This window comes from Grampus griseus (genome assembly GCF_964374135.1).
Source record: "Grampus griseus genome assembly, chromosome: 1".
Taxonomy (NCBI): Eukaryota; Metazoa; Chordata; class Mammalia; order Artiodactyla; family Delphinidae; genus Grampus; species Grampus griseus.
In genome coordinates, this window is record NC_139017.1 from 62873756 (window position 1) to 62945844 (window position 72089).

Here is a 72089-nt window from a genome sequence, read left to right on the forward strand (position 1 = left end):
CAAACTTTTTAATTTTTATAAAATCCCATTCATCTATTTTTCCTTTGGTTGGTTGTGCTTCGGGTATTACATCTAAGAAACTGTTGTCTAATGCAAGGACTACTCCTGTGTTTTCTTTTAAGAGTTTTATAGCCTTTGCTCTTACATTTGGATATTTGATCCATTTGGAGTTAATTTTCATATATGGTGTGAAGTGTAGGAGTGCAGCTTCATTATTTTGCGTGTGGATGTACAGTTGTCCCAGCATCATTTGAAAAGACTCTTCATACCACATTGAATTGTTTTGGCATGCTTGTTGAAAATCAATAAACCATAAATATGAGGGTTCATTTCTATACTGTCATTTCTGTTCCATTGATTTACATGTCCTGTCTTATGCCAGTACCACACTGTGATTGCAGTAGCTTTGAACTGAGTTTTGAAACCAGGATGTGTGAGTCCTCCCACTTTGTTCTTTACCAACATTGTTTTGGTTATTCTGTTTCCTTGAATTGCCATATGAATTTTAGAATTAGCTTGGCAATTTCTGGAAAGAGGTCAGCTGGGATTTTGATAGGATTTGCAATGGAACCATGGGTCGATTTGGGAAGTAGTGACATCTTAATATGACTATCTTCCAGTCCATGAATCCAGCATGTCTTTTTATTTATTTAGATCGTCTTCAATTTCTTTCAACAGTTTTTTACTTTTCAGTGTGAATCTTATACTTACTTGGTTAAATTTTTCCCTAAGTATTTTATTTGTTTTCATGCTGTTACACATGGAATTGTTTTCTTAATTTCACTTTTGGATTACTCATTGCTGGTGTGTAGAAATTTTTTTTTTTCTTTTTTTTTGTGGTATGCTGCCTCTCACTGTTGTGGCCTCACCCGTTGCGGAGCACAGGCTCCGGACGTTCAGGGTCAGCGGCCATAGCTCACAGGCCCAGCCGCCCCGCGGCATGTGGGATCCTCCCGTACCGGGGCACGAACCTGTGTCCGCTGCATCGGCAGGCAGACTCTCAACCACTGCGCCACCAGGGAAGCCCTAGAAATAATATTGATCTTATATCCTGAAGCCTCGCTGAATTCATTTATTAATGCTAACAGTTATTTTCCTAGATTCCCAGGAATATGTCTTGTGGTCTTCCAGTTTCCCAGGAATACATTGGAACATTTCAGTCTCTGTGGACATCTCATTCCTCAGCTTTTGTTTTTAAGCTTTTCGGTTGGGCTGTTTTTTGCCCCAAACTGTTATCCATTGTCTCATGCAAGTGCCATGTTAAAATATTTGCTTCAAAACGTTTTCCGAAATGCCACCTGAGGAGAGGCTTTTCTCACTAGACTGCTGATGGTCAGGTCAAAGACAAGCCTTTCACGTGAGGTCTTCCAGGGGACCACCAGACATGTAAAACAATGACAGTTCTTTGGGAATGAGTCTTTTTGAAGGACCTCCCAGACCATGCTGCTCCTTCTGATACCAGGGATGTGGGCTGTTTTTCAAGGCTACCACTGGCATGGAGAGCAAAGGTCAAGGACAAGTTCAAGCAACACAGATCTCATTGTTCTTACAGAAAGTAATTTGTTTTCCTTGAATAAATTGCTCCCCACTGTGTTGCGAGCCTGTTGGTTAAATTTCCAGAGTTCAGAAGAAGTTGATTCTGACCATTTTTGCCAGTTTTGTTGTTGTTGTTATTGTTATTGTTGCTTCTATGGAGGGATGAATTTTTAGATGTCCTTCCTCCATCATTTTATTACTGATTTTCCTGCAATGTTTTTTAAAATCTCTAAAGTCTAAATGACCATAGGCTAATTAAATATTTATTATGGGAGATGATTAAGGAAAAAATAAAAAGAAAAATAAATAAAAAGAGAAAATAGAATTCTCATAGAGGCTTTCCCAGATGGGTAGATGAAGGTTGAAAAGGTATTTCTATATTTAGCGCTCTCCAAATTAAGGTTAAAATGACAGGTATTTTTAAAAAAACCCTTTATTTTTTTCATTCATGTTAAACACAGGCTTTAGAGTCAGAACTGAGTTCAAATTCCAGCTCTGCTTCTTACTAGCTTGATGACTTAGGACAAGTTATGTAACTTCTCTGTGCCTCTGTTTCCTCATTTGTACAATGGGGTAATATATCTATCACATAAGGTTACTGTGAGGATTAAATGTTAAATGCTGATCACAGATCCCTGGCAACCCAAAAGATATTAGTTTTGATGATTATCTTTATAATATTCTGCAAAAGTACACTAATAATTCTTGAGTAGAGTTAACCTAAAGTCATATATTCTTTTCTTTCTTCCTGTTTCTTTTGGGTTTTTTACCCTTATTTGTTTTACAGAGCAAAGGAAGAAAAAAAAAAAGAAAGAACTAAGAAGAAAATCTATTCCAGCATTTTGTAATAAAATTTTGTTCCCCAAAATTAATTTGTTTATTTTATTGATATATAAACAAAATGTTATTTATTTATTCAGCAAAGATTTATTAAATACCTAGTAAATATATAGCCACTATGTCAGGCACAGTAATAATAATGACAATAAAGTGTGGTCCCTGCTCTGAAGTTGCTGACAATCTAGGACACTGACAAGTAAACCAGTGATTACATACACAGTAACAAAGGCTATGATACTAGAATACACATGGGACTATGTGATGGTAGTATGGCTTTCACCAGTTCCTCTTGGATTTATCTCTTCTTTGGCTCCAGAACCAAGGAATTAGACCTATTTTTGTCTTTAATTAGGTAGTTTAAATCATGAAATTTTCAAAAAATGTGTAGAGATGAAAGAAATCACCTTGAATTATGGAGGACACTAGGAATAGTACTGTTTTACAGAGCAAGGGCTTCCTGCCAGCATAGTCACTTCGAGGGTTTTGAACCTGAAAAGCTCTTTGGCATATTTTTTCTATGCTAGCCACTTTTTTTCTATTCTTTTGTTTGTTTCTCTTCTCCACTTTACCATCTAGAGACCTGCCTAGTTCCCAATGAAAGGGTGTTTTACAAATTCTAATGGTGATTTATAGGTAAAGTGAGAAAATGGGGTTTTTTTGACCTTCAAGTTCCATACCAAAAAAATTGAATATAAGCTTTCATGGAAGTAATTGAAAATGCAGATAATTTTCATTCCATTCCATTTTTCAGAATTCTCAATCGTAATCCTTTGACAGCAGTTGAAGATTCTTATGTTTTTACATTGCCAGCATTAAAATATTTGTAAGTATTGCAACAGTTTCACGGCTCATGAGATAATTTCTGCTCCTTCTTTCTTTCGTCAAAGATTGAGTACTTTGGCTAAAAAGTCATAATTTAGACTTTACCTGGGTTATTGAAAATAAGAATTATTGGCAAAGAAAAGGATTAAGAAAGAATATATACGGGTAAGACAGCCAGCAGAGAATGAGAACAGTGTTGAAGAACACATATAGTTATGGAAGATGTAGATGCATGTAGGAATATTATTTATCCCAGAAAGCAAAAAGCAATAAGGGGTACATTATTTTATTAAAAAGAGTGATCAAAGAGGTAGATGCAATTGAAAATGAGAAGCTAGGATAATAAAAAATGATTGTGCTGTTCAGCACCAAGGTCATTCATTTGATGATGCAAATTTAAATTTCTTCAATAAGAGCTCTTTGGAATTATCATCTATGGCAAGTAAGAAGCCAGAAGTGAAGTAATCACATGTTAAGTATCTTTTTAAGTGTAGAATTTTTGTCTTTGGGTTTTATATCATGCATGTTTGGGCTTCTCCTTCAGAGACATGGGAACAACACAAGTGTCACAGCAATTGAAAGCATCGTCATGATGACCCTTGAATTGGAAAAACTGTAAGTTGATTTTTCTTACATTTATTTTCACTCATTTGTTTTTTTTATGTTTGTTTTTTTATTTTCTTAAATCAGGTTTACTTATGTACATTTTCATTTCACAAAATTCACTGTTTTTAAATATACAGTGTGATGTGTTTTGACAAACGTATAGTTAGTTCTGTAGCCACCACCACATTTGAGGTAAAGAACATTTCTGCACTCCCAAAAGACCCCTCATGTCCCTTTGTAGTCAATCCATCCTCCTCCCACTACCAGCCCCTGGTAAAAACCAGTCTGACTTTTGTCCATGTAGTGTTGCCTTTTCCAGAAAGTCTTATAACAAATCATGTGGAATGTAGCCTTTTGTTTTTGGCTTCTTTCACTTAGCCAGTCTCTTTGGAGATTTATCTGTTTTGTTGCACCTGTCAGTATTTCATTCCTTTTTATTGCTGAGCAGTATTCTAGTTGGGTGGATACACAGTTTGTTTACGCATTCAGTGACTGATGAACATTTGAGTTTTTTCTAGTTTTTTGGCAGTTTTGAACAAAGCCTCTGAAAACACTCACATGTGTGTGTGAACATATGTTTTGTGCGAGCATATGTTTTCATTTCTTTGGGGTAAAATACTTAAGGGTGGGATTGCTTCATCATATGCTAAGCGCATATTTAACTTTTTAAGAAACTGCTAAACTGTTTTCTAAAGTGCCTGTGCCATTTTGCTTTCCCACTAGCAGTTTATGCGAGCCTCAGTTGCTCCACATCGTCACCTGATCCTTATATTTGTTTTTTAAAAAAATTTAGCTTTTCTCGTAGGTGTGTAGTTGCATCTCGTGGTTTTTGCCACATTTTGCATTTCTGTAATAGCTGATGATGTTGAGTGTCTATTGATGTGCAAATATCTTTTTAAAGAAGTGTCTGTTCAAATCCATTTTTAAATTGGATATTTATATTGAGTTTTAAGAGTGCTTTATATAAAAAGCAATGGAAAAAGTCCTTTCTTTCAGATATGTGTTTAGTAAATATCTTCTCCCAGATTGTGACTTATCTTCATTGTATTACAGTGTCTCTGAAGACTAGAAGTTTTAAATTTTTGATGATCTCTAATTTAGCAATTTTTCTTGTTTTTCATATTTGTTTATTTGGCTGTTCTGGGTCTTAGTTGCGGCAGATGGACTCCTTAGTTGCGGCATGCATGTGGGAACTAGTTCCCTGACCAGGGATCGAACCCGGGTCCCTGCATTGGGAACTCAGAGTCTTAACCACCAGGGAAATCCCTTAGCAATTTTTCTTAGATGGTTTGTGCTTTTCTGTGTCTTATCTAAGAAATCTTTGTCTGAGACCCCATTGTCTAACCCAAAATCACAAAGATTTTCTCCTATGTTTTCTTCCAGAAGTTGTATAGTTCCATTTAGGTCTATGATTCATTTTGAGTTAATTTTCATATATGTTGTGAGGGAAGGGTCAAGTTTCATTTCTTTGCAGTTTAAAAACTATTTCTGTAGGACCCTATTGTGATAGTTTATTACACAACTTACTGCACCTTAAACTGTACCATCCCCCCTCCAATATGGCAAGCGAATAGAAACTTTCTGTTATGCCAAGGCTAGGTGAGGGGATTGCATGAGATTAGTATGCAGAAAGGGCACTGTATTTAGCAGTCTGTTCCAACCGTCTTTGTCAGGTCAGCTGACAAATGAGTGTCTTCACCACGCCATCACACATTGTTCACTGCTCTAGCCTCATCTTCCTCAGCCTCCAACAGCATCTGCCACAATTGCGATCCCTCTCTTGTCAGCTAGATGCCTTCCTCTCTGGATATTAAAAATTATTTCCCTATGTAACTACAATACTGTTAACACACAGTATTGAAGAAATTAAATTCCTACACAATGATATTACCTTAGAAAAAGTTGCTATTCAAATTTCCCCAATTGTCTCTCTCATATAACATCATTTCTTTTAACAGCTTTTTGAGGTATAATTGACATACAGTAATCTGTGTTCACACACACGCATATGTAAACACCATGAAGACATCACCAAAATCAAAATGTCCATCTCCTCAGAAAGTTTCTTAACGTCTCTTTGTAATTCTTCCTTCCCATTGTTCCTGCCCTTCCCAATCACCATGCAACCATTGCTCTGCTTTCTGTTTGCATTTTCTAGAATTGTATGTAGATGGAATCATACAGTGTATACTTTCTTCTAACTGGTTTCTAACTCAGCATGATTATTTTAATTTTCATCCATATTGTTGTATATATCAGTAATTCATTTCTGTTTATTACCGAATAGTATTGCATTATATTGATGAACCACAATTTATCTGTTCACCATTGATGAACATTTGAGTTGTTTCAGACTTTGTCTATTACAGATAAAGTCGCTATGAATATTTGTGTACAAGTCTTTGTATGGATGTATACTTCCATTTCCCTTGGGCAAATACCTGCAAGAAGAATGGCTGGATCATTGGTGAGTGTATGTTTAAGTTTTTAAAAAATACCTATTTTCTATAGTGGTTTGATCATTTTACATCTCTACCAGCAGTGTATGAGAATTGCATTTTCTTCACGTTGCGGCCAGCACTTGCTATGCTCAGTATTTTTAATTTCAGATAGTTTAATAGGTGTGTAGTTATATATCACTGTAGCATTCCTAATTATTAATCATGTCAAACGTCTTTTCATATGCTTATTTTCCATCTGTATATCTTTTTATCTTTTATCTATATTTTTCTGGAGTTTTGAGAGTTCTTTGAGATATTCTGGAAATTACTCCTTTATCCAATATGTAAGTTGCTAAGTATTTTCTCCCATTCTGTGACTCATCTTTTTGTTCTCTCAGTAGTGTCTTTTGCAGGGCAGAAATTCTTAATTTAGATAGTGTCTAATTTATCTATTTTTTTCTTTCATGGATTATGCTTTTGGTGTTGTATCTAAGAAATCTTGCCTAACTCAAGGTCATAAAATTTTCACCTGTTTTGTTCTAGAAGTTTTATACTTTTATGTTTTACATTTAGATCTTTGAACCAATTTGAGTTCATTTCCGTATATGGTTTGGATGGAAGTTCTTTTTTTTGTTTGGTTTTTGCACCTGTATATTCAATTGTTCCAGCATCATTTGGTGAAAAGACTATCATCTCTCCACTTAAATGCCTTTGAACCTGAAAGTCAGTTGTTCACATCTCTCTACTTCTGAACATTCTATTCTCTTCCTTTGATCCTTTTGTCTATCTTTACACTACTATCACAATGTCTTGAAAGTGGTACTTCATAAGCCTTGAAATCAGTTACTGTTAGTTCTTCAACTTTGTTCTTTTTCAACGTTGTTTTAGTTATCGTAAATTTTATTTCCACATGAATTCTAGAATTAGGTTTTCAATTTCTATAGAAAAGCCTACTGGTATTTTGATCTATAAATCAGTTTGGGGAGAAATGATTTCTTAACAATATTGAATCTTCTGATCCATGAATACATTGTATCTCTTCATTTATTTAGGTCTTCCTTAATTTCCCCCAGCAATATTTTTCAATTTTCACTTTGCAAGTCTTTTACATGTTTTGTCAGATTTATTCTAAGTATTTTATATGTTTGATTCTATTATAAGTAGTATTTTAAAACTTTGATCTCTGATTGTTTGTTGAGATAAATTAATCTTTTTGTATGTTCATCTTGTACCCTGCAAACTTGAGAAACTCATTGATGAGTTCCAGTAGCAATTTTGTAGATTCTATCAGGTTTTCTCTATCATCATGTTATGTGGAAATAAACATAGGTTTAATTCTTCCTCTCCTTTCTGAATATCTCTTTTCTTTTTGTTGCCCTATTGCACTGGCTAGAACCTTCAGTGCAATGTAAAATAGAAATAATGAGAGCAGACATCCTTGCCTTTGTCCTGATACTGGCAAGCAAGTTCTTTGTCCTTCACCATTAAATATGATGGTAAGTTTTTTGTAGAAGTCATTTATCAAGTTGAGGGAGTGTCCTTCAATTCCTCATCTGCTGAGGGCTGTTTTTTTTCTTTAATCAGGAATGGATGTTAGATTTTTTCATTCTTTTCCTGCATCTATTGCAATGATTATGTGATTTTTCCCTTCTTTTGTTTTCTTAATTTGTTTATTTATTTTTGGGCTGTATTGGGCCTCCATTCCTGCACGCAGGCTTTCTCTAGTTGTGGCGAGCAGGGACTACTCTTCATTGCAGTATGTAGGCTTCTCATTGCGGTGGCTTCGCTTGTTGCAGAGAATGGGCTCTAGGTGCACGGGCTTCACTAGTTGTGGCACATGGGCTCAGTAGTTGTGACTCACGGGCTCTAGAGCTCAGGCTCAGTAGTTCTGGTGCACGGGCTTAGTTGCTCCGTGGCATGTGGGATCTTCATTGACCAGGGGTCAAACTCATGTCCCCTGCAGTGGCAGGTGGATTCTTAACCACTGCTCCACCAGAGATGTCCTGATTTTTCTTTTTTAGTGTAGTAGGTAAATTGATTTTCAAATATTAACCCAACCTTTCATTCTTGAGATAAACCCCACTTGATCATGATGTATCATCTTTTTATATATTATTGGATTTGATATGCTAAAATTTTGTTAAGATTTTTTGCCTCTGTGTTCATGAGAGATATTGGTCTATAGTTTTCTTGTAATGTCATTGTCTAATCTTGATACGGTGAAAGTTGGCCTTATAAATAAGTTGGGAAATATTCCCTTCTCTTCAACTTTCTGGTAGAGTTTGTGTAGACTTGGCATTATTTTATTCCTTAAATGTTCTGTAGAATTTATCAGCTAAGCCACCTGGACTTGAAGCTTTCTTTGTTGGAAGGTTTTAAACTGCACACCCAATTTCTTTAATATCTGTATTCTTGAATAAACTTTGGTAGTGCATGTGTTTCAAGGAATTTGTCCATTTCATCTTGAATTTATTGGTATAAAGTATTCTATATATTCTCTTATTATCCTTTTAATATCAATAGTATTTTTCTGTTTTCCATTTTATTTATTTCTACTTTGATCTTTATTGTGTTCTTTCTTCTCTTACTCTGTGATTAATTTGCTCTCGTTTTTCCAGTTTAAGGTGGAAGTTGAGGAAGCTGAGTACCGCATTAGCAATAACCCACATGTTGACATATTATGTTTTGAGTTTCAGTGAGTTCAAAATAGTTTCTGATTTCCCTTTTGATTTCTTCTTTGACCACAAAGTTACTCAGAAGAGTGTTGTTTAGTTTCCAAATATTTGGAAGTTTTTCGGATTTGTTAATTTCTAATAATTCCATTGTGGTCAGAGACATATATTGAATGACGAAAATCCTTTCAAAAATTTTTTAAAGTATTTTTTTTAATTAATTTTTTCTGCGTTGGGTCTTCATTGCTTCGCCTGGGCTTTCTCTAGTTGTGGCAAGCAGGGGCTGCTCTTCGTTGCAGTGCATTGGCTTCTCTTTGGATGACTTCTCTTGTTGCAGAGCACAGGCTCTAGGTGCGTGGCCTTCAGTAGTCGTGGCACACAGGCTCTAGAGTGCAGGCTCAGTAGTTGTGCCGTACGGGCTTAGTTGCTCGGCGACATGTGGGATCTTCTCGGACCAGGGATCGAACCCATATCCCCTGCATTGGCAGGCAGGTTGTTAACCACTGAACCACCAGGGAAGTCCCTATTCCAGTATCTTTAATCTTTGTGTAGATCCATATTCCAATCTGGTGTCATTTTCCTTTTGCTTAAAAATACTTCTTTTAACATTTCTTATAGTGAAATTCTACTTGTAAAGAATTCTTGCAGCTTTTGTATGTCTGAGACAGTCTTTATTTTGCTTTTTTTTGATACATCTGGGTATAGAATTCTAGCTTGATAGAATTCAATTCACTACTTTAAAGATGTTATTCCACTGAGTTCTCATTTACATTGTTTCCAACAAAAGTTCTGCTGTCATTGATATCTTTGTTCCTCTGTATGTAGTGTATAGGTTCTTCCTCTGGCTGCTTTTAAATTTTTCTCTTTATTCCTGGTTCTGGGCAATTTGATTATTTTTTGTGCATTGGTGTAGTTTTGTCCATGTTTCTTATGCTTAAAGTTCATTGATCTTCTTGACTTTGTGGCTTTATAGTGTTGACCAATTTGGAAAAATTTTGGCTATTATTTCTTCAAATGTTTGTATTCCTCTTCTCCTTCATGGACTCTAAGTTCACATGTATTAGGCCACTTGAAGTTGTTGCCCAGGTCACTGATGCTGTATTCTTTTTTGTTGTTGTTTTGTTTTGTTACTCTTTTTGTTTCATTTTGGAGAGTTTCTATTACTATACCTTAAAGTTCACTGACCCTTTCTTATGCAGTGTCTAATCTGCAATTAACCTCATTCAATGTCTTTTTCATTTAGCCATTGTTTTTAATTGCTAGAAGCTCAATTTGGGACTGCTTTACGTTTTCCGTGCCTGTACTTAACATTTTCAGTGTCTTGTCTGGGTTTTCGAACATATGAAATACAGTTGTAATAACTTCTTCATGTATAAAAACGTTTAAAATGTCCTTTTCTGCCAATTCTAACATCTGTATAGATTATGGGTTAGTTTTGATTGATTGCCTTTTCTCCTCACTATGGGGCATATTTTCCTACTTCTTTGCATGCTTGCCAATATTTCATATGATCCCCGATACTGTGCGTTTTTGTTTCTTGTGTACTATATATATTTAAATTCTTGTAAAATGCTTGGGCTTTGTTTTGGGTGGAATTAAGTTACTCAAAACAATTTTATTCTTTTAGGTCTAGCTTTTAAGATTCGTTGGGTAGGAGTCCAAGTAGCCTTTAGTCTGGAGCTCATTATTTGCAACTACTGAGACAAGTCCTTTCTGAGTATCATGAGGTTTTCCAGTTTGACTTGTAGGAATAGGTACTATTCCTACAACCCTGTGTGATATCCAGATATTCTTATTATTAATCCTTTCATGTGGTTCTTTTCCTGGCATCAAGTAATTCCTCACACAAATGTACTGACAAATACTTTGTTGAATTCTCAAGAGATCCCTCTGCATATCTCCAGAGTTCTTTGTCTGTGCACTTCTTTTCTCTCTGATAGTCTGCTTTGTGAACTCTAGTTACCTTGATTTTCCCAGACTCTCAGCTCCATTTCCTCAGTCAGGGAATCCACCAGTCTCTGCCTGCACTTCTTTTCCCTGTACCATGACCTGGAAACTCTCTCAGAGAAGTAAGTTAGGGCAATTATAGGGATCACTTCATTTATTTCCCATCTCCTGGAGATCACTGAACTTTATTGCCTGAGGTCCAGTTCTTGAAAACTGTTGTTTCATATGTTCTGTCTGATGATTTCATTGTTTCAGGTGGGAGGTTAAATTGGTCCTTGTTACTTCATCTTGGCCAGAAGCCAATAACATTCAAGTCTGTTTTATTTTGATACAGGGTCCAATTAAAGTTTGTTTGGAAGGGAAGAAAGTAGAGAAAGAAAAGGTGGTTATGTTCTGAAAAACGAAAACATTTTGAAAGTTTTTCCTGTACAAAATAATTATTTCAGTTCAATTTTAATCAGTCAAGGACACTTCAAACGTATCCATGTTTGGGCTTTAAGAAGACTAGCTTCCTGTGAAATGTGAGAGGAAAGGATTCCGTATTGATACTAAAGATTTTGGAAACCTGATTATAACAACAGATCCACTCCTAAAAGAGGCCAATCTTGGAATCAGTTCCATTTAGAAACCATCATGTGCTAGGCACTGGAAATAGGATGAAGCTCCTTCTCTCTTGGAGTTTAGGTGCTAAAGGTGTAGCAGACAATTAAAAAGGAATAAAATTAAATAGATTATGAAAAGGACTGTGAAGAAAGCAAACTTCGTGCTAGTTACAGTATTTCAAGAAATTTACTTAACATGCTGACTTTAACATTCTAAGTGTCTTCTCCATATGTGCACACAGGGTAGACCTCTGAAAAGTGACACTGTAGTTTTTTCTAGATTACTGGCTCTGTTGGGACAAGTTGGGATGGGGGAAGTCTTCCCATGCTAATGTAAAGGGCCATTCACTTGGTTTTAGACTCTTTCCCAGAATGAATTGCTCACCTGCCCCAAACCCCTCCTACAGAAGTTCTGGAGTCATCACTGATTCAGTGGTGACCCCTAATAACAGAGTGGTGTATGAATAATGAGACGTGAATATTGAGAGTTTGGAGGAAATGGCAACATTTTCGCATAATTGTAAGGTGTGTTCCCCTCCCGCCACCCTAACTGGTGCTCATTTTGCAGGTCAGCTACTTTTCATGTCAGCCGTGTGGCCAAAGGGAGGAAGCATGTCTCTCAGACTTCAGCTTTGTGGAGGAAGAGTTCAGATTGCCAGAACTGGACTAGCACTTTTGAATTTCCCAGAATGCCAGGTCCTTTGGTTTCCACGGGAAGCTCTGCATCCTTCCCAACCCCCCTCCACCCCTGGGCTGCTGGAGTTTGGGGCCACTCGGGTCTGCAGGGCAAATCCCGCCTCATTGTTTGGGGCCAGGGAGGGCAGGGCGGGGTTGGGAAGAGGGCCCGGCAGGAGGTAATTGTTGCCTTTGCAAGGGGAAGGATGGCTTGCGCCCTGGGGACTCTGGGAAAAAGGCCCACTCTGGTGGCGCGGATTGGATCTCCGCACGAGCCTAATAACTGTGGTGCAACTAAAGATGTCATAAATAACGGGTGGGATGTTAGACGGGGCCGGGGTCCGCGGTTGCTAACGTGAGCCCTCGCGTCCCGGTGCTGGCATAGCAGTTCGGTTTGGCTCTGAAGGAGGATGTGGCTCCGGCTCCTCACTGGCCTGGGTCCCTGCGCCTGGGAGCCGCCGCATGTTATGTCGCGGCTGCGCCTCTGTGTCATGGCTGCGCCCCATGGCTCTTCCTCACATGGCAAGGACTGTGGTTCTAGTCCAGGCAGTTCAGCCTCCGGGGTGGGCCATGGGCACCGTGCAGGTGACCCCCAACCCCGCAAGTCTGACCGAGGCTTTGTATTCACACGTCTCAGAACCCCTCCCAAATTGCCCCATGCCCTTACACCCCTGGCAGAAGCCGGGGGCTTTAATTACTTGATGTCCTTGTCTCCAGTCCAGATGTTGGCCCCACCTCATCAGGAGTTGACTGAGACGGGTTCCATACCCAGACACGGATTTGGTTGGAGAGCTGCCTACAGGGCCAGATCAGTTTGCTGTTCCACATCAGGATCTGAATAACAAGCAAACCCAATATCAAAAGTTTCCAGAGGCAGTTCCAGTGCAAAAGCTCCCAGAGGCAGTTCCAATTCTAGACTGGGATCAGAATTAGCCCTTGTTTCTGCCTTCTGGACACAAAAGTAAGACTAAAGACATAGGTCTAGATCAGGCTGAAGATCATCAATCGTTTGAAATACTTGTTCCACCTCTAGGTAGTAAGAGCTCAAAACCAATGAAGTTTATGGTTTCACCCCCAAACATGAAGAAAGATCTAGTTCAGCATCAATGGCTTGCCAAAGTTGTTGTTGGAACTACAGGCCAATTTCAAAAAACAACACTCAGGGTCTAGAACAACAGTTGCAGGGTGATTATTTAGATCCCATTATGGATGCCATTTAACCTGAGGAGAGCATACCTAGGGATTTTTTTGGGAGCCCAGATAAAACTATGGAATCCCCAGAGGAAGCTGAAACTTCTCCATCCCAGCAGGAGGCCCAACCTCTTCATCCAGAGCTTAATGAGGAGGCTAAAACTTTACCCCAGCAGGAGCCCCCTGCTCAGCATCCACAAAGCCCTGAGGAGGTTGAATCCTTTTCAATCTTTCAATCTTTTGAAGTTCTGCCGCTTTTCCTGTGCTTTAAGGGAGACTCCAATCTATCTCTTGAAACCTGTTTCCTGCAATTCTCCCTTGGTTTCAACTCCTCTTCTATGCCTTACCTCAATATAGTTTTCAACGATAGTTCTCCTTTATAACTCTGCAGGTTTCTGAACTGCAGTGCCCTGACTTCCATTTCTCAACTGGCATTTTTGTGAGCTGGCCACAAAACCGCAGGATTGCTTTAGGGCCTATTCTGGTTCCGGGGCGGCAGGCAGAGCCTTTGGTTAATTCTTCTCATGATCGGAAATTAGAGTGACATGCCCGTCCAAACACCTACAGCAATTCGCTCATTGGTTCCCACTCATCCGGTTTATCCTCCGCACTAATTGCAGACTGTGCAAAACAGGAGGTTAAAGGCGCTGACTCTCCAAATGAGGAAATTGTTTGTAAAGCGGCTGAAAAGGCGAACCCGAGCAGCAGGAGAGGGCAAATGAGGTGCGTTTTAGAAAGCTTTCCCGATCACACGGTGTACCATCCTCTGGGTTTCCCATGCATCTCTTAGCTGTAGGGAGATTCCCTTAAACCTGGAGAGCTGGGACCCATGGAATGCGGAGCACTTAGTATTGCTTTAAAGAGTATGCATTTGCTCACCCAACTTCACCAATCCTCTCAGCCCTAAGCCTCCAGCCTTATGTCTCATCCAGCTGTGGGTGTGGATATGGTCAATCCAGGGTGCATCACGGCCCCTGAATGAATTTTGTAAGAATTTCTCTCTTTCACTCTGTGTGTTTTTTTAAATTTATTTTTATAATGGACTTCAGCTGATTTTCACTGCAGTGTTTCTGCTGCTCTATACACACTTGATTCCCTTACGGAGACATATCAATACATAGGTTTTAAGATTCTTACTTGTCACATATATTCCTCTGCGGTGCATAGGGGGTGTTGAGTCCAGTTCATTGAGCAAAGAGTATGTCTTCTCTATAACATATTTGGTTTATGGAAGGGTACCTGTGCTAATTTCAAACTCTGATTTTATGCGTCACCCCACCTCACCTTTCCCCTTAAGCAGGCATAAGTGCGTTTTCTAAATGTGTGACTGTGTTCTGTTTTGTAATTCAGCTCATGTGTAGCCATGTTTACATTCCGTCTATGAGTGATATTTTACGATAAGTTTCTTTTTTACGTGTGAGTTCTTTCACTTAGAATCATAGTACGTAAATCTACTCTTATGCTGCTGCTGGCCTTCTGACATTGATTTCATGGCTGGGCGATATTCCATTGTACATAAGTATCACAACATCTTTACCCATTTTTCTCTTTCCTGCGATATGTAAGGTGTACCGAAGTCGAGGATTTTGTAAACAGAAGAGCCCTAAACTTTGGGGTGGCTGTGTCTTTTCGATCTTTAGTTTTCCCAAGATATATGCCCATGAGTGGAAGTGCCCTATTCTCTGTAGCTCTCTTTTTTACATGTTTCAGGAAGCACCGTACACTTCTCTAGAGTGGCTGTTGGCAATTTACATCCCGCCCATCAGGGTAAAAAGGCAACCTATTCTCCATGGCCTGTCCTGCCACTCGTTTTTACACTTTTTTCCGATGGCCCTTTGGACCGGAGGGAAGAGAGACTTCCTAGTTGTGGGGATTTGCATTGTCCGCTTGCTTGGTTGGCCAAAAACTGCGTATGCGTTGTTTGCTGAATATATTCAGGAAAGAACGCATACGCCCTTTATGGCGAACTGCATCAATGTGGAATTTCTGCCGCCTTTGATGTGCTTTAAAGGAGACTCCAATCTAATTGGTGAAACCTGTTTCCTGTAATTCTGCCCTGGTTTCAGCTCCTCTTCGTTGCCTTACCTGAATATATGTTTTAGCGAAAGTTGTCCTTTTTAACTCTGCACTTTTGTGAATTGCAGTGCCCCTGAGCTCCATGTTTCAACTCGCTTTTTTTGTGAACTGGCCGCAAAACCGCAGGATTGCTTCAGGCCCTATTCTGGTTCCGGGGCGGCAGGCTGAGCCTTTGGTTAATTCTTCCTCCTGATGGGAAATTAGAGGAACATGTGCCCATGTAAACACCTACAGCGATTCTCTCTTTGGTTCCCCCTCATCCCGTTCATCCTCCGCACTAATTGCTGACTGTGCGAAACAGGAGGTTTAAGGCGCTATCTCTCCAAATAGGGAGATTTTTATTTAAGCGGCTGGAATGGCGAACCCGAGCACCAGGAGAGGGAAAATGAGGTACGTTTTAAAAACCTTTCTCGATCACACGGTGTACCATCCGCTGGATTTCCCATGCATGTTTTTAGCTGTAGGAAGATTCCCTTAAACCTGGAGAGTTGGGACCCATGGGATGGGTAGCGCGCAGTACTGCTTTAAAGGGTCTGCGTTGGCTCACGCAACCTCACCAATCCTGTCAGCCCCAAGTGTCCCGCCTTATGTCTCATCCAGCTGTATGGGTAGATGAGGTCAGTCCTGGGTGCATCACAGCCCCTGGACGAATTTTGTAAGAATTTCTCTCTCTTTCACTCTCTTTGTGTTTTTTGAAATTTACTTTTATAATGGGCTTTAGCTGATTTTCACTGCAGTGTTTCTGCTGCTGTACAAACACTTGATTCCCTTACGGAGACATATCAATTCATAGGTTTTAAGATTCTTACTTGTCACATATATTCCTCTGCGGTGCATAGGGGGTGTTGAGTCCAGTTCATTGAGCAAAGAGTATGTCTTCTCTATAACATATTTTATTTATGGAATGGTATCTGTGCTAATTTCAAACTCTGGTTTTATGCGTCACCCCACCTCACCTTTCCCCTTAAGCAGGCATAAGTGCGTTTTCTAAATGTGTGACTGTGTTCTGTTTTGTAATTCAGCTCACGTGTAGCCATGTTTACATTCCATATATAAGGGATATCTTATGATAAGTTTCTTTTTCTGTGTGATTTCCTTCACTTTGAATAATCGTACCTAAATCCCCTCATTTTGCTGCTGCTGGCCTTATGACATTGATTTCATGGCTGGGCGATATTCCATCGTACATAAGTACCACAACTCCTTTACCCGTTTTTCTCTTTCCTGCGATATTTAAGGTGTACCGAAGTCAAGGATTTTGTAAACAGAAGAGCCCTAAACTTTGGGGTGGCTGTGTCTTGTCGATCTTTAGGTTTCCCAAGATATATGCCCATGAGTGGAAGCGCCCTATTCTATGTAGCTCTCTTTTTTACATGTTTCAGGAAACACCGTACACTTCTCTAGAGTGGCTGTTGGCAATTTACATCCCGCCCATCAGGGTAACAAGGCTACCTGTTCTCCATGGCCTGTCCTGCCTCCCTCGTTTTTACAATTTTTTCCGATGGCCCTTTGGACCGGAGGGAAGAGAGACTTCCTAGTTGTGGGGATTTGCATTGCCCGCTTGCTTGGTTGGCCAAAAAGGGCGTATGCGTTGTTTGCTGAATATATTCAGGAAAGAACGCATACGCCCTTTATGGCGAACTGCATCAATGTGGAATTTCTGCCGCCTTTGATGTGCTTTAAAGGAGACTCCAATCTAATTGGTGAAACCTGTTTCCTGTAATTCTGCCCTGGTTTCAGCTCCTCTTCGTTGCCGTACCTGAATATATGTTTTAGCGAAAGTTGTCCTTTTTAACTCTGCACTTTTGTGAATTGCAGTGCCCCTGAGCTCCATGTTTCAACTCGCTTTTTTTGTGAACTGGCCGCAAAACCGCAGGATTGCTTCAGGCCCTATTCTGGTTCCGGGGCGGCAGGCTGAGCCTTTGGTTAATTCTTCCTCCGATGGGAAATCAGCGTAACATATGCCCATCCAAACACCTACAGCTATTCTCTCACTGGTTCCCCCTCATCCCGTTCATCCTCCGCACTAATTGCAGACTGTGCGAAACAGGAGGTTTAAAGCACTGACTCTCCAAATGGGGAGATTGTTAGTAAAGCGGCCGGAATGGCGAACCCGAGCACCAGGAGAGGAAAAATGAGGTACGTTTTAGAAACCTTTCTCGATCACACGGTGTACCATCCTCTGGGTTTCCCATGCATGTTTTAGCTGTAGGAAGATTCCCTTAAACCTGGAGAGCTGGGACCCATGGGATGGGTAACGCGCAGTACTGCTTTAAAGGGTCTGCGTTGGCTCACCCAACCTCACCAATCCTGTCAGCCCCAAGTGTCCCGCCTTATGTCTCATCCAGCTGTATGGGTAGATGAGGCCAATCCTGGGTACATCACAGCCCCTGGCCGAATTTTGTAAGAATTTCTCTGTTTCACTCTCTTTGTGTTTTTTTTTTTTGAAAATTTTTTTATTATGGTGTTTAGCTGAATTTCACTGCAGTGTTTCTGCTGTGTTTGTGCTGCTCTGCACACACTTGATTCCCTTATGGAGATATATCAATACATAGGTTTTAATATTCTTACTAATCAGATATATTCCTCTGCGATGCATAGGGGTTGTTGAGTCCAGTTCATTGAGCAACGTGTAGTTCTTGTCGGTTACATAGTTGGTTTATGGAAGGGTATCTGTGGTAATTTCAAACTCTGGTTTTATGCATCACCCCACCTCACCTGTCCCCTTAAGCAGGCATAACTGCGATTTCTAAATGTGTGACTCCGTTCTGTTTTGTAATTCAGCTCATGTGTAGCCATGATTACATTCTCTCTATAAGTGATATCTTATGATTAGTTTCTTTTTCTGCGTGACTTTTTTCACTTAGAATCATCGTACCTAAATCCACTCGTTATGCTGCTGCTGCCCTTAATACATTCATTTCATGGTTGAGTGATATTCCATTGTACATAAGTACCACGACTTCTTTATCCATTGTTCTGTTTCCTTGGATATTTGAATTGAACCGAAATCTAGTTTCTTGAACACAGAGCAGCCCTATACTTTGTGGTGCCTGTGTGTTATTTTTAGTCTTGCCATGATATTCGCCGGTGACTGGAAGTGCCCTATGCTCTGTCTCTCTGTTTTTAAATGTTTTTGGAAACACCATCCACTTCTCCCGAGTGACTCTCGGCATTTTACACCGCGTACATCCCCGTAATTAGGCTCCCTGTTCTCCATGGCCTGTCCTGCGTTTCTGTTTTTTACACATTTTTCGGATGGCCTATTTGAGTGGTGGGAAGTGAGATTTCTTTGTTGTGCGTATTTGGTTTGCCCGCTTGCTTGGTTGGCCAAAAAGCGCGTATGCAGGAAAAAAACGCATACGCCCTTTTTGGCCAACTGCATCATTGTCGAAGTTCTGATGCTTTTCATGTGCCTTAAAGGCTAGACCAATGTACCTCTTGAAACCCGTTTCCTGCAATTCTGCCTTGCATTCAGAGCCTCTTCGTTGCCTTACCTCAATATATTTTTGGACGATAGCTGTCATTTATAACTCTTCAGCTTTGTGAATTGCACTGCCCCTGAGCTCCATTTTCCAACTCGCTTTTTTGTGAGCTGGCTGCAAAACCGCAGGATTGCTTCAGGCCCTATTCTGGTTCCGGGGCGGCAGGCTGAGCCTTTGGTTAATTCTTCACGATGGGAAATTAGACTGACATGTGCCTGTTGAAACACCCACAGCTAGTGTCTCATTGGTTCCCCTTATTTCTGTTTATCCTCTGTACAAATTGCAAACTGTGCGAAACAGGAGGTTAAAGGCTCTGATTCTCCAAGTGGGGAGATTTTTAGTAAAGTGGCTGGAATGGCGAACCCGAACACCAGGAGATGAATAATGAGGTGCATTTTAGACACATTTCCCGTTCACACGGTGTACAGTCCTCTGGATTTCCCTTGCATGTTGTACTTGTAGGCAGTTCCCTTGAACCTGCAAATTTGGGTCCCATGGAATGGGTACCAGGCAGTATTACTTTAAAGGGTCTGCATTTCCTCCCCCAACCTCACTAATTCTGTTAGCGTGAACAGTTTCCAGCCTTATGTCTCATCCTGTTGTGGGTCTATATGTTTTCAATCCATGTTGATTAACAGCCCCTGAGCAAAAGGTGTAAGAGTTTTCCTGTCTCACTGTCTTTTTTTTGAAAAATCTATTATTATGTTGGTTACAGCTGATTTTCAATGGTCTGTTTCTTGCTGCTGTACGTGCACTTGATTCACCTATAGACAGACAGCAATAAATTCTTCTTCAGATTCTTACCAGTCGTATATATTCTTTTCCGGTGACTTGAGTGTGCTGAGTGCAGTTCTTTGAGGTACCGTGTAGGCCTTTTCAATTATCAATTTGGTATTTGGAATGGTATATTTGCTAATTTCAACCTCCTGGATAATGCCTCACCCCTCCCTATCTTTCACCCTTTAGCAGCCTTATGTGTGTTTTCTACATATTTGACTATGTTTATCTTTTGTAATTTATTTCATGTGTAACCATTTTTGATTCCACCTTTAAGTGTCTTTTTCTTTTTGACTTATGTCACTTAGAATGATCATACGTAACTCTTTTGGAGTTGTTGCAACTGGCCTTATTTCATTGATTTCCGGGCTGAGTAATATTCCACTCTACATAAGTACCACATCTCTTTTATCCATTTTTTCCTTCCAGGGACATTTAGGTTATATCGAAGTCGAGGCTCTTTTAAACAGAGAGGCGGTAAACGTTGGGGTGCCTGTGTCCTGTCGATTTTTGTTTTTCCCAAGATATACGCCCATGAGTGCAAGTGCCCTATGCTCTGTAGCTCATTTTTTAGATGCTTTAGTAAACACAATACACTTCTCCAGAATGGCCGTTGGCAACTTACATTTCCACTATCAGCCTCACAGGGCTCCCTTTTCTCCTCGCCCTGTCCTGCATTTCTGGTGTTCACACTTTATGAGGATGGCTCTTCTGACTGATGTGAAGTGATACTTTTTGTAGTATTGATTTCCAGTGCCCTCCTGTGTGGTTGGTTAAAAAGGGTGTATGCCCTTTTCTTGAATATATTCAGAAAAAACGCATACGCCTTTTTTGGCCAACTGCATCGTTGGCGATGTTCAGCCCCTTTTCTTGTGCTTAATGGCGAGTCCTTTCTACCTCTTCAAATCCCTTTCCTGCCATTCTCCCTTGCTTACAAGTCCTTTTCGGTGACCTACCTCAAGACATTTTTCGACGATAGATATTTTCAGCTCTTCAGTTTCGTGAATTTTAGTGCCCCTGAGTTCCATTTTTCAACTTGTGTTTTTGGGAACTGGCCACAAAGCAGTGGGATTTCCTCAAGCCCTATACTGTTTCCATGGGCAACCCTAGCCTTTGGTCAATTCGTCTTCCTGATTGGAAATTAGAGTGACATGTGCCTGTCCGAACACCTAGGACTTGTCTCTCATTGTTTCTCATCCTTCTGCTTCATCCTCTGGACAAATTCCAAACTCTGTGCAACAGGATGTTGACGGTGCTGACACCCCCAAGTGGGGAGATTGTTAGGAAAGACGCTGGAGGGGTGAACCCGAGTACCAAGAGATGAGCAGATGAGATGCCTTTTCCAAACTCTTCCCGATCAGACGGTGTACCATCCTCTGGATGTGACAGGCATGTTTTAGCAGTAGCAAGGGTCCCGTGCATGTAAGGAGAACACCAGGGATTTTTTCAAATCAGTGTCTCCTCGAACCCCAAACTGGGGAATTTTTAAGCTACGGCTACACGTATGTTCATTAAGGGCCTTGGGAAGTAGGCAGAGTCCGAACTTTAGATGATTGATGTCTTCAGGGTCAGAAGAGCTCACCATCGGCTTCCCTTAGGTTACATTTTATCTGTCGTTGATAGATGATGTCGATAAAAATGTCTATTCTTTTTCAGATTATTTTCCCTTATAGGTTATTGCAAAATATTGAGTGTAGTTCCCTGTGCTATACAGTAGTTCCTTGTTGATGATCTATTTTATACATAGCAGTGTGTATGTGTTAATTCCAAACTGTTAATTTATCCCTCCTCCCACCTTTCCCCTTTGGTAATAATAAGTTATAAGATTTTATACTTCTCAGAAATGGGGGAGCTGAAAGAGAGGTAGCACTTTCAATGAAAAAGCATCCAAAACAATATTGAAGCTTCAGCCAAGATTATTAGATGCACATCCTTGGAAAGAAATCACTTCATTTCTCTAATGTTGACCTGACAAATAGGACAAACATCTTCACTGAACTTGCTTATAATAAAGTGATGGAAATATCCAATGGAAGTGTTAGAAACATCTTATTTTACCCGAGCCTTATGCACTGCTCTATGTTAATTACAGTTTGGCTCACACATCTGTTCACTGAAGTTACAATGTTCTCAATTTCGGTTACTGATCCTCCAGAGTGGGCCCCAACAAGGGTCACCCTGCCCAGTGTCATTGGAGCCAACAGATCGAGACTGAGTTTGGTTCAGAAGCAAAGGAAACTTTATATTTTGATCAGAGAATGGAGAGGTGAGAGTGAGCGCTCCCCCGCGGGCTGTGGGCCGGGCTGCTGTGTAGGGATCCCATCAGCGTCCGCGGGAGGGAGGGGGCGGAGCTCTCCAGGGCCGGGTTGGCTGCAGCTCAGGCTCTATGTTGCGGAGTCCGCATGGGGCCCCGTGAGCTGAGGTGTCGACCCAGCCATTCTGCACTAGGAAATCGGGTCTGAAGTGCCGGGTGTGGGACCTCTGCATGCGGGACCCTAGGAGCACGTGAAATTAGACAAAGCACAAAGGAAAAAAAGGTTAGACTTTATTTTATTGCCCAGATTCTATTTTTATCTCCCAGGGATTTTTAATGGGCTTTGCCGGTGACAAACCCCTCCTCTGCCTTTTGTCCCGTTCCTCATTCTTGGGGTGCTGCGGGTGCAGACCCCTCTTCTGTAACTGCTGAGTGCTGAGTTGGGAGTCCTCATACCCGGGGGGGAGGGGCAGAACTTCTCCCCAGCAGCCTCCAGGTGAGGTTGATTGTCCCCAGGCCTCCTGCCTCCCTGCTCGTCCGCCTGAGCACCAGCATTGGAAGTGTTATAGATTCTAATGACCTTTAAGGGTCCAGGAAAGAGATGAGCAGAGACGCTTGGGGGGCCGGTTTTACTCCGCCCAACATTTGTTCGGCCACTTTAGGCTGACGGTTTCTGCCAGCCTAGATGCTCTGTCCGGTAGTCTGCGCTTTCTTCAGTTAAGCCTCTGAATTAATGTACAAACAGCACCAGGTGTCAGAGCCCTGCCGGCTCAACTCCCAGAGAGTCCAGGGTCGGTGGTAATCCAGGACCATGACGGCCACTGAGTCAGCGGCCTTTTGAAGTAGCCAGGAGTCCAGCCGGTCTTATTGGCCGCCATCACCGCGGTGTCTGTAGGCTTTTCTATGGTGACAGCGTGATATACGGTTCCCCCGCCAAGCTTATTAGGTCCCCTCTGGGTGCAGTAAGTCCTGCAAGCAGTAGTCTGCTCTTTTGGGACACACTCTTGTTGTTTTCTGAGAGAAGCTCCAGGTCAAGTGATGGTCACACGATTCATCATGGGGGCCCGTTGCCCCCAGTTGTCTCTCTGAAGGTTGGAGTTGGAGGGCCTCCTCACTCGAGGTCGGTGTGCCCGTGGAGCGACACCTGCAACTTCAGGGCATTGTAGGTGGTTAGGATCACCACGTGGGGTCCTTTTCCCTTAGGAGGCAGCTGGCCTTGCGGGCTGCTGATTTCCAGGTTTTTAGATACCCCCAGTATCCTGGCCGGATGGGGCGGCTGGCCAAGCCCTTGGTGACCGTAGTTTATCCTACCAGGAGGGCATTCTTGCGTTGTTCCATTTCAAGTGGTCCCAGTTTTTGCACTAATACTCCAAGGGCGATTCACCTTTGACCGGGAATGTAAAGGTCAAAGGGTTTAGCTAAATTAGGGAGGTCCAGGGCAAGGGTCTGCATTGACTGCTCTTTCCATTCTTGAAAGGCCACTTCTGGATTCTATATAAAAGGATCATCATCTTTTCCTTTCAGTGTTTCATATAGAGGCCCAGCTATTAGACTGTAGTTAGGTATCCAGAAGCAGCAAACCCTGGCCTCCCCAGGAACCCCTAAGCTGTCTTCTAGTTTTAGAAGGGGTAAGGCTGCAAATGGCTTCTTCCCTTTCCTGGGATGGGCTTCTCCGACCTTCTGTGAGAATGAAGCCCAGGCAGGTCACCTTAGTCTGTGATATTTGAGCCTTTTTCTTGGACACCTTCTATCCTTTATTGGCTAGGTAGTTCAGAGGCCTCCTTAGTAGGGCTGGCGATCAGAATGTCGTCTGCATATGGAAGGAGGGTTCCCTTTTCCAGAGGTAGAACTTTTAGGTCTTTAGCTAACATTTCCCCAAAGATGGTGTGGGAATTTTTGAACCCTTGGGGCAGGACGGCCCAACAGTATTGTTTTAGTTGTATGTTGAGTCCTGCCACTCACAAGCCAAAACTTCTTGTGACTCTGGGACTAATGGAATACAGAAGAAGGCATCATTGAAGTCTAATACAGAATACCATGTCCTGCTGGATGGTAGCAGACCAGCAGGGAGTAGGAATTAGGAACTACTGAATGTATATCCTCGTTAGCTTCACTGACTGTCCTGACATCCATTACGGGGTCCCCAGCAGCCCACGGGGCTCTCGTGGTCAGTCCCCTCCCAGGATATGGAACTCACCTGGGCAGGTACCCAGCAGCCACCGGGGCTCTCCAGGTCACGCCCCTCCCAGGATATGGAGCTCACCTGGGCAGGTCCCCGGCAGCCCATGGGGCTCTCGTGGTCAGGCCCCTCCCAGGTTATGGAGCTCACCTGTGCAGCTACCCAGCAGCCCACGGGGCTCTCGTGGTCAGGCCTCTCCCAGGATACGGAGCTCCCCTGGGCAGGTACCCCGGCAGGGCTGGGCACACAGGAACCGTGTACATAGCCCTCATTGACGAGCACCCGCAGCTCACCTGTCGCTCAGAGCTGACACAGAGCACCTCAGAGCAGGACTTGAGCTAACAAACAGCAGCTGCGACAGGTCTGTGACCCTGGGCATCACTCTGTGTGGCCTCCCTCCACCTGGTCTTCCAGAGACTTCCACTGCACCCGGCGCACCAGGCCTCTGTCTCCACCCACCACCCACCCCTCCTCTCCCTGACTCCTGGGTTCCTCTCATTAGGAGAGGGTTTTCTTGAAGTTGTCTCCCACTCATGGGCCAGATAAAATGATTAGAAAACAAGCCAGAGCTGCAGCCCCTTGTCTATCCTGACTCTCAGGAGCCCACACCTGTTCCTTGGACCTGGCCGGTTCAGCAAGTTCCATTTTCTGCAACTGTGAGCCCCTGAGGGGTGATGATTGGCTGACCTGGGCAGCCTTACCGTGCAGGCCAGCCCTCCCCAGGTGTGCCTGGGTTGAGATCAATATAAACACCGCTCCAGGCAGCAAGAGCCCCTGCAGCTGTGCCTGACGCCATTTTCTCTGCCCTGTCAGCAGTGTCGGGGCTGGGCTGGTGGGAGGGAGTGAGAGGCCACGGCTTTGTGGGTGGCCCAGTGTGAGTGGGGCTCTGCTGGACTTTCTGCAGCAGTTGCCAGGCTGCCACCTGCTAAAGAAGAGGATGTGTCACCCATACCTGCTGCTGGAATTTCTCCCTGGGCAGAGGTGAGGAAGGAAAAAAGCAGTGGGGGCCGGGACAGGACGGGTATCTCAGGCAGGGAAATGGAAATCTTCCAGAAGAGCATCCAGGGCCAGGACCATCCTGGCTGGCCTGCAGGCACCAAGTCGGCCGGCATGCTGTCGCTCGTGTGGCTCCGTGGCCCTTCCTCTAGGCTTTCAAGTCCTTGTATATATTCAGGTGTTTTACCTGGAAAGGGTGGGAACAGTTCAGCAGCAGCTGGCTTGGGGCTCAGCTCACGTTTACTCACAGATGCCTCGGCACGGTGCCCCAGCTTTGCAATGAGGATGCTCCTTGCGTGGGGGGGAGGGGACTGCTGGCTGCATGGGAGACGATTCCCCACCTCTGACCAACTTCAGAATTGTTTACCACTGGAGCAAGTGCCCTGATAGGGTTTTCCTCTGTATAACTGGTGGGTTCTGGCTTTGTTTTTTTTCTTTTTTGGTTCAAGGTAGATATTATTCCTCTTTTTTGTATTTATAGATATAAGCATGGAAATAATTCATTCATATAAATACACCTATGGGAAAGGAAGAACTTTTCTTTCTGTTTTTTTATTTATTTTTTTAATTTTTGAATTTTATTTATTTTTTTATACAGCAGGTTCTTATTGGTTATCTATTTTATACATATAAATGTATACATGTCAATCCCAGTCTCCCAACTCATCCCACCACCACACCCGCAAGGGTTTCTCCCCTTGGTGTCCATATGTTTGTTCTCTACATCTGTGTCTCTGTTTCTGCCCTGCAAAACCGGGTCATCTGTACCATTTTGCTAGGTTCCACATATATGCATTAATATACAAGATTTGTTTTTCTCTTTCTGACTTACTTCACTCTGTATGACAGTCTCTAGATCCATCGACGTCTCTACAAATGACCCAGTTTCATTCCTTTATATGGCTGGGTAATATTCAATTTTATCTATGTACCACATCTTTATCCATTCGTCTGTCTGTGGGCATTTAGGTTGCTTCCATTACCTGGCTATTGTAAGTAGTGCTGCAATGAGCATTGTGGTAAATGTGTCTTTTTGATTTATGGTTTTCTCTGGGTATATGCCCAGTAATGGGATTGCTGGATCATATGATAATTCTATTTTTAGGTTTTTAAGGAACCTCCATACTGTTCTCCATAGTGACTGTATCAATTTACATTCCCACCAATAGTGGAAGAGGGTTCCTTTTCTCCATACTCTCTCCAGCATTTGTTGTTTGTAGATTTTCTCATGACGCCCATTCTAACAGGTGTGAGGTGATACCTCATTGTAGTTTTGATTTGCATTTCTCTAATAATTAGTCATGTTGAAAAGCTTTTCATGTGTGTCTTGGCCATCTCTATGTCTTCTTGGAAGAAATGTCTGTTTACATCTTCTGCCCATTTTTGTATTGTGCTGTTTGTTTTTTTAATATTGAGCTGCATGAGCTGTTTATATATATTGGAGATTAAACCTTTGTCCATTGATTCGTTTGCAAATATTTTCGCCTATTCTGAGGGTTGTCTTTTAGTCTTGTTTGTAGTTTCCTTTTCTTTGCAAAAGCTTTTACGTTTCATTAGGTCCCATTTGTTTAGTTTTCTTTTTTATTGCATTACTCTAGGAGGTGGATCAAAAAAGATCTTGCTGTGATTTATGTCAGTATTCTTCCTACGTTTTCCTCTAAGAGTTTTATACTGTCTGGTTTTACATTAAGGTCTGTAATCCATTTTGAATTTATTTTTGTGTCTGGTGTTAGGGAGTGTTCTAATTTCATTCTTCTACATGCAGCTGTCCATTTTCCCCAGCACCACTGATTGAAGAGACTGTCTTTTCTCCATTGTATAGTCTTGCCTTCTTTGTCATAGATTAGTTGACCATAGGTGTGTAGGTTTATCTCTGGGCTTTCTTTTTTTTCTTTCTTTTTCCTTTTACACCTTTATTGGAGTATAATTGCTTTAAAATGGAGTGTTAGTTTGTGCTGTATAACAAAGTGAATTAGCTATACATATACATATATCACCATATCCCCTCCCTCTTGCGTCTCCCTCTCACCCTCCTTTAGGTGGTCACAGAGCACCAAGCTGATCTCCCTGTGCTATGTGGCTGCTTTGCAGTAGCTATTGATGTTACATTTGGTAATGTATATATGTCCATGCCACTCTCTCACTTCGTCCCAGCTTACACTTCCCCATCCCCGTGTCCTCAATTCCTTTATCTACGTCTGTGTCCTTAATCCTGTCCTGCCCCTAGGTTCTTCATAAACTTTTTTTTCCCTTTAGATTCCATATATCTCTGTTAGCATACGGTATTTGTTTTTCTCTTTCTGACTTACTTCACTGTGTAGGACTGACTCTAAGTCCATCCACCTCACTACAAATAACTCAGTTTTGTTTCTTTTTATGGCTGAGTAATATTCCATTTTATATATGGACCAGATCTTCTTTATCCATTCATCTGTCGATGGACACTTAGGTTGCTTCCATATCCTGGCTATTGTAAATAGAGCTGCAATGAACATTGTTGTACATAACTCTCTTTGAATTATGGTTTTCTCAGGATAGATGCCCAGTAGTTGGATTGCTGGTCGTATGGTACTTCTATTTTTAGTTTTTTAAGGAACCTCCATCCTGTTCTCCCTAGTGAGAGAGAGGCTATATCAATTTACATTCCCACCAACAGTGCAAGAGCGTTCCCTTTTCTCCAATAAATTCCTCTCCAGCATTTATTGCTTGTAGATTTTTTGATGATTGCCATTCTTACTGCTGTGAGGTGATACCTCACCGTAGTTTTGATTTGCATTTCTCTGATGATTAGTGATATTCAGCATCCTTTCATGTGTTTGTTGGCAATCTGTATATCTTCTTTGGAGAAATGTCTATTTAGGTCTTCTGCCCATTTTTGGATTGGGTTGTTTGTTTTTGTGATATTGAGCTACATGAGCTGCTTGTAAATTTTGGAGATTAATCCTTTGTCATTTGCTTCATTTGAAAATATTTTCTCCCATTCTGAGGGTTGTCTTTTCCTCTTTATTATGTTTTCCTTTGCTATGCAAAAGCTTTTAAGTTTCATTAGGTCCCATTTGTTTATTTTTGTTTTTATTTCCATTTCTCTAGGAGGTGGGTCAAAAAGGATCTTGCTGTGATTTATGTCATAGAATGATCTGCCTATGTTTTCCTCTAAGAGTTTTATAGTGTCTGATCTTACATTTAGATCTCGAATCCATTTTGAGTTTATTTTTGTGTATGGTGTTGTGGGGTGTTCTAATTTCATTCTTTTACGTGTAGCTGTCCAGTTTTCCCAGCACCACTTACTGAAGAGACTGTCTGTTCTCCATTGTATATCCTTGCCTCCTTTGTCATAGATGAGTTAGCCATAGGTACGTAGGTATATCTCTGGGTTTTCTATCCTGTTCCATTGATCTATATTTCTGTTTTGTGCCAGTACCATATAGTCTTGATTGCTGTAGCTTTGTTGTATAGTCTGAAGTGAGGAAGTCTGATTCCTCCAGCTCTTTTAATTTCCCTCAAGACTGCTTTGGCTATTCGGGGTCTTCTCTGTCTCCATACAAATTTTAAGATTTTTTTGTTCTAATTCTGTAGAAAATGCCACTGGTAATTTGATAGGGATTGCATTGAATCTGTCGATTGCTTTGGCTAGTACAGTCATTTTCACAATATTGATTCTTCTAATCCAAGAACATGGTTTATACCTCCATCTGTTTATATCATCTTTGATTTCTTTCAGCAGTGTCTTATAGTTTTCTGAGTGCAGGTCTTTTACCTCCTTAGGTAGGTTCATTCCTACGTATTTCATTCTTTTTGTTGCAATGGTTAATGGGATTGTTTGCTTAATTTCTCTTTCTGATTTTTCATTGTTAGTGTAGGGGAATGCAAGAGATTTCTCTTCATTAATTTTGTATCCTGAAAGTTTACCAAATTCATTGATTAGCTCTAGTAGTTTTCTGGTGGCATCTTTAGGATTCACTATGTGTAGTATCGTGTCATTTGCAAACAGTGACAATTTTACTTCTTCTTTTCCAATTTGTATTCCTTTTATTTCTTTTTCTTCTCTGATTGATGTGTCTAGGACTTCCAAAACTATGTTGAATAATAGTGGTGAGAGTGGGCATCCTTGTCTTGTTCCTGATCTTAGAGGAAATGCTTTTAGTTTTTCACCATTGAGAATGATGGTGGCTGTGGGTTTGTCATATACGACCTTTATTATGTTGAGGTAGATTCCCGCTATGCCCACTTTTGGGGACTTTTTACCATAAATGGGTGTTGAATTTTGTGAAAAGCTTTTCCTGTATCTATTGGGATGATCATATTTTTATTCTACAATTTGTTAATATGTTGTATCACATTGATTGATTTGTGTACATTGAAGAATCCTTGCATTCCTGGGATAAACCCCACCTGATCATGGCGTATGATCCTTTTAATGTGTTGTTCAATTCTGTTTCCTGGTATTTTGTTGAGGATTATTACATCTATATTCATCAGTGATATTGGTATCTAATTTTCTTTTTCTGTAGTATCTTTGTCTGGTTTTGGTATCAGGGTGATGGTGGCCTCATAGAATGAGTTTGGGAGTGTTCCTTCCCCTGAAAATTTGTGAATAGTTTGAGAAGCTCTTGTCTAAATGTTTGATAGAATTCACCTCTGATGCCATCTGGTTCTGGACTTTTGTTTCTTGGAAGATTTTTTAATCACAGTTTCAATTTCATTACTTGTGATTGGTCTGTACATATTTTCTATTTCTTCCTGGTTCAGTCTTTGAAGGTTATACCTTTCTAAGAATTTGTCCATTTCTTCCACGTTGTCCATTTGATTGGCATAGAGTTGCTTGTAGAGGTCTCTTAGGATGCTTTGTATTTCTGTGGTGTCTGATACAACTTCTCCTTTTTCATTTCTAATTTTATTGATTTGACTCCTCTCCCTCTTTTTCTTGAGTCTGGCTAAAGGTTTATCATTTTTGTTTATCTTCTCAAAGAACCAGCTTTTAATTTTATTGATCTTTGCTACTGCTTTTCATTTATTTCTGCTCTGATCTTTATGACTTCTTTCCTTCTACTAACTTTGGGTTTTGTTCTTATTTCTCTAGTTCCTTTAGGTGTAAGTTTAGATTGTTTATTTGAGAGTATTCTTGTTTCTTGAGGTAGGCTTGTATTGCTATAAACTTCCCTCTTAGAACTGCTTTCGCTGCATCCCATAGGTTTTGGATCACCATGTTTTTGTTGTCGTTTGTCTCTAGGTAGTTTTTGATTTCCTCTTTTATTTCTTCAGTGATATCTTGGTTATTTAGTAACATAGTGTTTAGCCTCCATGTGTTTGAGTTTTTTACGTTTTTTTCCCTGTAATTGATTTCTAATCTCATAGCATTGTGGTCGGAAAAGCTGCTTGGTATGATGTCAGTTTTCTTAAATTTACTGAGGCTTTATTTGTGACCCAAGATGTGATCTATCCCGGAGAATATTCTGTGTGCCATTGAGAAGAAACATGTAATCTGCTGTTTTTGGATGGAATGTCCTATAAATATCCATTAAATCTATCTGGTCTCGTGTGTCATTTAAAGCTCGTGTTTCCTTATTAATTTTCTGTCTGGATGATCTCCATTGGTGTAAGTGTGGTGTTAAAGTGCCCCGCTATTATTGTGTTACTGTCGAGTTCCTCTCTTATAGCTGTTAGCAGTTGCCTTATGTATTGAGGTGCTCCTGTGTTGGGTACATATGTATTTATAATTGTTATATCTTGTTGGATTGATCCCTTGATCATTATGTAGTGTCCTTCCTTGTCTCTTGTAACAATCGTTATTTTAAAGTCTATTTTATCTGATATGAGTATTGCTACTCCAGCTTTCTTTTGATTCTCATTTGCATGGAATATATTTTTCCATCCCCTCACATTCAGTCTGTATGTGTCACTAGGTCTGAAATGGGTCTCTTGTAGACAGCTTATATATGGGTCTTGTTTTTGTATCCATTCAGTGAGCCTGTGTCTTTGGTTGGAGCATTTGATCCATGATAATTACCGTTTAAGGTAATTATCGATATGTATGTTCCTCTTACTATTTTCTTAATTGTTGTGGGTTTGTCTTGGTGGGTCCTTTTCTTCTCTTGTGTTTCCCACTTAGAGAAGTTCCTTTAGCATTTGTTGTAGAGCTGGTTTCGTGGTGCTGAATTCTCTTAGCTTTTGCTTGTCTGTAAAGCTTTTGATTTCTCCGTCAAATCTGAATGAGATCCTTGCTGGGTGGAGTACTCTTGGTGGTAGGTTCTTCCCTTTCATCACTTTAAATTTATCATGCCACTCCCTTCTGGCCTGTAGATTTTCTGCTGAGAAATCAGCTGTTAACCGTATGGGAGTTCCATTGTATGTTGTCATTTTTCCCTTGTTGCTTTCAATAATTTTTCTTTGTCTTAAATTTTTGTCAGTTGGATTACTGTGTGTCTCAGCATTTTTCTCCTTTAGTTTATCCTGCCTGGGACTCTCTGCGCTCCGTGGACTTTGGTGGCTATTTCTTTTCCCATGCTAGGGAAGTTTTCGACTATAATCTCTTCAAATATTTTCTTGGGTCCTTTCTCTCGCTCTTCTCCATCTGGGACCCCTATAATGTGAATACTGTTGCGTTTAATGTTGTCCCAGAGGTCTCTTAGGGTGTATTCATTTATTTTCATTCTTTTTCCTTATTCTGTTCCATGGCAGTGATTTCCACCTTTCTGTCTTCCAGGTCACTTATCCGTTCTTCTGCCACAGTTATTCTGCTACTGATTCCTTTTAGTGTATTTTTCATTTCAGTTATTGTATTGTTCATCTCTGTTTGTATGTTCTTTAATTCTTCTAGGTGTTTGTTCCTTAATTTCTCTAGGTGTTTGTTAAGCATTTCTTGCATCTTCTCGATCTTTGCCTCCATTCTTTTTCCAAGGTCTTGGATCATCTTCACTATCATTATTCTGAATTCTTTTACCGGAAGGTTACCTATCTCCACCTCATTTCGTTGTTTTTCTGGGGATTTATCTTGTTCCTTGATCTGGTATAAAGTCCTCTGCCTTTTTATTTTCTCTGTCTTTCTGTGAATGTGGTTTTCCTTCCACAGGCTGCAGAATTGTAGTTCTTCTTGCTTCTGCTGTCTGCTCTCCGGTGATTGAGTCTATCTTAGAGGCTTGTGCAAGCTTCCTTATGGGAGGGACTGGTGGTGGGTAGAGCTGCGTGTTGCTCTGGTGGGCAGAGCTTTAATCTGCTTGTCTGTGGATTAAATAAAAGTTTAATAAAAAGTTTAATCCGCTTGTCTGCTGATGCATGGGGCTTGGTTCCCTCCCTGTTGGTTGTTTGGCCTGAGGCGACCCAGCACTGGAGCCTACCTCACTCTTGGGCTAATGGCGGACTGTGGGAGGGCTCACACCAAGGAGTATTTCCCAGAACTTCTGCTGCCAGTGTCGTTGTCCCCATGGTGATCCACAGCCACTCCCCACCTCTGCAGGAGACTGTCTAACACTAGCAGTTAGGTATGGTCATTCGCCTACGGGGTGACTGCTCCTTCCCCTGGGTCCTGATGTGCACACTACTTTGTGTGTGCCCTCCAAGAGTGGAGTCTCTGTTGAGACTCTTGAGTCTCTGAATGCAGTTGAGACTCTGAGACTCATAGTGGAGTCGCACAGACTCTGGGTCCTGTGAAGCTTCGATGCTTTGTGGTTCTAGAAATCCTATAGGAGACGGTCCATAGCAGGTCAGGCTAATGCTGTCAGTAGAGGTGGTGAAGCCAAAGATCTGCAGTTCCGATGAGAGGTGCCGATGTACATACAGGACAAAATCATCTCGTGTGAATGTAGTTCAGGCATGAACTAAGATGAATGCAGTTTAAGATGAATGCAGTCATGCTAATGCCTAACACCTTCTATCTTGTGCCCTTCCTCAGGGACCCCCTCCTCAGTTCCTGAGGCTCCTGTAAGTCATGTACAGGGGAATGGAGAGTGGGCTCCGTCCAGTCTGAGCCCTCAGTTACCCTGTGTGTATCTTAGGATACTTTGTATTTCTGTGGTGGCTGTTGTAACATCATCCCTTTCATTTCTGATTTATTTGGGCCCTGTCTTTTTAACAAAACATACTACTGTTGTCTTTTATTCTTTACAGAAGTTTAATAAGTGTTTGATCTACTACCCTTACTCTATGTATACTTTTTGCAGTGAGGTTTTTACTTTTGTTTGTTTTCTTGTTACTGTCAATAATTAGTGAGACTTCTTTTAAGCTACCTTCAACATTGCTTATAAAGCTGCTTTATTAGTGATGACACAGCTTTAATGGAAGTCATGTTCCGGTTGTAAATTAGAATGCAATGTGCCAGCAAAAAGCTCCTTAAGTTTATGTCTCATTACTTCTTCTTTTTTAAATTTAATTTTTATGTTTTATCAGAGTAAATTTCATTAAAATGTTTTGTTTGTTCTAGGTGTGCAAGATGTGGTTCTTTTACACATATACATGTATCTATACTTCTTCAGATCGTTTTCTCATGTAGCTTGTGACACAGTGTTGAGTAGTCTTCTCTTGGTATTCCGTAGGTCTCCGGTGATTATATATTTCACATGTGTTTCTATATCTATGTTAACCCCAATATCGTAATGTATCCAATCGTCACACCTTTCCATTTGGTGAACCATAACTTTGTTTAATGAATCTGTGATTGCCTTTCTCTGTGGAAATATCTTCATTGGTATCCATTTTTAGGTAACACCTATAAGTGATATCATAGGATATGTGTCTTTCGCTTTCTCACTTACTACAAGTTGCGTGATAACCTCGACTCATGTATGGTGCTGCAAATGGCATTGTGCTATTTTTGTCCTTGGCTAATATTCCATCTGTACGTGTACCAGTTCTTCTTTGTCCACTCACCTCTTGGTGGACTTTTTGGTTGCCTCCATGTCTTGGCTATTATAATACTGCTGCAGTGCACATTTGCCTGCCTGTGTCTTTCCAATTCTGTCTTCTTATATTATAGGCCCAGGAGTGGGCCTCCTGTATCATATCGTATCTCAGGGTTTACCTTTTAAATGCACCACGATTCTGTTCTCATTAGTGCTCTTTCCAGGTTACATCCCACTTAAAGTTGAGGGTATGCATTTCTCCACAACACTTTCAGCATTTATTGTTTGTAGTTTTCTTGCTGATGGATATTCTGACTAATGTGAGCTGATACATCTTTGTGGTTGAATTTGCATGTGACTCATAAGGCATGTCCTTTTTATTTTTCAAACTGTGATTACAGCTTAGTTCTTCAAAGTGTTTTCTTAAAATATGTGTCACATTTTGAAATTTATTGGCCATTACATCCCTCAAGACATTTTGAGGGAAGGTTTCACTTACAGCCCTGCAGTACTTGTTCACAAGAAGTGACCATTAGCACAGGCTTTAAAGCTTCTTTTGCAGGTAACAGCCAGAGTGCGGCAGCCTTTCTTCATTCCCCATGCTGGTACTAGGGAAACAGACCTTCTGGCCAGTGGTCTTCCTCGGTTATAAATTAGAGTGGAATGTGCCCGGATAAACCCCGAAAAGCTGATGTCTGCTTAATTTTGCTTGTTTTTTAAATTTAATTTATATTTTTATTGGAGTAATATTCCATTGTGTATATGGACCACTTCTTGATGCATTCCTCTGTTGATGGACATTTTTGTTGCTTTCAAGTGTTGGCTATATTAAATATTGCTGGAGTGCAGGATTGCCAGACTGTGACTTTTTTTTTTTTTTTTTTTTTGCGGTACACGGGCCTCTCACTGTTGTGGCCTCTCCCGTTGTGGAGCACAGGCTCCGGACGCGCAGGCTCAGCGGCCATGGCTCACGGGCCCAGCCGCTCCGTGGCATGTGGGATCTTCCCGGACCGGGGCACGAACACGTCTCCCTTGCATCGGCAGGCGGACTCTCAACCACTGCACCACCAGGGAAGCCCTCCTGTGACTTGTTGATTCTCATTTTCTCAGGTGATAGGCCCAGCAGTGGGTGTGACTGATTGACTAGTAGCTCAGTGTTTACATTTTCAAAGCACCTCCATTCTGGTGTCATAAGTGGCTCTTACCACGTCCCCCTTAGAACCAAGGGTACGAATTTGTCCACAATCCCTTCAGCATTTATTGTTTGCAGCATTTTTACTAATGCCCATTCTGACTGCTGTGACCTGATAGGTTTTTGTAATTTGGGTTTGCATGTCTTTAAAAATTCCTAAAATTCAAGATTTTTCCATACCTTTTTTTTCTGTTAAAAAAAAAGTGTGAGTACAATATATCTCTTGAAATTTTCTTCTTGGAAGGTTGCCCTCTTTTGAATTTTTGGTTGATATTCGACCCCAGGATTTTTTTGGAGGGCAGGTGTCATTACAGAACTGCAAGTTTGGTGAATATTTAGTGACCATTAGCACTGGGTTTAAAGCTGCTGTTGTGGGAAATGGCCACAAGGAGGCAGCATTTCTCCATTCCCAAATCTGGGTACTAGGGCAGCAGAGCCTTTCTGGAAGTCGTGTTCCTAGGTTGTAAGTTAGAATGGAATGTGCCAGGAGAAATGCCCATAAGTTTATGTCTCATTACTTCTTCTTGGTTTTTAAAATTTATTTAATCCGGGTAATGATTAGATATTGTTTGTCCAGGTGTACACAATCTGGTTCATTTGTACAATATATATGCCTATTCATGTTCAGATCCTCTTCTCAGGTAAAATATTACAGAGTGTTCCATAGACCTCCCTTGCTATATGGTCGGTCTTTTTGATATATGTTTATAATATGTATTTGTATACGTATGCTAACGCTAATCTTAATTTATCCATTCTGCCCACCTTTCCTTTTAGATAAGCATACTTAATATCTAAGTCTGTGAGTGTCTTTCTCTGTGGAAATATGTTCATTTGTGTTAGTTATTAGATAACGCCTAGAAGTGATATCATAGGATATAGATCTTTTGCTTTCTGACTTACCTCATGTTCTGTGATTATCTCCAAGCTCATCTATGGTGCCTCAAATAGCAGTGTTTCATTGTTTCCCATGGCTAATATTCTACTGTGTACATGGAACACTTCTTCTTTATCCATTCATCTGCTGATGGACATTTTGGTTGCTTCACTGTCTTGGCTATTGTGAATAAGGCTGCAGTGCAGCTTTTGCAGCCCGGGTCTTCTCGATTCTGGTCTTCTCAGGTGAGAGGCCCAGTGGTGTGACTGCTGGATTGAATGGTACCTCAATTTTTACTTTTAATCGCAGCTCCTTTCTGTTCTCATTATTGGCTGTTACCACTTTACATCTCACCAGCAGCTAGAGGGTACACAGTTCTCTAAAAGCCCTTCAGAATTTATTGTTTGTAGACTTTTTGCTGATGGTCAGTTGATTGGTGTGAGTTGAAATCTTTTTGTAGATTAGATTTGCATGAGTCTAATAATTCCTGAGGTTGAGCTTTTACACATTTTCCTTTTTTTAAAAAAAAAAAGAGTCAAACTTACCTCTTCATACTATCTTCTTGAAAAATTTGTCAGTTTTGAATTTTATTGTCCACTCCCTACCTCTGCACAATTGTTTAGGGCAGGTGTCCTTTACAGCCCTGAGTCCTTGTGAATGTTAAGAGACCATTAGCTGTGGGCTTAAAGCCGCTCTTGCGGGAAATGGCCACAAGGTGGCAGAATTTCTACATTTCTAACTGGGTTTTTTGGCAGCAGAGCCTTCCTGGAAATCGTGTTAGTAGGCTTCAAATTAGAGTGGAATGTGCCAGGGCACATCCCCAAGAGATTATATCTCCTTCTTGTTTGTTTTTTTTAAATTTCATTTTTATTAATTATCAGAGCAAATTTGATTAAAATGTTGTTTGTTCTAGGTGTACAGAATCTGGTTCATCAGATCAATGTATCTGTCTATGCCTCTTTGGATCCTTTCCCGTGTATGTTATTATAGAGCGTTGAGTAGACATCTCTTGGTATTCCATCCGTATTTTGTGATTATATATTTCATATGTATTGGTACATGTCTGTTAACACCCATATCCTAATTCATACATTCCTTACACTTTTCCATTTGGTTAAACATAATTTTTTTTCTTAATCCATGCTTTTCCTTCTCTTGGAAATAAGTTCATGAGTATCAATTTTTAGGTAACACCTATAAGTGATGTCATAGGATATGTGTCTTTCAGTTTCTTTCTTACTTCAAGTTGGGTGATTATCTCTAGGTCCTTATATGGTGGTGCAAACAGCACTGTTTCATTGTTTTCCATAGCTAATATTCCATTGTTTACATGGGCCACTTCCTCTTCGTGCATTTTTCTGTTGATGGACATTTTGGTTTCTTCCAAGTCTTGGCTATGGTACATGTTGCTGCAGTGAAGGATTGCCAGCCTGTGTCTTTTCCATTCTGCTCTGCTCAGGTGATAGGCGCATCAAAGGACCTACCAGATCACGTGGTAGCTCAATTTTTACCCTTAATCGCACCTCTATTATGTTCTCACTACTTTCTGTTACCAGTTTACATCCCCCCAGCAGCTAGAGGGTACACAGTTCTCTGAAACCCCATTCAGCATTTATTCTTTGTAGACTTTTTCTGAAGAACATTCTGACGGCTGTGAGGTGAACATTTCTGTAATTGGATTTGCATGGCTTTATTAATTGCTGATGCTGCGCACTTTTCAATTCCCTTTCATTTAAAAAAAAAAGACAAAATGTGCGTAAAATATGCCTCTTGACATTGTCTTCTTGAAATGTTGACATCTTTTGAATTTTCTGGTCGATTTACGACCCCAGGATTTTTTTTGATGGCAGGTGTCATTTACAGGCCTGCAATTATTTTGAATATTAAGTGACCATTAGTGCTGTTGTGCGAAATGACCAGAAGGCGGCAGCACTTCTCCTTACCAAATCTGCTTAATAGGGCAACAGAGCCATAATGGAAGTTGTGTGGTAGGTTGTAAATTAGAATGGAATGTGCCAGGAAAAGCCCCTTAAGATTATGTCTCATTACTTCTTGTTCGTTTCTTTAATTTTGTATTCTTTATCATCACAGCAAATTAGATTACAATGTTTGGTTTGTTCTAGATGTGCAAGATGTGGTTCTTTTACACATATACATATATGTATTCTTCTTCAGATCCTTTTCCCATGTAGGTTATGACACAAGGTTGAGTAGCCTTCTCTTGGTATGCCGTAGGTTTTTGGTGATTATATATTTCACGTGTTTGTATATTTGTATATCTCTGTTAACCCCAGTATTGTAATGTATCCAATCCTCACACCTTTCCGTTTGGTGAACCATAAGTTGGTTTAATGAATCTGTGATTGCCTTTCTCTCTGGAAATATCTTCATTGGTATCAATTTTTAGGTAACACCCATAAATGATATGATAGGATATGTGTCTTTCACTCTCTTACTTACTACCAGTTGCCTGATTACCTCTAGATTCCTCTATGGTCCTGCAAATGGCATTGTTTCATTTTTTTCCTTGGCTAACATTCCATCTCTACATGTAGCAGTTTTTCTTTGTCCACTCATCTCTTGATGGACGTTTTGGTTGCGTCCATGTCTTGGCTATTGCAATACTTCTACAGTGCAGATTTTCCTGCCTGTGTCTTTCCAATTCTGTCTTCTTAGGATATAGCCCGAGAAGTGGGCCTGCTGGATCATATAGTAGATCAAGGTTTACCTTTTAAAGGCACCTCCATTCTGTTCCCATTAGTGGCTCTTACCAGGTTACGTCCCACTTCAAATGGAGGGTATGCATTTCTCCAAAACCTCTTCAGCATTGATCGTTTGTAGTTTCTTTTGCTGATGGTTATTCTGAGTGGTGTGAGCTGATACTTCTTTGTGGTTGGATATGCATGTGTCTCATACTCCCTTGAAATTGAGCTTTCAGGCATGTCCTTTTATTTTTCAAGCTGTTATTGCAGGTGACTTCTTCAAATTGTTTTCTTGAAGTATGTGCCACATTTTGAAACTTTTTGGCCTTTACCTGCATCAAGACTTTTTAAGGGCAGGTTTCATTTGCAGCCCTGCAGTACTTGTGCATATGAAGTGCCCATTAGCACAGATTTCAAAGCTGCTGTTGCAGGTATCGGCCAGAAGGTGGCAGCATTTCTAAGTTCCCCACTCTGATACCAAGGGAAACAGACCTTCGTGCCACTGGTGTTCCTCAGTTATAAATTAGAGTGGAATGTGCCCGGATAAACCCGCCAAAGCTGATGTCTCCTTACTTTGTTTGTTTTTGAAATTTAATTTATATATTTTATTGGAGTAATGTTCCATTCTGTACATGGACCACTTCTTTGTGCACTCCTCTGCGGATGGACATTTTCGTTGCTTCCAAGTGTTGCCTATGGTAAATATTGCTGGAGTGCAGTATTGCCAGCCTGTGACTTTTGATTCTCATTTTCTCAGATGATAGGCCCAGCAGTGGGTATGATTCACTGACTGGTAACTCAGTGTTTACCTTTTCAAAGCACCTGCATTGTGTTTTCGTTAGTGGCTCTTACCACGTCCCAATTAACACCGAGGGTACGCATTTTTCCACAAGCCCTTCGGCATTTATTGTTTTTAGAAGGTTTGCTCATGGCCATTCTGACTGGTGTGAGCTGATAGGTTTTTGTAATTTGGATTTGCATGTCTTTAATAATTCCTAATATTCAGCATTTTCCCACACCTTTCTCTTTTATTTAGAAAAAAAAATGGTGAGTACAATATACCTCTTGAAATTGTCTTCTTGGAAGGTTGCCCTCTTTTGAATTTTGTGGTCGATTTTCGACCCCAGGAATTTTTTTTGAGGGCACGTGTCATTTACAGGCCTGCAGTGAGTGTGAATATTTAGTGACCATTAGCACTGGGTTTAAAGCTGCTGTTGTGGGAAACGGCCACAAGGCGGCAGCTTTTCTCCTTTCCCAAATCTGAGTAATAGGGCAGCAGAGCCTTTCTGGAAGTAGTGTTCCCAGGGTGTAAATTAGAATGGAATGTGCCAGGAAAAAGCCCCTGAAGTTTATGTCTCATTACTTCTTGTTTGTTGTTTTAATTGTTTTAATCAGGGTAATGATTAGAATACAGTTTGTCCTAGGTGTACACAATCTGGTTCATTAGTACATCATATATATCTATTCATATACAGATCCTTTACCCATGTAAAGGATTACAGAGTGTTCTGTAGACCTCCCTTGCTGTGTGCTCGGGCTTTTTGATATATGTTATTAATCTGTATTTGTATAGGTACAGTAAACCTAATCTTAATTTATCCATTGCCACCACCTTTCCTTTTAGATAAGCGTATATGTTTTCTAAGTCTGTGTGTGTCTTTCTCTGTGGAAATATGTCCATTTTTTTCAGTTGTTAGTTAACACCTATAAGTGATATCATAGGATGTATGTCTTTTGCTTTCCAACTTACCTCATGTTCTGTGATCATCTCCAGGCTCATCTATGGTACCTCAAAGAGCAGTGCTTCATTGTTTTCCATGGCTAATATTCCATTGTGTACATGGACCGCTTCTTCTTTATCCATTCATCTGTTGCTGGACATTTAGATTGCTTCCATGTCTTGGCTATTGTGAATAAGGCTGCAGTGCAGCTTTTGCAGCCTCTGTCTTCTGGATTCTGGTCTTCTTGGGTGTGAGGCCCAGCGGAAGGCCTGCTGCATCGAATGGTAGCTCAATTTTTACTTTTAAACGCAGCTCCTTTCTGCTCTCATTATTGGCTGTTACCACTTTCCATCTCACTGGCAGCTGGAGGGTACACAGTTCTCGAAAACCACTTCAACATTTATTATTTGTAGACTTTTTGTTGATGGTCAGTCGACCTGTGTGAGTTGAAAGCTTTTTGCAGATTACATTTGCATGAGTGTAATAATTCCTGAGGTTGAGCTTTCATCCATTTGCCTCTTTTTTAAAAGACAGTGAGTAAAACTTACATCTTCATACTATCTTCTTGAAAAATTTTCCTGTTTTGAATTTTGTTGGCCATTCCCTACCTCAGGACAGTTTTTGAAGGCAGGTGTTGTTTACAGCCCTGAGTCCTTGTGAATGTTCAGTGACCATTAGCTCTGGGTTTAAAGCCACTCTTGCGGGAAACGGCCACAAGGCGGCAGCATTTCTACATTTCCAACTCGGGGTTTTGGGGCAGCAGAGCCCTTCCTGGAAATAGTGTTAGTAGGCTACAAATTAGAGTGGAATGTGTCAGGGCACACCCCCAAGAGCTTATATCTCCTTACCTCTTGTTTGTTTTTTAAATTTAATATGTATTTATTATCAGAGCAAATTTGATAAAAATGTTGTGTTTGTTCTAGTTGTACAGCATCTGGTTCATTACATCTATGCATCTATCTATTCATCTTTGGTTCCTTTCCCATGTAGGTTATTACAGAGTGATGAGCTCAGTTTTTAACTTTAAACGCACCACTGTTCTCTTCTCACTATTGGCTGTTACCAGTTCACGTCCCAGCAGCAGCTAGAGGGTACACAGTTCCTAAAACCATTTCAGCATTCATGTTTTGTAGACGATTTTGCTGGTGATGATTCTGACGGTGGTAAGGTGAACGTTTTTGTAGATTGCGTTTTCCTGGCTATATTTGTTCCTGATATTGAGCATTATTCCATGCATTTTTTTTTACCAAAATAAAAAGAAAAGACAAATTGTGTGCAAAATATGCCTCTTGACATTTTCTTTTTGATATGTTGACGTCTTTTTAATTTTCTGGTCGATTTACGACCCCAGGAATTTTTTGAGGCCCGGTGTCCTTTACAGTCCTGCACATATTTTGGATATTTATTAAGTGACCATTAGCTCTTGGTTTAAAGCTGCTGTTGTGTGAAACAGCTACAAGGCGGCAGCATTTCTCCTTTACCAAATCCGGTTACCAGGGCAGCAGAGCCTTAATGGAAGTCCTGTTCTAGGTTGAAAATTAGAATGGAACGTGCCAGGAGAAATTCCTTCGTTTATGTCTCATTATTTCTTGTTCATATTTTCAATTTATTTTTTTTATTTTTTATTGCAGCAAACTCGATTACAATGTTTGTTTGTTTGTTTTGTTCTAGGTGTGCAAGATGTGGCTCTTTCACACATATACATATATCTAGTCTTCTTTGGATCCTTTTCCCAGGTAGGTTATGACACAATGTTGTGTAGTCTTCTCTTGGTATTCTGTAGGCCTCTGGTGATTATATATTTCACCTGTGTTTGTATATCTCTGTTAACCCCATTATCGTAATGTACCCAACCAATCCTCACACCTTTCGATTTGGGGAACCGTAAGTTTGTTTAATGAATCTGTGATTGCCTTTCTCTGTGGAAATATCTTCATTGGTATCAATTTTTCAGTAACACCTATAAGTGATATACGTTAGGTATCTTTCGCTTTCTCACTTACTACAAGTTGCGTGATTACCTCTAGATTCATCTATGGTGCTGCAAGTGGCATTGTTTCATTTTTTCCCGAGCTAATATTCCATCACTACATGTAGCAGTTCTTCTTTGTCCACCCATCTGTTGATGGACTTTTGGTTGTTTCCATGTCTTGGCTGTTGTAATACTGCTACAGTGCAGTTTTGCCTGCCTGTGCCTTTCCGATTCTGTCTTCTTAGGTTATAGGCCCACGAGTGGGCCTGCTGGATCATATGGTAGCTCAATGTTTACCTTTTAAAGGCACCTCCATTCTGTTCCCATTAGTGGCTCTTACCAGGTTATGTCCCACTTCAAATGGAGGGTATGCATTTCTCCACAACCTCTTCAGCATTGATCGTTTGTAGTTTCTTTCCTGATGGTTATTCTCAATGGTGTGAACTGATACCTCTGTGTGGTTGGATTTGCATATGTCTCATAATCCCTTGAAATTGAGCTTTCAGGCATGTCCTTTTATTTTTCAAACGGTTATTACAGCTTAGTTCTTCAAATGGTTTTCTTGAAATATGTGCCACATATTGAAATATTTTGGCCTTTACCTCCCTCGAGGCATGATGAGGGCAGGTTTCCTTTACAACCCTGCAGTACTTGTTCAAATGAAGTGACAATTGGCATAGGTTTTACAGCTGGTTTTGCAGGTAACGGCCAGAGGGTGGCAGCATTTCATAATTCTATGAAATGTAATTGAACACAAAATATTTTTTTTTTCTTTTAAATTTCCATTGGTTTTTTTTTTTTTTTTTTTTTTTGCGGTACGCAAGTGTCTCACTGTTGTGGCATCTCCCATTGTGGAGCACAGGCTCCGGATGTGCAGGCCCAGCAGCCATGGCTCACGGGCCTAGCTGCTCCATGGCATGAGGGATCCTCCCGGACCGCGGCACGAACCTGTGTCCCCTGCATTGGCAGGAGGACTCTCAACCACTGCGCCACCAGGGAAGCCCCACTGTTACTTTTTTAAAGTACAATTATAATTGAAGTTCTTTGTAAAAAGTGAAATTTAAAAAGATGAAAGGAAAAGATAATATTTTACCACTTGCCATCCTTTCCCATTTACTGAAACGACCAGCATAATGTGTAGAGTTCTCATTTTATCCAGGTTTTCTATACATCTGGAATATCATGCTTCTCACTGTAGAAAAACAGATTTAGCTCTCACACGTTTTGTAGGCTACATAACAGTCCATAGAACAGAAGTACCGACTATTTCAGACTTAGCTTTTTGAGGGACACTCAGGTTACTTTCTGTTTTATTTTGTTGTTCTTTTTTTTCGGGAGTGGTAGGAGTTTATTAATTAATTTATTTTGTATTGCTGTGTTGGGTCTGAGTTTCTGTGCGAGGGCTTTCTCTAGTTGTGGCAAGCGGGGCAGGGGGCACTCTTCATCTCGCCGCATGGGCCTCTCACTATCGTGGCCTCTCGTTGCGGAGCACAGGCTCCAGATGCATGGGCTCGGTGGTTGTGGCTTAATCGCCTAGTTGCTCCGCGGCATGTGGGATCCTCCCAGACCAGGGCTCGAACCTGTGTCCCCTGCATTAGCAGGCAGATTCTCAACCACTGCACCACCAGGGAAGCCCCCTATTTTGTTGTTATACTAATTTGCTTTAACCCAAGAAAATATTTTTTGAAATACAAAAAAACAAAATTAAGCTAGGGGTAAGTATTAGGGTTTAGGGTAAGGTTTAGGGTTAGGATACGGGTTAGGATTATTGTACGGTTTAGAGTATGGTTCAGGGTTAGGGTTATGGTATGGGTTAGTGTTAGGGTATGGCTTAGGATCGCGGTATGGTTTATGTTCGGGGTTAACGTTAGGTTTAGTGTACGGGTTAGCCTTAGGTACGGGTTAGTGTACGGGTTCGGATTAGGGTCCAGGTTAGGGTAAGGCTTCGGGTGAGTGTTAGGGTTAGGGAACAGGGACGGTTTAGGGTACAGGTTAGGGTACGACGACAGTTTAGGTCTAGTGTATGTGTTGAAATGGGTTCGGGTTAGAGTAAGGCTTCGGGTAAGTGTTATGGTTAGAGTTAGGGAACGGGGATGGTTTAGGGTACCGTTTAGGGTACGACGACGATTTAGGGTTAGCTACGGGTTAGGGTATGGGTTAGTGTACGGGTTAGAATTAGGGTCCGGGTTAGGGTAAGGCTTGGGGTAAGGGTTAGGGTACAGGTTAGTGTTAGTGCTGGGTTAAGATTAGGGTTAGAGTGAGGGAACGGGGACGGCTTAGGGTACAGGTTAGGGTATGACAAGTGTTTAGGGTTAGCGTACGTGTTAGGGTACAACAACGGTTTATGCTTAGCGTACGTATTAGGGTACGGGTCAGTGTTAGCGTATGGGTTAGGGTAAGGCTTCGGGTAAGGGTTAGGGAACTGGTATGGTTTAGGGTACGACAACGGTTTAGGGTGAGCGTACGTGTTAGGTACGGGATAGTGTTAGCAGACGAGTTAGGGTAAGGGTTAGGGTACAGGTTAGGGTACGACAACATTTTAGGGTTAGGGTATGGGTTAGGGGATGGGGACAGTACAGGTTTCCGTAAAACAACGGTTTAGCATTAGCATTCGACGGTACAGGTAAGTGTTCAAGTTATAGTTAGTCCTACTCTTAGTCCCAAAGTCGTGAACCTGTCCCTAACTAAGGCCTGCGGGCTCCTCCTAACTCACACTGGAGCTAACAAAGGCTCTGATGCTCCCCCTGTAATGCCCTTCAGGCATCAATAAGTTAAAGTCCTGACATTATTCGGAGGTAATATCCTGACCCATATCTTACCAATCTCCTAAAACTATCCCAAAGTACACCCTGACAATGTCCATAACTAAGTGAGGCCCTGACAGTATCTTCTACGAACACACAAAGGTTGATCCTACACAGACACCTGTACTACTGCTACATCTTACCCTAACACTGTCCCTCACTCAAGCCCTACAGATAGGCCTCACTAGGCCCTGTTGGCATAGCTTACTTAGGCTCTGACGCTATCCCTAGGTCATTTTGTGACACTATCCCTGACCTGTAAACTAACTCTGTCCCAAGCTAATTACCTGCCTCTTATCCTCACTGAAGCCCTAATGCTTCCCCCTAACTAATTAAGTCCCTGACACTTTCTCTAACTAAGGCCCACACACTGTCCTTAAGGAAGCCCTGTCTCTGTCCGTAAGTAAAGGCCTAAGGCTCTACCTAACTCAGGCCCTGTAGCTATGCTTAAGTGACCCCTTCATGCTGTAACTAACTCAAACCCTGATCATGTCTTTAACTAAGACCATATTGCTGACCCAACAAAGGCCCTGATACACCTCCTACATGCCCTGACAGTGTCCTCACCTAACGGCCTGACAAAAAGCCTCACTCAGTCCCTGGCACTCTCCCTCTGTCCCTACCTGAAGCCATGACACTAATTCTTAATACGTCCCCGATACTCTCAGTGACTAATGTCTTCACAATTGCCCTAGATCGTTTCCTCAGACGATCCCAAAACTTAGCAACTTTCCTACCTCTTATGCTAACTGAAGCCCTTATGCTGTGAATACCTCAGGCCCTGAATTTAGTCCCACGGCCGTGACACTGTCCCTAACTGACGCTCTAACACTATTCCTAACTCAGGCCCTGCCACAGTACATAAAACAGACACAGATGCTACTCCTAGCTATCTCAGGCCTTGACACTTTCCCTGACTAGACTAAAGCTCTGCTACCGTCAATATCTAAAGTCCTGACAGTATCCTGAGCTTCTTATATCCTGACTCATGTTTTATTAAAGTCCTGAAACTGTCCCACAGAAAGCCTTGACGCTGTCCCTGAGCCCATGACGCTCTCTCTACCACAGGCCCTGATAATATCGTTAACAAACCCCTCATTCTGTTCCTCCCGAGGCCCTTATGCTGCTCCTTAATCATGCCCTGACACTGACTCCAGGCCTCAATCACGCCCTCTCACTCTCCCTAACTCAGGCTCTAACGCTGTCCCTTCCTGAAGCCCTGACACTGCACCTAAATTAGGAACTGATACTCTAAGTAGGTATGGTCCTCACACTAAACCTACGTCATGTTCTGACGCTATTCCTACACCTCAGCCTAACCTTCTCTTTACATAATGTCAAGTCTCTTATGCTAACTAAATCCCTAATGCTGTCCCGACCTAAGGCCCTAAATTTAGTCCCAAGGCCGTCAACCCGGCTCCAACTGAGGCCTGCAGGCTGTCATTAACAAAGACCCTCAACTTATCTATAACTAATGCACTGACACTCTCCCTAATTAAAAACTGAGACTGTCTCTGACTAACTCCCTGACTCTGTCTTTAACTACTGGCATCACTCTTTCTCTAACCAACTTCCTAACACATTCCCTAACTAACACCCTGACACAATCCCTAATAACTTGCCCTGTCCCTCATTAATGCCCTGATTCACGCCATACATGATGAACAAAAGACAACACTAACGTCCAGACAATGTCACTAATGACCCAAAACGTCTCTAAGGCCCTCAATTTATCTTTACCAGAGGTCATGACAGTGTGCCTAATGAAGAACCTGACACTGTCTCTAACTAAAACCCTGAGTCACTCTTTCCCCAACTACTCCCTGACGCTGCCCCCACCCAAAGCCCTGACGGTGTGCCTAATTGCCTGAGCTGTCTTTCAATAATACCCTCACCCTGTCCATAACTAACGCCCTGATGATGTCCCTAACCAACAACCTGAAGTGTATCTTACTAAGCCCCTCAAGTTTTTCTCTGAGGCCCTGAAACTCTCCCTAATTAAGGCCTTCACACTGTATGTAATACCCTGATACAGCTCCTACCTGAGATTCTGATTCTTTCACTAAGACCTTGAAGTCTCTGCCTGAGAAGCTGACACTGTCTATAACTAATTTCCTCCCTACATAACCCCCTAACACTGGTCCTAACTACAGCCCTGACACTAACCCTATCTAAGGCCCTGACGATATCTCTAATAGACTTCAATGTCCCTCACTCCGATCCTGAACGTCTCCATTACTAAGGCCCTGAATATATGCCTGAAGACAACTCTGACCCTATCCTAAGGCCCTGACCCTCTTCCAAACTAAGGGCCTTGATGCTTTCTCTACAGAAGGCCCTCACACTGCCCCTAAATGACGACCTCACACTGATCCCAAGTATGGACCTGCTCCTCTGCATAACTAACTAATGCCCTGAAGATGTCCGTCATTAAAACTCTGACACTGTCCCTAGCTAATGCCCTAAGCTATAAATTACAAAATCCCCAACACTATCCCCAAAACGCTGACACCCTCCCTAACTTAGGCTTTGATACTCTCCCTTACTGCCTAAGCAGTCACAAAATAACACCCAGATTCTGTTACTAGGGCCCTGAATATATCCCTAAGAAAGTCTCTGAAGTGTCCCTAACCAAACTAATAGCCTGAACTGTCTCTTACTAAAGCCCTCAAGTTATTGCTGAGGTCCTGACAACGCTGTCCCTAGCTAAGGCCCTATTGCTGGCCCTAAATAACGTCCTGATGCTGAATCTAATTGGGACCCTAATGCTCTTCCTAACTAACTCCTTCATGCTCACTCTCCCTGAGTCCCTAAAACTGTCTGTAACCAATGACCTGACTCTTTCCCTAACTAACACCCTACTTTTTTCCCTTATTAATGCCCTGACACTAGTCGACACTACAGCCCTGATGCTGGCCCAATCTAACACCTTGACAATGTCCCTAACAGCCTTAGATGTCCCTCACTGTTAGCCTTACCCTGTCTCTCACAAAGACCCTGACCCTCTTCCTAACTAACGTTCAAACAATGTCTCTACCTGAGACACTGTCAGTCACTGTCTATAATAATGTCCAACTCTTTCCCTAACACCCTAATCCCCTCCATAACTAAAGCCCAGAATATGTCCCTAAGTATGTCTCTGAAGCTGTCCTTAACTAAGGCCCTAATACTCTCTCTATGTAAGGCACGGACACTAATAGCCTGACTCTTTCCCTAATTAATACCCTGATGCTATCGGTAATTGAGGCCCTGAAGATGTCCCTAATACCCTTAGGTGTTCCTCTATATCACCCTGATCCTGTCCATAACTAAAGCCCTGAATATATCCCTACCAAAGTGTCTGACACTGTCCCTAACTAACACCCTGACACTATCTCTACCTCAGAATCTGAAATTCTAATCTCCTGACTCTCCCTAACTAACATCCTGACGCTACCCCTAAGTAACGCCCTGACACTCTTCTTAACTAACGACTTGCCGCTGTCCCTACCTAAAACCCTGACATTCTCTGTAACTAATGACCTGACTCTTTCCCTAACTAACACCCTAGTTTTCGCCCTAACTAATGCCCTGACACTGGTTCTCATTATGACCATGATACTACCTCTAAGGTCCTGCATATATCCCTAAGCAACAGCCTGAACTGTGTTTAACTAAGCCTCTCACGTTATCTTTAAGTGAAACACTGACACTCTCCCTAACTTAGGACCTGATGCTGTCCCTTATAGTCTAAGCTGTCACTAAATAATGCCCTGATGCTGTCCATAACTAAGGTCCTAACTATGTCCCTAAGAAAGTCTCTTACGATGTCCCTAACTAACGACCTGAACTCTCTCTTACTAAGGCCCTACATTATCTCTGCGTGAGGCCCTGATGCTCTCCCTAACTATGGCCCTGAAGCTGTCACGCATAACATTTACTGTCACTAAATAATACCCCTATCCTGACCATTACTAAGGCCCGGAATATATCCCTAAGAAAGTCTTTCATGTGTCTCTAACTAACGGCCTCAACAGGCTTATACTAGAGCCGTCAAATTTTCTCTGAGGTCCTGACACTATCCCTAACTAAGGCCTAGCAGCTGCCCCTAGCTAATATCCTGACGTTTTCCGTAATATGGGTGAAGCTCCGATGCTCTTCTTCACTAACGCCTAAACAAATTCTCTACCTGAGGCCCTAACACTGTCTGTAACTAATAACCTGACTCTTTACCTAACTAACAAACACCCTAATTATATCCCTCACTAATGCCCTGACAATGGTCTTACCTTTGGCCCTGATGCTGGCCCTAAGTAATGACATGACACTGGCCCTTACTAAGGCCTCACTCCGGGGTTCTCCAAGGCTACTGAGCAGTTCTCTGTTGTCCGCATCTCTACCCAACTATGTGCCAGCAGCCACTCTAACAAACATTCTGCAATACAGTGGTTCCACATGCGATCTGCCTGTGTACGGTCACCTGCAGGAGGAAAGTCATGGCCACTCCACCCTCCAAGAGACTGCGACTCACGGTAGGAACCTCTCAGCCACTGGCTGGACACAGGGTGCTGGGTCCTTGTTTGTTGTACACCCCTTGCAGTTACCTCTAACATTTTTAACTGTATGTTCCCCCCCCACCGCATATTTATAACATAAATTATTTGCCGCATTAAAATCCAGTCATGACACTCTTACAATGAGCAGGAGAACACTGGATGCCCCTCCCAATAATCTATTACTTGGAGGATTTAAAATTCTAATAAAAAAACACTCACTCTCCTCACCCGCTTGGGCATCACCACAAATCAGGAATCAGCTGCATCCTTTATTTCTCCCTCTGATTTTCCTGAACCTTTCCTTCCAGGAGAAATCTCTTCGCTCCACGGAAGCTGTGAGTGGTGGCCTTCACGTAAATCTGAGACTAAAGGACAACAGGAAGAGAGACACAGGAGGACATGAGAATCGCTGACGGAGAGAACCACGGGCATCCACATTCAATCGCAAACAGAGAGTCTACATTAGTCTCCAGCGAAGCTAATGTCCACCAGGGTCTAGCCCCACTACCCTTGTCACCTGGTGAGGAGACTGGAGACAGCGAAACCCCCATAGCCACTCTCACAGAAATCAGGGAGAGCATCCCTAACAGTCAAACTGAAAATGGTCATGATATGAAAGAATAACATACCCTTTCAGAAAACTGAAGACTGTTCTCTTGCTTCTCAAAAACTTGCAAATACTCTGTGTCCTTCTAGAAGCATATTGAAACCTTCAGCCTTAGACGGCAGTAATGGGAGGGCATCTGAGCTCAAAACCATCCAACACTCACACCCTAAGGGTGCTGAGGATGACCCGTGTCCACCCCTCGGCTGCTGTGGGGCCTGAAATCCCCTAATCACTGAGGACGGCAGGGCCTCACAGACACTCCACTGGACCACCAAGGGCTTGGCTGGTGGGCTAAAATCCTTTATCAAATACATGCTTTGCAAACATCTTCGCCATTTTCGATAATGGATTATCTTATTCCTTGCTCCTTTTATACACAACTGTTTTTCATTTTCAAAAGTCCAGTTCATCTATTGTGTCTTTTGTTCCTTCTGCTTTTCGTAGATCTACAAAATCATGATCAAATCCGAGGTCATGAACACGAACTCTCATGTTTTCTTCTACGAGTTTTATAATTTTGCTTCTGCCATATAGACCTTTCGTCCATTTTCGGTTCATTTTGCATATGGCGGAAGGGTAGGTAAGGTTCCAACTTTACTCTTCTGCATGTGGCTATCCAGTTGTTCCAGAACCTGTGCTCACACTTTGGGAGAAAATACCTGCAAATAATGTGATCAACAAGAGCTTACTTCTAAAATATACAAACAGCTCATACAACTCAAAGAACAAAAAAAATCAAAAAATATACACAATTTTAGAAAGTCTAACTAACTACACATTTCTCCAAAAACATACAGATTACCAAGAGGCACCTGAAAAGATGCTCCACATCGCTAATTATTAGAGAATCCCAATCAAAACTACACTTAGGGGCTTCCCTGCTGGTGCAGTTGTTGGGAGTCCGCCTGCTGATGCAGGGGACGTGGGTTCGTGCCCTGGTCCGGGAGGATCCCACGTGCCGCGGAGTGGCTGGGCCTGCGGGCCGTGGCCACTGGGCCTGCGCGTCCGGAGCCTGTGCTCCGCAGCGGGAGAGACCACGGGAGAGACCACAGAGGTGAGAGGCCCACGTACCATAAAAAAAAAAAAAAAACTACACTTAGTTATCACCTCATAGTGTTAACAATGGGCATCATTCAAAAGTCTAGAAATAAATGCTAGAAAGGCTGTGCAGAAAAACGAACCCTCCTACACTACTGGGGAAAATGTAAATTGATGCAACCACTATGAAAACCAGTATGAACGTTCCTCAAAAACTAAACATAAAATTATCATATGTACCAGCAATCCCACTCCTGGGCACACATCCAAACAAAACTATAATTCAACAACATACGTGCACCTCAGCATTCACAACAACACTATTCACAATAGCCAAAACATGGAAGCAACCTGAATGTCCCTCAACAGATGAATGGATATACAACATATAGTACACATATAACATGGAATATTACTCACCCATAAAACAGAATTAAATAAGGCCATTTGCAGCTACATGGATAGACCTAGAGATTATCATACAAACTGAAATAAGTCAGAGAACAACAAATACCATATGATATCACTTATATCTGGATTATAAAATTAGACCCAAATGAACCGATCTACAGAACAAAAACACACTCACAAATATAAAAAACACACTGGTGGTTGTCAAGGATAAGACATAGGACAAGAATGAATTGGGAATTTGGGATTAGTAGATGTAAATTATTATATATAGAACAGATAGACAAGGTCTTACTGTACAGCACAAGGAACTGTATTCAATACCCTATAATTAACCATAATGGAAAAGAAAATAAAAAATATATGTATATAAATATATGTACATATGAATCACTTTGCTGTACAGTAGAAATTGACACAACGCTGCAGATAGATAAACTATACTTCACTATCAATTACTTTCAAAGCACTTTAATAAATCAAGTCTTCTTTCTCTTATCCTTTCATCCCGACACAAATCTATAACACAAACTAACCTACATTACTCCACGGAGAACTCGTATCACACAAACTTTAATTGTTGAACAAACAATGAATACCAGTTACACCATGGGATGACCTGATCCACTATGAAGTTTGTAAACCTTGTATCAAGCCTGCAAAATCCACTAAATTTGAAAATTGAAACTAAAACAGAACCACCTATCCCAAAACGTCTCCACAACTAGTTATACAGCATCACTTGGAAGCCATATACAATCAAATGAATATTGACAGAAACAACTATAGTCTTCCTTCATTTTCCTTTTAGATGAAGACGATATTTAACGTGATGTATTCGGCCATTTCAGACTGTTACTCAATTTCCTGGGTAACTACCATGCACACAGGAGTTAGTTACACATCTTAGTTAACTTCTTTGTACAACTATATAAAGGTAGTTAATACCACAAAACTGTATACATAAAGTGAATTAAATGCTAAAGTCGTCTTTTCTAATTTTAATGACAATTAACAAAAAGTGCAGCACTGATACTTGTTACAAAAATGAACATTAAAAACATTCTTAGTAAAAAAAGCCATACAGAAAAGTCCACCTAGATCCCATACTCATCTTGTCTGCTTCAAATGCATCAAGGTGGTCCAACTAAGGGAGAAACTCAGTAACGGTTCCAGAAAAACAAAACTAGATGACGATGGAAAAAGACATTTTCACACATTGGCACAGTATATTAAAGTTGAAGTGGGGCTGAATATTAAAATATAACATGGACATCAGGATTACTTCATGTAGGGGTTATATGCCGGTTCCTTGGGCAAATGTGAGTACTTTTTCCCATTATTGCAACTTCTTGCTACCTTTTAAATTACTGGAAACTAAATTACTTTTCTAGACAGACAACCATATCAATATCATGCCAGAATATCAGATAAGAGAGACATAAACTTTAGTGATAGAGGCCAAGACTTACCCACACCACGTTCAAACAAAGATGTGATACTTATTTCCCTTGCAGCGCTCCGCATGGTATGAACAGGAACCATGAAAAGAGTATATTAGTAGCTACCATCTCTTGGGTCCTGTAGATTACCTGGGGAGAAGGAGAAACTCTGAGATTTTAGTATTGCAATTTTTCACATTACTTCAAAAAATACACTAAAAAATACATTCAGTACAGTTGCAAAATATGAAATCAATATACACAAATCACTTTAGTTTCTATACACTACTAATGAACCACCAGCAAAATACTTACTTAGAAAAATACCATTTACAATTCCATCAAAAATAATGAACCATTTAGCAATAAATTTAACCAAGGACATGAAACACCTATACTCAAAGAACTATAAACCATTGATAAAGAAACTAAAGACACAATACAAAACAACATTCCATGCTCATGCATCACAAAAATAACTATTATTAAAATGTTTGGGAGAGGGGAAAGATGGCAGAAGAGTACAATGCAGAAATCACCTTCCTACCCACAGACACACCACAAATACATCTACACATGGAACAACTCCTACGAAACACCTACTGACCACTGACACAAGACCTCAGACCTCCCAAAAGGCAAGAAACTCCCCACGTACCTGGATAGGACAAAAAAAATAAACAGACACAAAAGACTGGAAACAAACCCTGCACCAGTGGGAGGTAGGTTTCCACACACTACGAAGCCTCTTCTCGGCAGGGAAACTGTGGGTGCCAGAGGGGAAAAGCTTCAGGGCCACGGAGGAGAGCACAGCCACAGGGGTACAGAGGACAAAGTGGACACATTCACACACACAGGATTGGTGCCAACAGACATTCACCAGCCGGAGAGGCTTCTCTGCTCCCCCGCCAGGTCAAGCGTGGCTCAGAGCACGACCTCGGGCTTCATTCAAAACGCAGGGAGAAGACTTGGGTTAGCGACCTAAACACAACCTGAAGGCGTTACTGCACCACAGCTGCCTGGGAGGGATTCCGAGGAAAAGTCTAGACCTGCCGAACAGGAAAGAGACATTTTCTTCATTGTTTGTTTGCTAGTGCGTGACGAGAGGGGATTCAAAGCGCTACTTCAAGTACCTCCACACATGGGCGTGAGCCACGGCTAACATTGCACACCCCAAAGACAGGCATGAGATGCTAAGGCAGCTGCTGCCACTACCAAGAAGCCTGTATACGACCACACGTCACTATCCACACCTCCCTTCCAGTGAGCCTCTGCAGCCCGCCACAACCAGGGTCCCAGGATCCAGGGACAACGTCCCCAGGAAAACGCACATCGCTCCTCAGCCTGGTGCAACGTTATGGCGGCCTCTACCACCGCAGGCCTGCCCCGCACTCCGTGGCCCTCTCTCCCCCCCGGCCTGATTAAACCTACCCCCCAATCAGCGACTCCTTTAACACACTCCTGTCTCAGTGAAAAACATATACCCTCCAGCGACCTACATGCACAGGCGGTCCAAATCCAAACCTGAGCCCCAGAAACTCTGTGAACAAAAATAGAAAAGAGAAATCTCCCCCAGCAGTCTCAAAACCACAAGATGAAAGCGCCATAATCAACCTGATACACCCTGCATCTGCGGAATACCTAAATACATGACGAATCATCCCAAATTGACTAGCTGGACTTTGAGAGCAAGATTTATGACTTTTCCCCCTTTTCCTCTTTTCCTGTGTACGTATATACTTCTCTGTGAGATTTTGTCTGTATAGCTTTGCTTTCACCATTTCTCCTAGGGTTCTATCCTTTTTGTTTCTTTGCTTTTTCTACTTTTTAAAACAATTTTTCTTAATAATTATTGTTTATTTTAATAACTTCATTTCATTTTACCTTACTTTATTATATTTTCTATTCTCCTCTTTCTTTCTTTCTTTCTTTCTGCATTTTCTCCCTTTTACTATCAGGCGTCTGCATGAAACGCTCTTGGTGCCACAACCAGGACTCAGTGATGTGCCTCTGAGGTGGGAGAGCCAACTTCAGGACACTGGTCCACAACAGTCCTCCCACCTCCACATATCAAATGGCTAAAAACTCCCAAAGATCTCCACCTCACCACCAACACCCAGCTTCACTCAACGACCAGCAAGCTACAGTGCTGGACACCCAATGCCAAACAAATAGCAAGACAGGAACACAACCCCACCCACTAGCAAAGACGCTGCCTAGAATCACAATAACTCCACAGACACCCCAAAACACACCACCAGATGTGAACCTGCCCACCAGAAACACAAGTTCCAGCCTCATCCACCAGAACACAGGCACTACTCCCCTCCACCACAAAGCCTACACGACCCACTCCACCATCTTTCACCACTGGGCACACACCAAAAACAATAGGAACTACGAACCAACAAGTTACAGAACGTAAACCCCAAACACGGGAAGATAAGCAACATGAGAATACAGAAAAACACACAGCAGATAAAAGACCAACATAAAATCCCACCAGACCAAACAAATGAAGAGGAAATACGCAGTCTACCTAAAAAAGAATTCAGAATAATGATAGTAAACATGATCCAAAATCTTGGAAATAGAATATAGAAAATACAAGAAACATTTAACAAGGACCTAGAAGAACTAAAGAGGAAACAAGCAACGATGAACAACACAATAAATGAAATTGAAAACACGATAGATGAGATCACTAGCAGAATAACTGAGGCAGAAAAACGGATAAGTGACCTGAAATATTAAATACGGGAAATAACTACTACAAATGACAATAAAGAAAAAAGAATGAAAAGAAAGGACGACAGTCTCACAGACCTCTGGGACAACATGAAACACAATGTAAGAACAACATTAAACCTCTGGGACAACATTAAATGCATACAAATTATACAGCTTCCAGAAGAAGAAGAGACAAAAGAAAGGAACTGAGAAAACATTTAAAGACATTATACTTGAAAACTTCCCTAATATGGAAAAGGAAATAGTTAATCAACTCCAGGAAGCACACAGAGTCCCATACAGAATAAATACAAGGACAAATACACCAAGGCACATATTAATCAAACTGTCAAAAATTAAATACAAAAAGCATAATAAAAGCAGAAACGGAAAATCAACAAATAACGCACACGGGAATCCCCATAAGGTTAACAGCTGATCTCTCAGCAGAAACCCCGCAAGCCAGAAGGGAGTGGCAGAACATACTAAAAGTGATTAAGGAAAAACCTACAACCAAGACTACTCTACCCAGCAAGAACCTCATTCAGATCTGATGGAGAAATTAAAACCTTTACAAACAAAAGCTGAGAGAGTTCAGTACCACCAAACCACCTTTAAAACAACTGCTAAAGAAACTTCTCTACACAAGAAACACAAGAGGAGGAAAAGACCTATAATAACGAAACCAAAACAATATACAAAATGGGAATAGGAACAAACATATCAATAATTACCTTAAATGTAAATTTACTACATGCTCCCACCAAAAGACACAGATTGGCTAAATGGATACAAAAACAACTACCTTATATATGCTGTCTACAACACACCCACTTCAGACCTAGAGACACACACAGACTGAAAGTAAGCAGACGGAAAAAGATATTCCATGCAAATGGAAACCAAAAGAAACCTGAACTACCAATTCTCATATGACACAAAATAGACTTGAAAATAAACACTATTAGAACAGACAAAGAAGAACACTACATAATGATCAAGGGACCGATCCAAGAAGCACATATAACAATTATAAATATTTATGCACCCAACATAGGAGCACCTCAATACATAAGGCAAATACTACCAGCCATAAAACGGTAAATCAACAGTAACACATTCATAGTAGGGGACTTTAACACCCAACTTTCACCCATGTACAGATAACCCAAAATGAAAATAAAAAAGCAAACACAAGCTTTAAAAGATACATTAAACAACATGGACTTCATTGATATTTATAGGACATTCCATCCAAAAACAACAGAATACACATTTTTCTCAAGTGCTCATGGAACATTCTCCAGGATACATCATATCTTGGGTCACATATCACACCTTCGTAAATTTAACAAAATTGAAATTGTATCAAGGATCTTTTCCAGCCACAATGCCATAAGACTAGATATCAATTACAGGAAAATATCTGTAAAAAATACAAACACATGGACACTAAACAATGCACAACTTAATAATGAAGTCATCACTGAAGAAATCAAACAGAAACTGAACAAACACCTAGAAACAAATGACAATGGAGACACAACGACCCAAAACCTATAGGATACAGCAAAAGCAGTTCTAACGAGTAAGTTTATAGCAATACAAGCCCACCTTAAGCAACAGGAAAAATCTCAAATAAACAACCTAGCCTTGCACCTCAAGCAATTAGAGAGAGAAAAACAAAAAAACCCCAAAGCTAACAAAAGGGAACAAATCATAACACTCATATCAAAAATAACTGAAAAACAAATGAAGGAACCAATACCAAATATCAATACAACTAAAAGCTGCTTCTTTGAGAAGAAAACCAAAATAGGTAAACCATTAGCCAGACTCATCAAAAAAAAAAAAAAAAAAAAAGGAGAAATCTCAAATCAATACAATCAGAAATAAAAAAGGAGAAGTAACAACTGACACTACAGAACTAAAAAATATCATGAGAGATTACTACAAGCAACTCTATGCCAATAAAACGGACAATCTGGAATAAATGCACAAATTCTTAGAAATGCACACCCTGCCAACACCGAATCAGGAAGAAATAGAAAACATGAACAGAGCAACCACAAGCACTAAAATAGAAACTGTGATTAAAAATCTTCCAACAAACAAAAGCCCAGGACCAGATGGCTTCACAGGCGAATTCCCTCAAACATTTACAGAAGAGCTAACACCTATGCTTCTCAAACTCTTCCAAAATATAGCAGAGAGAGGAACACTCCCAAATTCCTTCTACGAAGCCACCATAACCTTGATACCAAAACCAGACAAGGACGTCACAAAAAAAGAAAACTACACGCCAATATCACTGATGAACACACATGCAAAAATCCTCAACAAAATACTAACAAACACTATCCAACAGCACATTAAAAGGATCATACACCATGATCAAGTGGGGTTAATTCCAGGAATACAAGCATTCTTCAATATATGCAAATCTATCAATGTGATAAACCATATTAACAAACTGAAGGACAAAAACCATATAATCATCTCAATACATGCACAGAAACCGTTTGCCAAATTCAACACCCATTTATGATAAAAACCCTGCAGAAAGTAGGCATACAGGGAACTTTCCTCAACATCATAAAGGCCATATATGAAAAGCCCACAAACAACATCATCCTCAATGAAGAAAACCTGAAACCATTTCCACTAATATCAGAAACACAACAAGGTTGCCCACTCACCATTCTTATTCAACATAATTTTGAAAGTTTTAGCCACAGCAATCAGAGAAGAAAAGGTAATAAAAAAATCCATATTGGAAAAGAAGAAATAAACCTGTCACTGTTTACAAGTGACATGACACTATGCACAGAGAATCCTAAACATGCTGCCAGAAAACTACTACAGCTACTCAATGAATTTCATAAAGAAGCAGGATATAAAATTAATGCACAAAAATCTCTGCCATTCCTATATACTAATGATGAAAAATCTTAAACTGAAATCAAAAAAACACCCCATTTACCATTGCAACAACAAGGATAAAATATCTAGGAATAAACCTACCTAAGGAGACAAAAGACCTGTATGCAAAACTTATAAGACACAGATGAAAGAAATTAAACATGATACAAATAGACGGAGACATATACCATGTTCTTCAATTGAAAAAATCAACACTGTGAAAATGACTCTACTACCCAAAGCAATCTATACATTCAATGCAATCCCTATCGAACTACCACTAGCATTTTTCACAGAACTAGAAAAAAAATTTTCACAATTTGTATGGCAACACACAACACCCTGAATACCCAAAGCAATCTTGAAAATGAAAAACGGAGCTGGAGGAATCAGGCTCCCAAACTAAACACTATACTACAAAGCTACAGTAATCAAGACAGTATGGTACTAGTACAACAACAGAAAGATACATCAATGGAACAAGATAAAAAGCCCAGAGATAAACCCACGCACATATGAACACCTTATCTTTGATAAAGCTGGCAGGAATGTATAGAGGAGAAAGGACAACCTCTTCAATAAGTGGTGCTGGGAAAACTGGACAGATACATGCAAAAGTATGAGATTAGATCACTCCATAACACCATACACAAAAATAAGCTCAAAACGTATTAAACACCTACATATAAGACCAGAAACTCTCAAATTCTTAGAACAAAACATACGCAGAACACTGTATGACATAAATCACACCAAAATCCTTTCTGACCCACCTCCTAGAGAAATGGAAATAAAAAAAAAAGCGAGGCCTAATAAAACGTCAAAGCTTTTGCACAGCAAAGGAAACCATAAACAAGACCAAAAGACAACCCTCACAATCGAAGAAAATATTTGGAAATGAAGCAACTGACAAAAAATTAATCTCCAAAATTTATAAGCAGCTCATGCTGCTGAATAACAAAAAAAAAAAAAAAAAAACACCCAATCCAACAATGGGCAGAAGACCTAAATAGACATATCTCCAAACATATACAGACTTCCAACAAACACATGAAAGAATGCTCAACATCATTAATCATTAGGGAAATGCAAATCAAAACTACAATCAGGTATCCTCTCACACCACTCAAAATGACCATCATCAAAAAATCTAGAAACAATAAATGCTGCAGAGGGTGTGGTGAAAAGGTAACACTCTTCCACTGCTGGTGGGAATGGCAACTGGTTCAACCACTATGGAGAACAGTATGGAGGTTCCTTAAAAAACTACTAATAAAACTACCATATTACCCAACAATTCCACTACTAGGCATACCCTGAGGAATCCAAAATTAAAAAAGACTCATGTACCAAAATGTTCACTGCAGCTCTATTTAAAATAGCCTGCAGATGGAAACAACCTAAGTGCACATCATCATATAAATAGATAAAGAAGATGTAGCACATATATACAATGGAATATTACTCAGCCATAAAAAGAAACGAAATTGAGCTATTTGTAATGAGGTAGATAGACCTACAGTCTGTCATAAAGAGTGAAGTAAGTCAGAAAGAAAAACACAAATACCGTATGCTAACACATATATATGGAATTAAAATAAAACATGAAAACCTACGGGTAACACAACAATAAAGACACAAACCTACTGCAGAATGGACTTGAGGATACGAAGAGGGGGAAGGGTGAGTTTTCACAGGGTGAGAGAGAGACATGGACATATATACACTAACAAACGTAAGGTACACAGCTAGGGAAAAACAGCCGCAACGCAGAGGGATATAGGCTCGGTGCTTTGTGACCACCTGCAGAGCTGGGATAGGGAGGGTTGAAGGAAGGGAGACACAAGAGGGAACAGACATGGACACATATGTATATGTATAACTGATTCACTTGGTTATAAAGCAAAAACGAACACACCATTGTAAAGCAATTATACCCCAATACAGGTATTAAAAAAAAAACCTATGTATTTATATGTCTCCATAACAAAATCCAGTGTCTCTAGAGCAGCATAAACACAGCAGTGAAAATCAGCTAAATGCCATTATAAAAACAAATTTCAAAAACAAAACACAATGACAGTGAAATAGAGAGCAATTCTTAAATAATTCATTCATGGTTACTGATGAAACCTCTATTTACCACACCTACACCCACAGCTGGGTAAGACATAAGGCTTGACACTTCGGGCTGATAGCATTAGTGACATTCGGTGAGCAAATGCACACCCTTTCAAGTCATACGGAATGGTACCCATTCCATGGGACTCAACTCTCCACATTTAAGGGATTCTTCCTTCACCTAAAACATGCATGGAGAACCCAGAGTATAGTCCACCGTGTGATCGGGAACCATTTTTAAATGCATCTCAGTTTTCGACCCCTAGTACTTGGCTTTCTCATTCCAGACGCTTTACTAACACTCTCCACACTTGGAGAGTCAGTGCCTTTAAATTCCTGTTTGACACACTTTGCAATTTCTGGGGAAGATGAACAGGAATAGGGAAAACCAATAAGAGACTAGCTGTAGGTGTCTGGACGGGCACATTTAACTCTAATTTCCCACCTGGAATAGTAATTAACCAAAGGCTCAGCGTGCCATGCCGGAACAAGATTAGGGCCTGAAACAATCCTACGGTTTTGCGGCCAGCTCACAAGAAAGCGAGTTGAAGAAAGGAGCTCAGGGACACTGTAATTCACAGACCTGAAGAGTTATAAATGACAGCTATCATCCAAAAATATATTGAAGCAAGGCTGCCAAGAGGACTTGAAAGCGGGGCAGAATTGCAGGAAACCGATTTCAGGAGGTAGACTGGAATTGCATGTAAAGCATAGGAAAAGAGGCAGAACGTCCACAATGATGCACTTGGCCAAAAAGGGCGTATGCGTTTTTTCCTGAATATATTCAGGAAAAAACGCATACGCCCTTTTTGGCCAACCAAGCAAGCGTGCAATGGAAATCCGCACTACAATGAAGTCTCACTTTCACCGGGTCAAAAGGGACATCTGAAAAAAGTGTAAAATCCAGAAAGGCAGGACAGGCCATGGAGAACTGGGAGCCTTGTTATGCTGATGGGCAGGATGTAAATTGCCAACAGCCACTCTGGAAAAGTGTATGGTGATTCCTGTAACATCTAAAAAACAAAGCAACAGAGCCTAGGGCACTTCCACTTATGGTCCTATAGTTTAGGGAAACTAAAATCAAAAAGACACAGCCACCCCAAAGTTTGGGATGGCTCTGTTTTTAGGAACCTCGTCTATGGTACAAGTTAAATATCCCAAAAAGCCAAACATGGATAAAGAAGTTGTGGTACTTACATACAATGGAATATCACTCAGCAATGAAATCTATGACATCAGGCCCATAGCAGCATAATGAGTGGATTCAGGTACGATGATTCTAAGTGAAATAAGTCACACAGAAAAAGAAACATCCTAAGATATCACTAATACACGGAATGTAAACTTGGCTACACAGGAACTGAATTACAAAACAGAACAGGGTCTCAAATTGAGAAAACCAACTTATGCTTGCTTAAGGGGAAAGGTGAGTTGGAGTGCTGCATAAAACCAGAGATTGAAATGAGCACAGATACCGTTCCATAAGCCAAATATGTAATAGACAAGACCTACTCCTTGCTCAACGAAGTGGACTCAACACCCCATATTCAACGCCTAGGAATATACCTGACTTGTAAGAATCTTAAAACCTATGGATTTATATGTCTCCGTAAGAGAATCAAGCGTGTGTACAGCAGCATAAACGCAGCAGTGACAATCAGCTAAATCCCATTATCAAAATAAATTTCAAAAACAAAACACAATGACAGTGAAATAGACAGAAATTCTTAAATAATTCATTCAGGGCTTGTGATGCAACCTGGATTTACCACATCGACACACAGAGCTGGGTGAGACATAAGGCTGGACACTTGGGGCTGATAGGATTGCTGAGGTTCGTTGAGCAAATGCAGACCCTTTGAAGTAATATTGCACGGTACCCATTCCATGGGTCCCAACTATCCAGGTTTAAGGGATTCTTCCTTCAGCTAAAACATACATGTGGAACCCAGAGTATGATCCACCGTGTGATCGGGAAACGTTTCTAAATCCCTCTCAGTTTTCATCCCCCGGTACTCGGGTTCGCCATTCCAGACGCTTTACTAACACTCTCCCCACTTGGAGACTCAGTGCCGTTAACCTCCTGTTTGGCCCAGTTTGCAATTTCTGCCGAAGATGAACAGGAATAGGGAAAACCAATGAGACACTAGCTGTAGGTGTCTGGACGGGCACATTTAACTCTAATTTCCCACCAGGAAGAGGAATTAACCAAAGGTTCAGCGTGCCTGGCCGCAACCAGATTAGGGCCTGAAGCAATCCTGCGGTTTTGCGGCCAGCTCACAAGAAAGCGAGTTGAAGAAAGGAGCTCAGGGGCACTGTAATTCACAAACCTGCAGAGTTATAAATGACAGCTATTCTCCAAAAATATATTGAAGTAAGGCTGCGAAGAGAACTTGAAAGCGCGGCAGAACTGCAGGAATCAGATTTCAGGAGGTATACTGGAAATGCATTTAAAGCATATGAAAAGCAGCAGATCTTTGACAGTGATGCACTTGGTCAAAAAGGGCATATGCGTTTTTTACTAAATATATTCAGGAAAAATCGCATATGCACTTTTTGGCCAACCAAGCAAGCTTGCAAAGGAAATCTGCACTACAATGAAGTCTCACTTCCCACCTGTCAAAAGGGCCATCTGAAAAAAGTGTAAAATCCAGAAAGGCAGGACAGGCCATGGAGAACTGGGAGCCTTGTTATGCTGATGGGCGGGATGTAAATTGCCAACAGCCACTCTGGAGAAGTGTATGGTGTTTCTTGAAACATCTAAAAAACAAAGCTACAGAGCCTAGGGCACTTCCAATTATGGTCCTATAGCTTAGGGAAATTAAAATCAAAAAGACACAGCCACCCCAAAGTTTGGGACGGCTCTGTTTACAAGAACCTCGTTTACAGTACAAGTTAAATATCCCAGAAAGAAAAAAATGGATAAAGAAGTTGTGCTACTTACGTACAATGGAATATCACTCAGCAATGAAATCTATGTCATCAGGCCTGTAGCAGCAAATTGAGTGGATTTAAGTACGATGATTCTAAGAGAAATATGTCACACAGAGAAAGATAATTATCATTACATATCACTAATAGAGGGAGTGTAAACTTGGCTACACATGAACTGAATCACAAAACCGAACAGAGTCTCACATTTGGATAAAAAACTTATGCTTGCTTAAGGGGAAAGGTGAGTTGGGGTGCTGTATTAAACCAGAGATTGAAATTAGCACAGATACCGTTCCATAAGCCACATATGCAATAGACAAGACCTACTCCTTGCTCAACGAAATAGACTCAACCATGAGGTATCGCCTCACACCTGTTAGAATGGGCATCATCAGAAAATCTACAAACAGCAAATGCTGGAAAGGGTGTGGAGAAAAGGAAGCCTCTTCCACTATTGTTGGGAATATAAATTGATACAGTCACTGTGGAGAACAATATGGAGTTTCTTAAAAAACTAACAATAGAATTATCATATGATACAGCAATCCCACTACTGGGCATATACCCAGACAAAACCATAAATCAAAAAGAGACATTCACCGCAATGTTCATTGCATCACTATTTACAATATCGAGGTAATGGAAGCAACCTAAATGCCCACAGACAGACGAATGCATAAAGATATGGTACATATATAAAATGGAATATTACTAAGCCATAAAAAGGAATGAAACTGGGTCATTTGTAGAGATGTCGATGGATCTAGAGACTGTCATACCGAGTGAAGTAAGTCAGAAAGAGAAAAACAAATCTTTTATATTAATGCATATATGTGGAACCCAGAAAAATTGTACAGATGAACCGTTTTGCAAGGCAGAAATAGAGCAACAGATGTAGACAACAAACGTATGGACACCAAGGGTGGAAAGCTGTTGGAGGGGTGGTGGTGGGAGGAGTTGAGAGACTGGGATTGGCATGTATACATTTATATGTATAAAACAGATAACCAATAAGAACCTACTGTATAAAAAAATAAAATTAAATTCAAAATTAAAAAAATAAAATTAAAAAAAGTAAAACAGAAAAAAAATTATTCCCTTCACATACATGTATTTATATGAATAAATTATTTCCATGCTTATATCTGTAAATACAAAAAAGAGGAATAAAATCTACCTTGAACCAAAAACGAAAAAGAGAAAAATAAAACAGAACCCACCAGTTACTCAGAGGAAAACCGTATCAGGGCACTTGCTCCAGTTGTAAACAATTCTGAAGTTGGCCAGTGGTGGGGAATCGTCTCCCATTCAGCCAGCAGCCCCCACACAACAAGCGTCCTCATTGCAAAGCTGGGGCACCGTGCCGAGGCATCTGTGAGTAAACGTGAGCTGAGCCCCAGGCCAGCTGCTGCTGAACTGTTCCCACCCTTCCCAGGTAAAACACCTGAATAGGTACAAGGACTTGAAAGCCTAGAGGAAGGGCCATGGAGCCACAGGAGCGACAGCATGCTGGCCGACTTGGTGCCTGCAGGCCAGCCAGGATGGTCCTGGCCCTGGGTGCTCTTCTGGAAGATTTCCATTTCCCTGCCTGAGATACCCGTCCTGTCCCGACCCCCACTGCTTTTTTCCTTCCTCACCTCTGCCCAGGGAGAAATTCCAGCAGCAGGTATGGGTGACACATCCTCTTCTTTAGCAGGTGGCAGCCTGGCAACTGCTGCAGAAAGTCCAGCAGAGCCCCACTCACACTGGGCCACCCACAAAGCCGTGGCCTCTCACTCCCTCCCACCAGCCCAGCCCCGACACTGCTGACAGGGCAGAGAAAATGGCGTCAGGCACAGCTGCAGGGGCTCTTGCTGCCTGGAGTGGTATTTATATTGATCTCAACCCAGGCACACCTGGGGAGGGCTGGCCGGCACGGTAAGGCTGCCCAGGTCAGCCAATCATCACCCCTCAGGGGCTCACAGTTGCAGAAAATGGAACTTGCTGAACCGGCCAGATCAAAGAAACAGGTGTGGGCTCCTGAGAGTCAGGATAGACAAGGGGCTGCAGCTCTGGCTTGTTTTCTAATCATTTTATCTGGCCCATGAGTGGGAGACAACTTCAAGAAAACCCTCTCCTAATGAGAGGAACCCAGGAGTCAGGGAGAGGAGGGGTGGGTGGTGGTTGGAGACAGAGGCCTGGTGCCCCGGGTGCAGTGGAAGTCTCTGGAAGACCAGGTGGAGGGAGGCCACACAGAGTGATGCCCAGGGTCACAGATCTGTCGCAGCTGCTGTTTGTTAGTTCAAGTCCTGCTCTGAGGTGCTCTGTGTCAGCTCTGAGCGACAGGTGAGCTGGGGGTGCTATGCAATGAGAGCTATGTGCACAGTTCCTGTGTGCCCAGCCCTGCCACGGTACCTGCAAGGGTAGCTCTGTGTCCTGGGAGGGGCCTGACCACGAGAGCCCCGTGGGCTGAGGTGGGGGTTGGGTACCTGCCCAGGTGAGTTCCATATCCTGGGATTGGCCTGACCACGAGAGCCCCATGTGCTGCTGGGGACCTGGTAAAGGATGTCAGGACAGTCAGTGAAGCCACCGAGGATATACCTCCAGTTGTTCCTAATTCCTACACCCTGCTGGTCATTCTACCAACCACCAGGACATGGTATTCTGTATTAGTCTTCAATGATGCCTTCTTCTGTATTCCATTAGTCCCAGAGTCACAAGAAATTTTGGCTTGTGAGTGGCAGGACTCAACATACAACTAAAACAATACTTCCGGACCATCTTGCCCCAAGGGTTCAAAAATTCCCACACCATCTTTGGGGAAAGCTTAGCTAAAGACCTAAAAGTTCTACCTCTGGAAAAGGAAACCCTCCTTCAATACGCAGACGACATTCTGATCGCCAGCCCTACTACGGAGGCCTCTGAACTACCAAGCCAATAAAGGATAGAAGTTGTCCAAGAAAAAGCTCATATATCACAGACTACGGTGACCTGCCTGGGCTTCATTCTCACAGAAGGTCGGAGAAGCCCATCCCAGGAAAGGGTAGAAGCCATTTGCAGCCTTACCCCTTTCTAAAACTAGAAGACAGCTTAGGGGTTCCTGGGGAGGCCAGGGTTTGCTGCTTCTGGATCCCTAACTACAGTCTACTAGCTGGGCCTCTATATGAAACACTGAAAGGAAAAGATGATGATCCTTTTGAATAGAATCCAGAAGTGGCCTTTCAAGAATGGAAAGAGCAGTCAATTCAGACCCTTGCCCTGGAACTCCCTAATTTAGCTAAACCCTTTGACCTTTACATTCCCAGTGAAAGGTGAATCGCCATTGGAGAATTAGTGCAAAAACTGGGACCGCTTGACATGGAACAATGCAAGAATGCCATCCAGGTAGGATAAACTACGGTCACCAAGGGGCTTGGCCCACTGCCACATCTGGCCAAGATACTGGCGGTATCTAAAAACCTGGAAATCAGCAGCCCAAAAGGCCACCTCCCTCCTAAGGGAAAAGGACCCCACGTGGTGATCCTAACCACCAACCATGCCCTGAAGTTGCAGGGTTCACTCCGTGGGCACACCGACCTCGAGTGAGGAGGCCCTCCAACTCCAACATCCAGAGAGATAACCGGGGGCAACAGGGCACCATGACGACTCGTGTGAACATCACTTGACCTGGAGTTTCTCTCATAAAACCACAAGAGTGTGTCCCAAAAGACTAGACTACTGCCTGCAGGACTTACTGCACCCAGAGGGGGGCTAATAATCTTGGCGGGGGAACCGTATATCACACTGTCACCATAGAAAAGCCTACAGACACCGTGATGATGGTGGCCAATAAGACCGGCTGGACTCCTGTTTACTTCAAAAGGCTGTTGACTCAGTGGCCAACATGGTCCTTGATCACCACTGACCCTGGACTGTCTGGAAGTTGAGCGGGCAGGGCTCTGACACCTGGTGCTGTTTTTACGTTAATTCAGGCGCCTAACTGAAGAAAGCGCAGACTACTGGTCAGAGCATCTAGGCTGGCAGAAACGGTCAGCCTAAGGTGGCCGAACAAATGTGAGGCGGGGTGAAACCGGCCCCCACAGCGTCTCTGCACATCTCCTTCGTGGACCCTTAAAGGTCATTAGAATCTATAACACTTCCAATGCTGGTGCTCAGGCGGACGAGCAGGGAGGCAGGAGGCCTGGGGACAATCAACGTCACCTGGAGGCTGCTGGGGAGAAGTTCTGACCCTCGCCCCCGGGTATGAGGACTCCCAACTCAGCACGAAGCAGTTACAGAAGAGGGGTCTGCACCCTCAGCACTCCAAGAATGAGGAACGGGACAAAAGGCAGAAGAGGGGTTTGTCCCAGGCAAAGCCCATTAAAAATCCCTGGGAGATAAAAATAGAATCTGGGCAATAAAATAAAGTCTAACCTTTTTTCCTTTGTGCTTTGTCTAATTTCACGTGCTCCTCGGGTCCCGCATGCAGAGGTTCCACACCCGGCACTTCAGACCCGATTTCCTAGTGCAGAATGGCTGGGTCGACACCTCAGCTCCTGGGGCCCAGTGCAGACTCCGCGATATAGAGCCTGAGCTGCAGCCAACCCGGCCCTCGAGAGCTCCGCCCCCTCCCTCCCACTGACTCTGACAGGATCCCTACACAGCAGCCCAGCCCACAGCCCACGGGGTAGTGCATGCTCTCACCTCTCCATTCTCTGATCAAAATATAAACTTTCCTTTGCTTGTGAACCAAACTCAGTCTCGATCTGTTGGCCCCAATGACACTGGGCAGGGGGACACTTGTTGGGGTCCACTCTGGAGGATCAGTAACAGAAATTGAGACTATTGTAACCTCAATGAACAGATGTGTGAGCCAAACTGTAGTTAACATAGAACAGTGTATAAGGCTCGGGTAAAATAAGATGTTTCTAACACTTCCATTTGATATTTCCATCACTTTATTATAAGCAAGTTCAGTGAAAAGGTTTGTCTTATTTGTCAGGTCAATATTAGAGAAACGAAGTGATTTCTTTCCAAGGATGTACATCTAATAATCTTGGTTAAAGCTTCAATCTTGTTTCAAATGCTTTTCCATTGAAAATGATACCTCTCTTTTAGCTCCCCCATTTCTGAGAAGTATAAAATCTTATAATTTATTATTACCAAAGGGGAAAGGTGGGAGGAGGGATAAATTAACAGTTTGGGATTAACACATACACACTGCTATGTATAAAATAGATCATCAACAAGGAATTACTGTATAGCACAGGGAACTACACTCAATATTTTGCAATAACCTATAAGGGGAAATAATCTGAAAAAGAATTGATATTTTTATTGACATCATCTATCAATGACAGTTAAAGTGTAACCTAAGGGAAGCTGGTGGTGAGTGCTTCTGACCCTGAAGACTTCAATCATCTAAAGTTTGGACTCTGCCTACTTCTCAAGGCCCTTAATGAACATATGTGTAGCCGTAGCTTAAAAAATTCCCCAGTTTGGGTTTCGGGGAGACACTGATTTTGAAAAAGCCCTGGTGTTCTCCTTACATGAATGGGACCCTTGCTACTGCTAAAACATGCCTGTCACACCCAGAGGATGGTATACCGTCTGATCGGGAAGAGTTTGGAAAAGGCATCTCATCTCCTCATCTCCTGGTGCTCGGGTTCACCCCTCCAGCGTCTTTCCTAACAGTCTCCCCACTTGGAGATGTCAGCACTGTCAACATCCTGTTGCGTACAGTTTGGAATTTGTCCAGAGGATGAAGCGGAAGGATGAGGAACAATGAGAGACAAGTCCTAGGTGTTCAGACAGGCACATGTCACTCTAATTTCCAATCAGGAAGACGAATTGACCAAAGGCTAGGGTTGCCCATGGAAACAGAATAGGGCTTGAGGAAATCCCGCTGCTTTGTGGCCAGTTCCCATAAACACAAGTTGAACAATGGAACTCAGGGGCACTAAAATTCACGAAACTGCAGAGTTGAAAATATCTATCACTGAAAAATGTCTTGAGGAAAGTCAGAGAAAAGGATTGGTAAGCAAGGGAGAATGGCAGGAAAGGGATTGGAGGAGGTAGAAAGGACTCGCCATTAAGCACAAGAAAAGGGGCTGAACATTGCCAACATTGCAGTTGGCCAAAAAGGCTGTATGCGTTTTTTTCTGTATATATTCAAGAAAAGGGCATACACTTTTTTAGCCAACCAAACAGGTGGGCACTGGAAATCAATACTACAAAAGATATCACTTCGCATCAGTCAGAAGAGCCGTCCTCATAAAGTGTAAACACCAGAAACGCAGGACAGGGCAAGGAGAAGAGGGAGCCCTGTGAGGCTTATAGTGGAAATGTATATTGCCAACGGCCATTCTGGAGAAGTGTATTGTGTTTACTAAAGCATCTAAAAAATGAGCTACAGAGCATAGGGCACTTGCACTCATGGGCGTATATCTTGGGAAAAACAAAAATCGACAGGACACAGGCACCCCAATGTTTACCGCCTCTCTCTTTAAAAGATCCTCGACTAGGATATAACTTAAATGTCTCTGGAGGGAAAAAATGGATAGAGATGTGGTGCTTACGTAGAGTGGAATATTACTCAGCCTGGAAATCAATGAAATATGGCCAGTTGTAACAACTCCGGAGGAGTTACATATGATCATTCTAAGTGATATAATTCAAAAAGAAAAAGACACATATCATAAGATATCACTTAAAGGTGGAATCCAAAATGGCTACACATGAAATAAATCACAAAACAAAAACATAGTCAAATATGTAGAAAACACACATAAGGCTGCTAAACGGGAAAGGTGGGGAGGGGTGAGGCATTATCCAGGAGGTTGAAATTAGCAAAGATACCATTCCAAATACCAAACTGATAATCAACAAGGCCTACACGGTAGCTAAAAGAACTGCACTCAGCACACTCAAGTCACCGGAAAAGAATATATACGACTGGTAAGAATCTGAAAAAGAATTTATTGATGTCTCTCTGTACGTGAATCAAGTGGATGTACAGCAGCAAGAAACAGAGCTTTGAAAATCAGCTGTAACCAATATAGTACTAAAATGAAAAAAATAAACGACAGAGACACAGAAAAAACCTCTTACAACTTTTCCTCAGGGACGGTGATGCAACATGGCTTGAACACATCTAGACCCACAGCAGGATGAGACATAAGGCTGGAAACTGTTCGCGCTAAGAGAAATGTGAGGTTGGGTGAGGAAATGCACACCCTTTAAAGTAATACTACCTGGTACCCATTCAATGGGTCCCAAATCTGCAGGTTCAAGGCATCTTCCTACAGCTAAAACATGCATGGAAAACCCAGAGGACTGTACACCATGTGATCGGGAGATGTGTCTAAAATGCACCTCATTTATCCTCTCCTGGTGCTCCTGTTCATCATTCCAGCCACGTTACTTAGAATCTCCCCACTTAGAGAATCAGCACATTTAAACTTCTGTTTCACACATTTTGCAAATTGTGAGGAGGATGAACGGGAAGAGGGGGAACCAATGACAGAATAGTTGTAGGGGTTTGGACGGGCACATGACACTCTAATTTCCCATTAAGAATAAGAATTAAAAAAAGGTTCAGCCCACCTCGCCGGAGCCAAAATAGGGCCTGAAGCGATCCTGCAGTTTTGAGGCCAGCTCACAAAAGAGCAACTTAAAAAATGGAGCTCAGGGTCACTGAAATTCACAAACCTGCAGAGTTATAAATGAAAACTAACGTCCAAAAATATGTTGAGGTAAGGCAAAGAAGAGGATCTGAATGCAAGACAGAATTGCAAGAAACAGATTTCAAGAGATAGATTGGACTCGTCTTTAAAGCACATGAAAGGTGGCAGAATTTCGACAATGATGCAGTTGGCCCAAAAGGGAGTATGCGTTTTTTCCTGAATATATCCAGGAAAAAACGCATACGCACTTTATGGGCAACCAAGCAAGCAAGCAATGCAAATGTGCACAACAAAGAAGTCTCATTTCCCACCGGTCAAAAGGGCCATCCGAAAAAATTGTAAAAACCAGAAATGCAGGACAGGCCATGGAGAACAGGGAGCCTTTATACGCTGATGGACAGTGTGTGAACTGCCGAGAGCCACTCTGGAGAAGTGTATGGTGGTTCCTAAATCATCTAAAAAACAGAGCTACAGAGCATAGGGCACTTCCAATCACGGGAGTATA

The 72089-nt window shown here is 41.6% G+C and overlaps 1 long non-coding RNA gene across 1 annotated transcript; it reads left to right on the plus strand.

Annotated features, from left to right (window-relative positions):
- The first annotated feature begins 6221 nt into the window (after positions 1 to 6221).
- LOC309836211 lies at positions 6222 to 50616 on the plus strand. The gene is made up of 3 exons (XR_014298128.1): positions 6222 to 6271; positions 42097 to 42161; positions 50045 to 50616. It is a non-coding gene; the product is annotated as an uncharacterized lncRNA (long non-coding RNA).
- The last annotated feature ends 21473 nt before the right edge of the window (positions 50617 to 72089 follow it).